The sequence below is a fragment of the Gossypium arboreum genome, chromosome 5 (genome assembly GCF_025698485.1).
Source record: "Gossypium arboreum isolate Shixiya-1 chromosome 5, ASM2569848v2, whole genome shotgun sequence".
Classification (NCBI taxonomy): domain Eukaryota; kingdom Viridiplantae; phylum Streptophyta; class Magnoliopsida; order Malvales; family Malvaceae; genus Gossypium; species Gossypium arboreum.
The window spans coordinates 23,002,302-23,074,390 of record NC_069074.1 but is presented as its reverse complement, the minus strand read 5'-3'; the positions used below and the strand labels follow the sequence as shown (position 1 = coordinate 23,074,390).

Sequence of the window (72,089 nt, the reverse complement as noted above, 5' to 3'; positions counted from 1 at the left end):
AGCCAATGCAACCCTCATTCCCCAAATGGTATGACGCAAACGCCCAATGCGAATACCATGTAGGAGCCACAGGGCACTCAATAGAAAACTGCACCACTTTCAAGAAGCTGGTTGAAAGACTCATCAACATGGGCATCGTGAAATTTGATGATACACCTAGTGCAGAAAACCCGTTACCTAATCATGGGGATAAGGGTATAAATGCCATAATCGAGGGTTCAGGAAAGGAAATTAAGATGAATGTTGCAGAAGTGAATACTCCACTAAAAGAAGTATGGAAGAAAATGGTGAAAAAGGGTTGGTAACACGAATTGGGGATGACACCAAGGAGCAAAAAGTTATTGCGAGTTCCATAATCAAGAGGACCATGAGATTCAGAAATACAGCGAATTCAGGGCTCTAGTATAAGGGTTAATGGATAATAAAGAGCTGGAATTCTTCGAGTATGTTAGGAACCCAGAAGGAACAGACGTGTGTGTTTCAGAGGAAGGGTCGACGAGAAATACTTATAAAATCAACCACCCATTGGTTATCATATCATGCTTAAGAACAAATGAAGACAGACACAAGTCGCACCAAAAGTCGTGATCCAGAAGCTCGTTGCTTTCCCTTATAAAGATAGCAAGAGGGTACCATGGAATTACAGTTGCAATGTGACGATCCCAAGAAAGAAGAGCTCGGCCAGTGCTTCACAACAAAACCAAGATGTAGGTTTTTTTACACGCAGTGGGAGACGTTATGTTCCCGAGGGTACAGGAGCCGAAATTGCCGAAGAAAGAATCCCAACAGTTGAGCAAAGGAAAGAAAAACGATCGGGTTGAATCGCGATCAATGAGTCTCAGAATCGAGAATGAAGCCAGGAATTCTTAAATTTTTTAAAACACAGTGAGTACAGCATCTTGGAACAGTTACATAAGCAATCGGCTCGCATTTCGGTGCTAGCTTTACTTTTGAGCTCAGAAACGCATCAGAGCGCGTTAATGAAAGTGCTGAACGAGACATACGTCGTGCATGACATCTCTGTCAACAAACTGGACCGCCTGGTCAACAATATCAGCGCCGATAATTTTATTTTCTTTAACAACAACGAAATACCACCAGGAGGTATGGGGTCCACAAAGGCCCTGCACATTACCACGCGTTGCAAGGGATACACATTACCGGGTGTATTGATCGATAATGGATCAGCACTAAACGTCTTACCCCTATCCACACTGAATAGGTTGCCCGTGGATAGTTCCCATATGAAAACATGCCAAAATGTAGTAAGGGCGTTTGACGGTACTGAAAGGAAAGTAATGGGGAGGATTGAATTATCCCTTCAAATTGGTCCTAGCATGTACGAGGTAGACTTCTTAGTAATTGACATCAAACCCTCTTACAATTGCCTATTGGGAAGATCATGGATCCACTCAGCGGGGGCAGTGCCGTCATCATTACATCAGAAGCTCAAACTTATAACGGAGGGTCGATTGGTGACTATAAATGCGGAGGAAGACATCATTGCATCTGTTACCAGCAACGCACCATATGTGAGGACAGATGATGAAGCCATAGAATATTCTTTTCGATTGTTGGAGTTTGTAAATGCGACCTTTGTTGTCGAAGGAAATAAAGTCCCGACACCCAGACTTTCCAAAACCACAAGAATGGGACTATAACTAATGGTTGGGAAGGGAGCCTTGCCAGGGAGAGGACTTGGAAGAAGCCTACAAGGAAGGGTCAAAGTACCTATGCTCACAGACAAACGGGACCACTTTGGCTTAGGATTCAAGCCAGATGCAAGACAAAAGAAAGAGGAGCATGAAAAGAAACAAGAAAGGAGAAGAGCGCATTTGAACGGAGAAGAGGTTAAAGGGAAGCCAATGACTTTTCCCCATATATCCAGAACATTTGTGTCGGGAGGAACTATTTATGCCGAAGGAAGATCGGCAGGACAAGAGTTCACTGAAGAAATGTGGGAAAGCTCAAGCATTAATGCCACGTTCGAAAGAGGAACTAGAGAAGAGAATAGGGCGGGCATTCACCCTTATGAGCCAGAAAGTGTTTTGAATAATTGGACTGCGGAAGAGATTCCTGTAGTCTTTAAAACTAACACAGAGTAATGCCCAAAACACGCTTATTACCCTAGGCCTAGGAGTAATAAGCGTCTTTTTGTGAAATAGGTCTATGTTCAAAATCGTTATTTCAATGAAATGCATCCTTTCGTCTTATTCAGTGCAAATATTCTTTTATTCTTTCATTCATAATCATACCGTACATACCATTGTTCTTAGATTCTTTTGTTCTTTGCATCTTCCTTTCTGCCCAAAACAGGTCTCCAGATATCAACGATGTGAGTGACCTTGCTACTAATTCGGAGTCTCCTTTTGAGCGCGATATGTGTCTAGAGGGATCCGAGGATTTTGGAGATGACAGTGATTGTAACTTATCCCCCGATTTGTTAAGAATGGTAGAACAAGATGAGAACCAGATTTTACCTCACAAAGAGTCAGTAGAAATCGTGAACTTGGGAGATGAACTAGAAAGGAGAGAAATAAAGATCGGAGCTTGCATCACCACAGAGACAAAGCGGTACCTTATTGAGTTACTCCAAGAGTTCAAGGATGTCTTTGCATGGTCATATCAGGATATGCAGGGCTAAGCATCGACATTGTGGTACATGTGCTCCCCATCAAAGAAGAATGCAAGCCGATTCAAAGAAAAGCTTGAAGGATGCGGTCCGATGTTATTGAAAATAAAGAGGAGGTCAAGAAGCAATTTGATCTTTGGTTTCTTACAAGTAGTTAAGTACTGGAATGGGTAGCCAACATCGTCCCGTCCTTAAAAAGATGGAAAGGTACGAATGTGTGTAGACTACAGAGACTTAAACAAAGCCAGCCCGAAGGATAATTTCCCGTTGCCTCATATTGACACCTTAGTGGATAACATGGCAGGTTACTCACTCTTCTCCTTCATGGATGGTTTCTCGGGATACAATCAGATCAAGATGCATCCTGAAGACATGAATAAAACCACATTTGTGACCATGTGGGGAACCTTTTGCTATAAAGTAATGCCGTTCGGATTGAAAAATGCGGGAGGAACATATCAGAGAGCCATGGTTACCCTATTTCATGATATGATACATAAAGAAATTAAAGTCTATGTCGACGACATGATCGCCAAATCTCAGACTGAAAAAGAGCATGTGCAAGTCTTAAGAAAATTATTTTTGAGGTTGAGAAAATTCCAGTTGAAACTCAATCCCGCAAAATGTACCTTCGGAGCTAGGTCAGGAAAACTGCTAGGATTCGTGGTCAATGGAAAAGGGATTGAGATCGACCCAGACAAAGTCAAGGCCATACAAGAGCTACCTCCACCACGTACTCAGAAGGAAGTTCGAGGATTCCTAGGAAGACTAAATTACATCACTCGGTTTATTTCACAACTAACCGAGAAATGTGACCCCATATTCCGTCTCCTTAAGAAACACAACCCTGGTAGTTGGGACGAGGAATGCCAGAAGACTTTCGACAAGGTTAAGCAATATTTGTCTAATGCCCCAGTGTTGACACCACCTAATCCAAATAAGCCATTGATACTGTATTTGACGGTGTTTGAAAATTCTATGGGATGCGTGCTTGGCCAACACGATGAATCGGGAAGGAAAGAAAGAGCGATATATTACCTCAGTAAAAAGTTTACTGAGTGTGAGACGAGATACTCGCTCATCGAAAAGTTGTGCTGTGTTTTGATTTGGACAACCCGAAGACTGAGACAATACATGTTGTACCATACAACTTGGCTGATCTCTAAAATGGATCCCCTGAAATACTTGATGGAGTTGACCGCCTTGAACGGGAGAATGGCCCAATGGAAAATTCTACTTTCGGAATTCGATATAGTCTATGTGAACCAGAAGGCCGTGAAAGGGAGTGCGATAGCAGATTTCCTAGCCAGCAAAGCCTTAGAGGACTACGAGCCTCTGAACTTTGATTTCCCAAATGAAGATTTAATGTGCATAGCAACCACCGAAGAAGACCCTCAAGAAGGTCACCCTTGGAAGCTAAACTTTGACGGAGCATCAAATGCTGTGGGTAACGGAATCGGGGCAGTCCTGGTATCCCCGAACGGAGATCATTATCCATTCACTAGTAAATTGGATTTTGACTGCACGAACAATATGACAGAATATGAAGCATGCATCATGGGAATACGTGTGGCCATAGAACGTAAAATCAAAGTGTTAGAGGTATATGGAGATTCTGCCCTAGTGATTTATCAACTCAAAGGTGAATGGGAGACAAGAGACCCCAAATTGATCAATTACTGGAGGTTGATCCTTGAGTTAATTAAAGAGTTTGATGATATTGTCTTCTACTACCTCCCACGAGAAGAAAATCAGATGGCTGACACCTTAGCAACTTTAGCCTCTATGATCAAGGTGAACCAACCAGAAGATGTGAAACCAATCCAAATGAGCATTTACAAGGCCCCGGCTCATTGTTACAACCTCGAAGAAGAAGAATAAATTAATGATCACCCTTGGTACCATGATATCCTGCGATATGTGAAGAATTGTGAGTATCCCGACCAAGCTACTAAGAACGACAAAAGAACGTTGAGAAGACTGACCAGCGACTATGTCTTAGATGGGGAGATCCTATACAAAAGAAGGAAGGATCAGGTATTATTAAGATGTGTAGACGCCATTGAAGCTAAGAAAATCTTGGAAGAAGTCTACGAGGGCGTCTGCGGGACACACGCTAATGGTTTTACAATGGCCAGGCAAATTATGAGGTTCGGTTATTATTGGTCCACCATGGAAGGAGACTGTGTTAACTACACCAAAAGATGTCATAAGTGCCAGATCTATGGAGACAAGATTAATGTACCTCCCTCACCTCTGCATGTCATGACTTTGCCATGGCCTTTCTCAATGTGGGGCATGGATGTGATTGGGCCAATTTCGCCAAAAGCTTCAAATGAGCATCGTTTCATCTTTGTGGTCATCGATTATTTCACCAAATGGGTGGAGGCCGCCTCATATGCCAATGTCACTAAATCAGTAGTTAGCAAGTTCCTGAAAAAAGAAATCATCTGTCGATATGGAATGCCGGAAAGGATCATATCTGACAACGCATTGAATTTAAACAACAGCACGATAGCGGATGTCTGCAGTCAGTTCAAGATCAGATACCACAACTCGTCACGTAGACGCTCAAGATGAACGGTGCAGTTGAAGCAGCCAATAAGAACATCAAGAAGATTGTAGGAAAGATGACAGAAACTTATAAAGATTTGCATGAAAAGCTACCATTCGCCCTCTATGCTTATCGAACGTCTATCAGAACTTCTACTGGGGCAACGCCTTTCTCATTAGTCTATAGAATGGTGGCAGTTTTACCTATCGAGGTCGAGATCCCTTCCCTTAGAGTCTTTTCAGAGGTAAAGTTGGATGAAGCAGAATGGATCCAGTCCCGATACGATCAGTTGAATTTGATTGAAGAAAAGAGGCTACGGGCTATTCGCCACGGTCAGATGTACCAAAAGTGAATGATGCAAGCTTATGACAAAAAGGTTCGTCCCAGAGTGTTCTATGAGGGAGACCTAGTACTGAAAAAGATCCTACCCATACAAAAAGACTTCAGAGGAAAATGGATGCCGAATTGGGAAGGGCCTTATGTGGTGAAAAAAGCCTTTTCTGGCGGAGCATTGATATTGGCTGAAATGGATGGCAAGACCTTATCCAATCCCGTGAATTTGGATTCGGTTAAGAAATACTGCGCCTAAAAAAAAAAAGAGGCCAGGGTGGAAACTCGCAAAGAGCATCTTGAGACCAAAGGGGATTTGAGTTGAAAACCCAGAAAGGACGGCCCAAATTTGGATCAAAGAGAGGCATACAGCAGTCTTGCTATGCCTGAATTAACAATGAAGGAGTATGCTACATATCGGGGCATCTGCAAGAGTACTCTAGATCCCTAAACACATATTAAAAAAGGGGAGTCCTCAAGAAGTCAGTACAGAGAAACTCACACTGCAATATCTGGGGCACCTATTCCTTTTTATTCATCTTTGTATTCCAGCGATGTTTGTTGACTGTGATTAATATATTCCCCCTCAAATGTTGTTTCTGATAAATTTCAGTTTTGTCATTGTTATAATCTTTTTCAAGCATTTTGCATTGAAATGATGATTAATGGACTAAAACCATTTTTGCAAAAAAGAGTTCTGCACATTACTCCGAAAGTTTCTAAATAGTACAGGAATCTGAAACAAGACTAGTATTTAAGAACTAACCAAACTCAAAGATTGGAAGCATCTGAGAAGAAAGAGTTTAAATTGGGACTACCTCTTCGGGTTTTCTGTTCAAAATTTAAGCTGAACAAGAAGACAGGGCACCATTTCAGTGAAGGAACCTTGATGAACGAAGAGCAATGGCAACCTAAACAGGGATTCACGCTCACTACATGCTGCACTCATACATTCATAGATCATTCATAAGTGCATCTAATTAGGAACAGTTGATTCATTTCAATCATAGCATCCTAATTATTTAACACATTCATAACATATCTATTTAGGAGCATTTGATTCATTTCGATCATAGCATCCTAATCTTTGACATAAGCATAAATACATGAAACTGACTCTACAGGTTATGTCCCTAGAATCAGTAAATTTACAGATCTTATCACCCTAAGCAGTAGGGAAACAGATCGAGGATAATGAGCTTTAACCCCTAAGCAAGAGGGTAACAAGCCAAATTCTGTGCCTTAACCCCTAAGTAATAGGGTAATAGGGTGAAAATTACAGATCTGGTCTCCCTGAAGTTGCAGTGGAACAGATCGAATCCAGCAAATCTTGTCTTCCTGAAGTTGCAGTGAAGCAGATTGAAAATTTACAAATCTTAACCCCCTAAGCAGTAGGGAAACAGATTAAAGATGACGAGACTTTAAACCCCTAAGCAGTAGGGTAACAGGCTAAATTTACAGATCTTAACCCCCTGAGCAGTAGGGAAACAGATCGAAGGTGATGAGCCTTAAACCCCTAAGCAGTAGGGTAACAGGCTAAATTTACAGATCTTATCACCCTAAGCAGTAGGGAAACAGATCAAAGATAATGAGCTTTAACCCCCTAAGCAGTAGGGTAACAAGCCAAATTTACAGACTTAACCCCCTAAGTAATAGGGTAATAGCCTGAAAATTAAAGATGTTGTCTCCTTAAAGTTGCAGTGGAACAGATCGAATCCAGCGAATCTTGTCTTCCTGAAGTTGCAGTGAAGCAGATTGAAGATTTACAGATCTTATCACCCTAAGCAGTGGGGAAACGGATCAAAGAAGATGGGCCCTAACCCCCTAAACAGTAGGGTAATAGGCTGAAAATCACAGATCTTATCTCCATGGAGTTGCAGTGGGGCAGATTAAAACAAACCTTGCCTTCTTGAAGTTGCAGTGGAACAGTGAAGCGAAGCGAAGCAACAAGAGTGGAATAAAGCTACTTGGGGAAAAAAGGGGCGCTAAACAAGTCTAGACACGATGAGACTGGGCAAAAATTGGTCTTTCTTAAGTCTTTGCTCTGTTCTCGTTACACGACAACAAGCAAAGAGGGGCAGCTGTACAATCCCAATTTTTGGGCCCAAAACCCTCTAACCCGTTTGACCCAAACCCAACCCAAACCTTTAAAGCAAAATAGCAAAAGTTTCAAACCCTAGGTGCGCCGCACCTAGGGTCTTCAACTCCAACCATCGCCTCGGTGCTAGTGGCACTACCACCCATGCTTTATGCGCCATACAAAGAAGAAAAAATAGTAAATATGTAGATGATAAGCATGTAAATGGCTATTTAAAAGCAAAATCAAAAACCTTTGTAAGGATGGAGACACTTTGATGAAATAATAAGCAATATTAGACAAAAAATTTTGAAGAATCACAGCAAAAACAGAGCAATCGGAGACTGAACCGAAGGTTTATCTCTATTTCTTTTCATTTTTTTTTCTTTTTTTGAATCCATTCGTACATATAATTTTCACCATATTTTAAAGCAGTACATATACTAAACACAAACATATACAAAACACACAAAAAAAAGGAGAAAATTTTACCTTTTTCGAAATTCCAGCCACCGTGCATGGTGGCCGGCGCAGGCGATCGGACCGACGTCCCTCCCCTGGCCGGAAATCGCTCCGGACCCTCCCTCTCCCTCTTTCCTCTCTTTTTTTTTTTTCCTCACCTGGTCTCAAATGAATTTTTTAAAAAAATTTAGCTTTTATAGGGGACCAAAACGCACCGTTTTGGTCCCCCCTGCTTAATGATAAAGCAGCGTCATTTTGGGCGCTGGTCGGATCGACCGACCCGCACGAGGTAGGATCCGCGTTTTTGAGCGGAAGGGCTATTTGCGCAATTGGCCCTTCCGCATTTTTATATTTCACAATCAAGTCATTCGGTGTTTATAAATTGACCCCGAAATCCATTACACTTTTCAATTTAGTCCCCCTTCCAACGGTGTCGTTTCAAGTGTTTGGATAAATTACTTATTTGATCCCCCATAGTTTAACGCGCGTTCTAGTTAGTCCCTTCTCCTTTAATTTCTTTCAAAATTCGCCCCAAAGATTTGGTTGTAATCCAATCTCATCCCTTTTTCATCTATTTTTTTTACCTTAAATTTCATATTATTTTTACTGTTTAATTCAATTTTAAATATTAATTGTTATATATCTAATATTGTTATCATTGTTGTTTTATTATTATTATATTATATTTAACTATATATATACACTTTTCGTTTCGTTTCTACTATTATATACATATATTATATATTCTTTAATATTAATATTAGTTCACATATTTCATTACGTATATGTATATATAGGTATTTTTGTGTATATGGTATTATTTTCATGTATTCATTTATTTATATCATTTTTTTAAAAAATAATTATATTAAGTATATACTTGTAAATATTGTGCTATTCATATATTTCCTGTTATTTCATACAAATCTCTTTACATTATTCATCATATATCTCTTTCATTTCTATATGTTTTAGATATCATAACATTTATATACTTTTCTTGCATTATGTCACGTATACATTTTACCGTTCTTGTTGTGATTATTAGGATATGTTTTAGTATTTATGAATATATCTTCAATACAAATATATCTGCGTATATATTATTATTATTAGTTTTGATCTTATTGTCTTGTTAATACATCATGTCATATATACATACTTTTAATATTTATTTGTATATTATACTTCACATTATGCCCATGTAAATTAATATTATATCATGCATATCATTTTGTTATAGTTTTTTTATATTGTAAATATCATATTATGATCTATCATGTATATTACGTATGTCATGTATATGTATTATGTGTATATTTTGTTTGTATTACACGTATATGTTATGTATATACATTCGATATTATCATATATTTATTTTCCCATATATTTATGTAATGTTTTATTATTATCATTATTTTTGCATTTTTAATATAATTACTATTATACCCTTCATTGTTATCATTATTGCATTATTACCTTTATTGTTATAACCCTTTTATATGTAATTACCTATATGCGATTGTTTTATACTAACTAATTTAAAATATATATATATATCGTATTTTAGCGTACTTGTATCACTTATATATATCGTTATTCTCATTATTATCGTTTAAGTCACCTATTTATTTATACCTTTGTAAATTCTTTCAAACCTTAAATCATTCATTATTTGAATCATCATAATTATTACTAACATATACATACTATGTAATTTTATTACGTATGCATTTTTATATATACTATACATATGTATCTTTTAATATGGTGCTATTATAATATATACATATATATATATATATATTTTTTTTCCTTTATATATTTCTCATTACTACGTGTATACCCTAATACACATATGTATATACTTTTATATCGTTATCATCGCCATAATTGGCATTTCATTTTGCCATTATTTATTTATTTATCTATTTGCTTATGTATTCTAACCATTTCACTTCCTCTCACATTAGTCTATATTTGCGTATTACTAATCTTGCTTTTATGTCATCTTTTTATAATTGCTTGTTATTGTCATTCATTGTTACACGTTATTATTAAAATCATGATCGGTTTTTATATATTACTATGAATCACGTTATGTTTTTACTCAATACTTTAAAATAATTCTTTCATAAAAGTGATATTCCGTATTTGGTGATTCGAGATACTCGTGCCCTAACTTACTGGGTTTCGATTTTTCTCATTAATCTAAATAACGGAATACTCTTTTAAATTGCTATACGAGTCTAAAAATGCTTATTTTCGGGGTTTCGAGGTGTGGTGCCCTAACTTACCGGGTATGACATTTTGATATCTCGAAATAAGATCTTTTGCAAATAAAGGCAATGTTCGGGGTTCGAAAATTCGAGGAAACGTGCCCTAACTTACTGGGTTTCGATTTTCCTCGTCCACCCTAACTAACCGAATATCCTTTTAAAAGAGGTTAAAATACATCGATTTTAAATAAAAGGCGAGCTCATTCTCAAAAGTTTGAGATGTCGTATCCTAACTCACTGGATATGACGTATCGTTGCCTCGAGACGAGAATGTCTTTAACATTTTAATGTTTTACAAAGAAGGATTGTATTTCAAAGTCTTTCAAGTTTTTTATTTTTCGACACTAAGACACTAATTAATCAACTAGGTACCAATTTTTTGGGCGTATCGAGGGTGCTAATCCTTCCTCGTGCGTAATCGACTCCCGAACTCATTTTCTGATTTTCGTAGACCAGATATTATCGTTTTAGTGAATCCTAACTTTTAAAAATGATTAATTTGAGGTGACCCGATCACACCTCATCAAAAAGGATTGGTGGCGACTCCCGTTTTTCGTTTCCATTTTTCAAAATCTAAATCGATTCCCGTTTTTTTCAAAAAAATGGTTACGACAGTGATGATTGATTGGTGATATACATGTTTAAATAACATGCATGCAAGTTATGTGTGAAAGCTTAATAAATTATGTAATTAAATCTGCTTGAGTCTAGTTTCAAATGGAATAAACGAGAATATATTTTGAATTCTGTACAATGAGAAATTTGATTCGTAATGAAGAGTGGTCAGATTAGTCAAACAGTGAAACATGGGAAAATTTAAGAAAAATCTGGTATTGATTGGCCAAACCAAAAATTCTGAAAATTTTATGGATATAAGATATATGAGTCTATTTTCAAGGAAAATTAACGGCACTTGATTTGGAGTTTCGTAGCTCCAGTTATAAATGATTTAGTAACTGTTGCTCAGGAAGACAGCTTGCAGTGAAATTATGATTATGTGGTAAACATTGACAAAAATTTGCTAATGAGTTGCTTATTGATTTCTTATAAGCTTACTATGATCTGTAGGTGTGGTTGGTCGAATATTGTAAGGGGTTAATACATAGTTCATATTTGAATAGTTAGATTAACGTGTTAGTAATCCAATTGTAGGCGGTTCGTGTGTGGATCTTGTCAGCATATCGTCGCAAACTGTGTGTAACTAACACCCTCTTTCTTAGTCTAGATCGGCAAAAGTCGAAAATCCGAAATGCCGAAAACCGGTATTTTGTAGATTTGCGAGTGTGCGAATGCTCGTGAGGTAATTCGATTAATGTTTTTGGTAAGCTACAATGTTTGGACTGCAAAGTGCATGATTTCTGTACCCTCGATATTTTTGGGCTTAATGGGCCAAAATTGAAATGATGGGCCAACGGGCCCAATTTGATAAGAACCCTCGGTATGTGATTCTGTAGTACGTGAAAAGTAGGAATATGCATGAAAATCCCTAAAATAGATAAATTACTGAAATACCTTTAAAAGTGGAAAATTTACGGTTTACCCTAGGAGATAAATTACCAAATACCCCTAGGTTAAATTGACTTAAATGCATGTTTGACTGTTGTTATTTCTTGCATGCCATGTTGTTATTATCGATGCATGGGATTGGGATATTGACGGAGGAAGTACTGAAAGTGGCTTGTCCACGTCTTTGGAGGCTTTGCCTCAATTTATCGTTAATCGAGCAAAGAAATCGCAACTATGGAGTGTTAAATTTGGATGGGTTGAGCTATCCCCACATGGAGTGTATGGCTGGTATGGGTGGAGTGTAGTGGTTGGTGGGTTGAGTAGTCTCCCCAAATGGGCTTGCATATGTTTATTGATGTTGCATGTATTTTGAAATGGGCCTATGGGCCATACTGTTATCTGAATAAGGGGCTAAGGCCCAGTTTATTGTAATCTTTAAAGAGCTTTGGTCCAGTACCACTGTTACCTGAATAGGCTTAGGCCCAATAGGCTTAAGCTGACTGGGGCTTTGAATGGGTTTTCCTTACACACTGAGTTTCCCAAACTCACCCCTTTTATTTTCATCCACGCAGAAATCCCCGACCATAGTGGGCTTGGAGTGTGAGGGAATCTTGAGTGGCCACCCGCTCGAAAGTTTAATTTTCTTCCGTGAACTGGACATCCTTTTAATTACGTTTGAGGTTTTGGGCTTTTAAATGTAATAAGGCCGCTTATTTATTTTTGATGGTTTTTAATATGTATTACTAAGATAGGTAATACTTATTTTAACTGTTGAAATTGGATAGCTTTAGGGAGCGTTTTCAAAAACAACAGTTGATTTCAAAATAACACGACAACAAGCAAAGCTTCCGCAATAAAAGTATTTTCCAAAATTAATCACTTTTCCTAAAAATGACTTAATCGAATCGGTTTCCTAGAAATATCCATGACGTTAAGGTGTGACAATGGCGGTATGCATGTCTAGGATTGGATCCAAGAGAGCTTGGTATTTTAGCGATCCGATGGACTCACCACCTCTTTTCGGTTTCCTACGGTGCATGCTTCCATTCACTTTAACCCTTAATGAATTAATCTTTTAAACATCAAGTACGGTTTTCTGGACTTAGAATGGAATTTTTTTTTTACGTTTTTGAAGTGGCATGCCGTATCCGGCCATAACTTCTAGGCCGGGTTTGGGGTGCTACAAGATTTGGGAAAAATGTTAGGGATTTTGGGTTTGGGGAATTAAGGGAGGAAAGGGAAAAGAGTTAGGGATTTCTTTGTTTTAGGGATTTAGGAAAGGAATAACTGAAATAGGGAAATGACTTAGCAAAAAACTGAACTGATTTCGGCTAAAGGAGATAAACTTTAGTGGAGAAAAAACGACGCCGTTTCAAATAAGGAGAATTTGTGGCGTTTTCATCAAAGCGCCACTAATGAGACCTTTTGCGGTGTTTTATGCGAAGCGCCGCTAATGTCACTTCTATCTACACTACAAAACAACGCCGTTCTAAATTAAATTCGATTACAATTTGTGGCGGTTTTTATAAAAACACCGCTAATATTCATATGAAACAACGCCATTTTCCTTTAATGTACAATTAAAATTTGTGGCGTTGTGTTAAAAACGCCGCCATTTCCTATCATTTGCAGCGTTTTATATATAAAAACAGCTAATACCTTTGATAATAAAAATATTTTTTAAAAATTGATCAAAATTTAAAACTATATATTTAGAATTTCTTTTAAATTATATCCAAATAATGTTAGCGTAGTACAAAATATATATTTCATATATTTATATTAGGTGTATGCAATATATAAATTAATACACATTTTAAAATACATCAATATATTTTTATATTGAATAAATATAAATATTATGTATGCAATATATAAATTAATGAAATAAAAACATGATGCTATTTATATCAATAATTGTGTTAATATTTTACAAGATCTAGATCAAATTATAGTTCGTGTACACAATTGCACACTAAACCATTTTTCATCTTAGCTATTTGGGATTTAACCCATTTTGATATATATTCTTTTAAAATAATAATTTATATATATTTATCTTATTTATATTTATCTTCTAAATTAAAATCCAAAATTATACTCTAAACCATAAACCTTAAACCCTAAACCCTAAACCCTAAACCCTAAACCCTACCCTAAAGCCTAAACCCTAAACTCTAAACCATATCCCCAAACTTTAAACCCCAAAACCGTTCACAGTAACCCCTAAACCAACCATAAATCCTAGACCATAAAGCCCAAACTATAAACTTTAAAAATTGTTAACCCTAAACCATAATCCTAGACATATTTTTGGGAATTTGTGTGGCCAATGTTAGTGTAGTACAAATTAAAACACATATGTTTATATTATTATATTAAATAATATGGGTATAGTACAAAATGGCATGAATCTCAGTAAAATCCAAATGTTCTTCAGTTCTAATAGTATCATTTACTTGAAGCCTAAACCTAAACTTACACCCTAAATATATAGAATCTTAATATATATTACAAGTTCTAATTATAATATATATATATATATATATATATTACAAGGGACAAAAGTAATTAAAATAGAATCTTAATGCTTACCAAAACCCTAAAATAATTTAATTTTTATCATTAATCATAACCTCTAATCCCTAATAGCATAACCCTAAAACCATAAACATTAATATTAATTCGACCCTAGCTAATATACCTAAAAATAGTAAACCCTAAAACTCAAACTCTAAAACATAAACTCATAACCTAAAATAATAAACATTATATCATAAACCTTAAAACTCTAAATTAACCATAGTCATTAAACCTAAAATTCATAATAATAAACCTTAAAATAACATATTTTTTTTATTAAAACGCCGCTAATGCTTGACCTATTGCGGCGTTTCAGAAAAAATGCCGCTAATGCCCCTATAGCTCACCAAAAGACGACGTCGTTTTGCTCAAAACTTTTACGGCATTTTTAAACAGCCGCCGCTATTTGCTTCACCTTTTGCGGTGTTTCAGGAAAAATGCCGGTAATTCTCGATATATTGTGGCGTTTACAGGAAGCGCCGCTAAAGCCTCTATAGCTCACCTTTAGCGACGTGAAAAATTTTACTTTGGTCGCTAGTTGAGGCGATTATTTGAAAATTTAAAAATGGAATTTCGGTTTTAAAAAGAAAATGAGTCGCCACCGATGTTTTTTTCTAGGTGTGATCGGACACCTAATAAATCTTCTTTTTAGAAACGAAAATTTATTTTTGAACAAAAATGAAGGCCGGATTTGGGTCTACGCAAAAATCCAGAGGAAAATAGGGTTCGGGAGTCGGTTACGCGAGAGGAAGGTGTTAGCACCCTCGCGACGCCCAAAATTGGTATCTTGTTAAACACGGTTGTCTTAATTCTCAAGAATACAAGTTCAATTTAAATTTAATCGTGATCCGATCAAAACACGAGAATTTTTTAAAATTTAGATTTCTTTTGAGAAGGGCGTTCCGTTTTTAACACGAGCCGATGATATTCACCCAACATAGCGATGAAATCGACGACTTAATGTTAAATCGGTACGTTACCTTATTTATTGAAATTAAAAACATGAATGAAAAATATTTTAAAATAAGAATAAAAAGAAAAGAAGACTAATATCGATGTTGAAATAAGATGTGATCTAATATGCTAAATTCGCACAGGCAAATAATAATGAAAAGTTAAGAATATCTGAAGCAAATAATATATAAAACATTAACAATGTATATGTGATAATAATAGTCATAAAACAATAGTAGTGCATATGGTGTTAAACATGATAATAATAGTAATAATACAAATATAAAATAGTAGTGAACATATATATATAAAACATATAATACTAGATTTTTAAAAAATATATACATATACAATATATATTGAAAATAGTAATAATATAAAAAATTAATAATAATAATAACGATATATAAATATATACGTATGTGTATTAAAATATATACGTAATAATAAGAATAAAAGTATAAACATAATATTAAAAATATGTACATAATATAGCGTTAAAAATACATACATAATATAGTTATTTAAAAATATATACTTAAGATAATATGTAAGAAAAAATATAAATAATATAGTATTGAAATATTTACATAATATATACATATTAGAAATAAAAAAAACGACTATTAATAATACTACATAAATATATACATATATATATTAAAGATAAATACATAATAATATTAAAAGTATGTACATAATATAGTGTTAAAAATACATACAAAATATAGTTATTAAAAAATATATACATAAGTTAATATAAAATATATACATGAAATAGTATAAAAATATATAACTAATAATATTAAAATATATACATAATATATATAAAACATATACAATATATATATTAAAAATGATAATAATATGAAAAAACTATTAATACACTACATAAATACGTACATGTATATACATATATAAATATTAAGTGAAAATCAATACTAGTACTAATAATATTAATAATAAATATAATAATAATAAAAATATATATATGCATATAATAGTAAAAAACGAGACATTTAAAAATATAACTAAATATAATATAATAATAATAATATAAAATAATAGTGATAACAATAATATATATAACATGAATAATATTTAAAGCTAAATGAAATAGCAAAAATAATATAAAATTCAAGATAAATACAAAAAATAAGCGAAAAAAGGACTAAAATTGGATTAAAATCGAAGCTTTGGGGCAAATTTAAAATAAAATATAAAAAAGAGGACCCATTTGAACGCGCGTGCAACTGCAGAGGACTAAAAAAGCAATTTACCAGAGCCCTTAAAAAGGCGTCACTGAAGGGAAGACCAAATCGCAAAGCGCGATAAATTTCAAGGCTAATTTAAAAGAAATAAAAACCTGGTTGCAAAATATAGAAAAAGCAGAAGGACCGCGCGCGCAATTAGCCCCTAAGAGCAAAAACGAGTGGATCCTGAGTGGGTAGGGTCGGGTTGACCCGATCCAGGGCAAAACAATATCGTTTTATGCCCTGGATCCCAAGGTCAAAACGGCGCCGTATTGCTTGGGTATTTAAACCCCAAAAACTTTCTTTTTTCTTCATTTCAGCCTCTCAAACAAAAAAAAAAACAAGAAAACCTTTTAAAAAAAAACTCTCTCCCCCACCCTCTGAATCTGGCCAAACTCCGATGGGACCTCCACCATACGCCGCCGTTTCCGGCCACCGTCGCCAACCACCGCACACGGTGGCCAGAAGTTCAAAAGGTAACTTTTTTTTTGTTTTTTTTTAATAATATATATGTATATGTATATAAAAAGAGAGAAAAAACAAAAAAAGAAAGAAAGAAAAAAAGATTCGAAAGAAGAAAAAAAAAGAAAATGATGCTAACCACCTTTTGTCGTTTTTGTATTTTATTCTTTTTTTTGGTTATCCTCTGTTTTAGATTTATTCTCTGCTTTGGTGGTTTGGAGTCACTTGTTTTGTGTTTAAAACTATGGTTTTATATTCATGAATTGCCGAAAATCCTTTACATTGTTGTTTTTAGTGGCTTTTATAGCCTTTACAATGTTTTTGTTTATTATTTGTTGTCTTTTCTTTTTGATTCCTTGCAGGTGCAAGTGGGCGACGGTAACGTGTTGCAGGTGGCTGGTGGTGCAGAAGGAAGTTGGCCGTAAGTCAGAGGGTGGTTGCGGCGCCACAAGCTAGGGGGCTAGGGTTAGATTTAGGGTTTTTTTTGTTTGTTTCTGATTTTGGGTTTCAATGTTTGGGCTGTTAGGAATTGGGTTTGGGGTTTGGGTTATTGTTGGGTTAAAATTGTAAGGGGTTAATTTAAGTGTTGGGCTTCTGTTGGGTTTTGATGTAAATGGGTTTAAGTGGGTCTGATGGGTTAAAGGGTTTTGGGTTGGTTTGATTCAATTTGGGTTTGGGTTAGGTGGGTCAAAATTGTCCTGCAACAACTGCCCCTCTTTGCTCATTATTGTGTAACGGGAAATAGAACAAAGACAGAAAGAAAGGTCAATTTTGCCCGGTTTTGTCGAGTCTTGACTTCTTTGATGCTCTTCTTGTTCAGGTAGTCTCTTTCCAGTCCACCGCATCTTGTTGCCTTGGTTCATTTCACCGCAACTTCAGAGATTTGACTTGTAGCTTTCAATCTGATGCAATGTAACTTCAAGGATATGAGATTTATGACTTCGATCTTCTCTGCAACTTTAGGAAGATAAGATCTACAACTTCAATCCACTCTTCTACCGCTTCAATGGGATAAGGTTTGTGGTCTCTTCTTCTGCAACTTCAGGAAGGTAAGATCTGATATCCTCGATCAGCTCCACTGCAACTTCAGGGAGGCAAAATCTGGTGTCTTCAATCAACTCCAATCTTTATCCTCAACATGTGACCCGAGGCTCAACTCACCTCAGTGTATGACCTCGGCGTGTGATCTGAGGCTCATCTCGCCTCTCGCAATACGAGTTGACTTTTAAAAAACATGAATTAAAAATATCTCAGCGTGTGACCTGAGGCTCAACTCACCTCTCGCAATATGAGTTGATTTTTTTGAAACATAAATTGAAAAACAGAAATTGAAAATACCCCGGTGTGTGACCTGAGGCTCAACTCGCCTCTTGCAATACGAGTTGACTTTTAAAAATAGGAATTGAAAATACCTCAGCGTGTGACCTGAGGCTCAACTCACCTCTCGCAATATGAGTTGATTTTTTTGAAACAGAAATTGAAAAACAGAAATTGAAAATACCTCGACATGTAACCCGAGGCTCAACTCGCCTTTCGCAATACGAGTTGACTTTTAAAAAACAGGAATTGAAAATACCTCAGTGTCTGACCTAAGGCTCAACTCACCTCTCGCAATATGAGTTAATTTTTTTGAAACAGAAATTGAAAATACCTCGGCGTGTGACCCGAGGCTCAACTCGCCTCTCGCAATACGAGTTGACTTTTTAGAAAATAGGAATTGAAAATACCTCAGTGTGTGACCTGAGGCTCAACTCACCTCTCGCAATATGAGTTGATTTTTTGAAACAGAAATTGAAAAACAGAAATTGAAAATACATCGACATGTAACCCGAGGCTCAACTCACCTCTCGCAATATGAGTTAATTTTTTTGAAAAACAAAATTTGAAAAACAAAATTTGAAAATACCTCAGCATGTGACCCTAGGCTCAACTCACCTCTTGCAATATGAGTTGATTTTTGAAAAACAGAAATTAAAACATCAGAGTACCAAAACATGTCATCTGGTGGAACTCATGTGTCTTTTTCTTGATTCAGTACAATTATCATCACATCCTCTTGCTCTGCTAGAGCACCTGTATATGTCATGCATGATCTTATCATGATATGCACATGTTTGCCTTAAATGCCTGCATGCCTACATGATTATGCTATGCGCCTTGGGCTTATTCGTCATGATTTTTGTGATGATCTGCATTCTTTGCCTCAATTCTTGACTTTCTTTTCATGCTTTGTACCCGTCCTCAAGCTTTACGAGTAATCTGTGTTTCTCAGATATCACTCTTTTGCCCCCAGTTGAACTTTGTCCTTGCTTTGAGGCTCTTGTAGTTATCCATTTTTCATCTGGGTAATGCTTAACATTTCTTTTGTTCAGAGTATGTCATTTTACTATTTATTATTTAAATAAACCACATAATGAGATGCATGAAAATTGTCAGGTATGGACGAAAAGGATACCTCACATTTATTTATTTCAAAGGTAGCAAAGAAAGAAAGTTAACCAAGGATAGTAAAAAGTATTATAAAGAGAAAGGGGATCGCATTCAAAGGATACAAATGCTCTAGATATTCAACACATGAACTCTTCCACGTTTCTTAATCAAGAATCCTTTCGAGTGTGGCTTCTTGTGTAGAAAATTTCGAGCTTTTAGAAATGCTTCAAATACTGTAGTCTTGCTGTTTGACCCACCGTTCAACCGCCTTGCTCTTTAAGCCCGGGTTTGCTTCATTAGGATGCCCTTTCGGGTTTTCATCCTAATCATTTGTGTTAATCAAGATGCCCTTTTCGGGTTTTCATCTTGATCTTTTTTTTTAGGCATAATATTTTTTTACAGCATCTGAGTTTACTGGGTTAGGTAACTCTTTCCCATCCATCTCAGTGAGAATCAAAGCTCCACTTGAGAAAGCCTTCTTCACCACATATGGTCCTTCCCAATTTGGTGCCCATTTTCCTCGGAAGTCTTTTTATATTGGGAGAATCTTTCTCAGCACGAGTTCTCCTTCATGGAATTCTCTTGGCCGTACTTTCTTGTCATGGTCTGCGATCATTCTCTTCTGGTACATCTGTCCATAACAGATTGCCTTCAAACGTTTTTCTTCGAGAAGGTTTAACTGGTCATATTGAGCTCGAACCCACTCTGCTTCCTCTAGTTTCGACTCCATTAAGACTTGTAGAGAGGGGATCTCAACTTCGATAGGTAGCATAGCTTCTATTGCATAGACCTGAGAGAAAGGAGTTGCTCCCGTAGATGTCTATACAGATGTGCGATATGCATACAAAACCAATGGTAGCTTCTCGTGCCAGTCCTTATATGTCTCTATCATTTTTCCAATAATCTTCTTAATATTTTTGTTGGCCGCTTCAACAGCTCCGTTCATCTTTGGGCGATAGGGCTAGGAGTTATGATGCTTTATTTGAAATTGCTCACACACTTCTTTCATCATCTTGTTATTCAAATTCAAGGCATTATCTGAAATGATTCTTTCAGGTAAACCATATCGACAAATGATTTCCTTTTTTAAGAACCTGCAAACTGCAGTCTTTATCACATTAGCAAATGAAGCGGCTTCTATCCACTTCGTGAAGTAATCTATCACTACAAAAATGAATCGGTGTCCATTAGAAGATTTTGGGGAAATTGGACTTATAACATCCATGCCCCGCATAGAAAAAGGCCACGGAGAAGTCATGAATAGAAAAAGGCCACGGAGAAGTCATGACATAAAGGGGAGAAGGGGCTGCATGAATTTTATCGCCATAAATTTGACATTTGTGGCACTTTCGTGCATAACTAATACAGTCGCTTTCCATCGTCAGCTAGTAGTATCCGAGTCTCATAATCTTCCTGGCCATAGTGAAACCATTGGCATGCGTCTCCAAAATTCCTTCATGGACATCTTCAAGTATTTTTTTAGCTTCAACATCATCCACGCATCTCAAGAGCACTTGATCTTTTCCTCTTTTGTACAGGATGTCCCCATCAAGAACAAATCCCGCTGCCATTCTTCTGATTGTTCTTTTGTCGTTCTCATTTGCTTGTTCGGGATACCTTTGATTCTTGATATATTCTAAGATATCATGGAACCATGGTCGTCCGTCTGCCTCTTTTTCAATGCTAAAATAGTGTGCAGGGACCTCGTATATGCTCATTTAGAGAGGCATTATTTATGTTTCTCTATTTGCTTTAAACATTGAAGCCAATGTGGCTAAGGCATAAGCCAATTGGTTTTCTTCTCATGGGAGATAATTGAAAGTTACTTCTTTAAATTCTTTGATTAGTTTCGCCACTAGATCACTGTATTTAACCAATTTCGAATCCCTCACTTCCCAATCTCCACGGATTTGGTGAATCACCAGCGCTGAGTCACCGTACACTTCTAGAATTTTGACATTTCGTTCAATAGCTGCATGAAGTCTCATGATACAAGCCTCATACTCCGCTATGTTATTGGTACAGAAGAAATTCAGCTTGGCAGTGAACGGATAATGGTTCTCTTCTGGTGATATCAAGACTGCTCCAATCCCATGCCCCAAGGCATTCGATGCTCTATCAAAGCTCATTTTCCATGACTTTTCTTTTAATGACTCGCACTTTTTTTCTGTAATGCACATCAAGTCTTCATCCGGAAAATCAAATATCAATGGCTCGTATTCATCCGTTGTTCGAGTTGCTAAGAAGTCAGCTATTGCGCTTCTTTTTATCGACTTTTGGCTCACATAGACGATGTTGTATTCTGATAGTAGGATCTGCTATCGTGCCATTCTTCCTGAGAGTGCAAGTGATTCCATCATGTACTTTATTGGGTCCAGCTTTGAAATTAACCATTTCATATGATACAACATATATTGCCTGAGCCTCCGAACTACCCAAACCAAAGCGCAACAGAATTTTTCAATTGACGAGTACTTTGCCTCATACTCTGTGAACTTTTTGCTGAGATAGTAAATCACATTTTCTCTTTTCTCTGACTCATCATATTGCCCCAATACGCAACCCATTGAATTTTTGAACACAGTCAGATACAATATTAACTGTCTTCCTGGAGTTGGCGGTACTAGCACCGGGGGACTAGACAAGTACTGTTTTATCTTGTCAAAAGCCACTTGGCACTCTTTGTTCCATTCTCCAGGATTATGCTTCCGAAGGCGTCGAAAAATTGGGTCACACTGGTTGGTAAGTTGAGCAATGAACCGAGCGATGTAATTCAACCTCCCTAAAAATCCTCTGACTTTTTTTTGCGTGCGCAGAGGTGGTAGTTCTTGTATGACTTTTATCTTATCTGGATCAACTTCAATGCCTCTCTCGCTAACGATGAAGCCTAGCAATTTTCCCGAGGTAGCCCCAAACGTAAATCTGCCTGGATTAAGCTTCACCTGGAACTTTCTCAGTTTTTCCAACAACTTCCTGAGGTTCCCAACATGCTCTCTTTCCCCCTTGGATTTGGCGATCATATCATCGACGTAGACTTCTATTTCTTTGTGCATCATGTCATGAAACAACATCACCATGGCCCTCTGATATGTTGCCCCAGTGTTCTTTAATCCGAACAGCATCACCTTATAACAAAATATTCCCCACATTGTTACAAAAGCAGTTTTTTCCATATCCTCAGGAGCCATCTTTATCTGATTATAACCCGAGAATCCAGCTATGAACGAAAGCAATGAATGTATCGCTGTGTTATCCACCAATTTATCAATGTGTGGCAAAGGAAAATTATCTTTAGGACTTGCTCGATTCAAATCACGATAATCCACACACATTCGTACCTTGCTGTCTTTCTTTGGTACTGGGACTATGTTAGCTACCCATTGTGGGTATTTGGAGACTTGTAGGAAGCCAGCATCGAATTTTTTCTTGACTTCTTATTTTAACAGCATTTCAGGTCTCATTCGTCTTAGCTTCTATTGAATAGGTTTGCATTCTGGTTTCAGTGGGAGTCTATGGACCACTACATCCTCATCCAATCCTGGCATGTCCTGATACGACCATGAAAATACATCTTTATACTCATGAAAAACATGATCAAATCATGTTTGGTGTTATCCGAAATGGAGGTCCCAATCTTCACTTCTTGCCTCTTTTCTTCATTTCCCAAGTTTACTATCTCAACAGATTCTTGATGAGGTAGAATCTGTTTATCTTCTTGTTCTACCATTCTTAGTAAGTCAGGAGACGAGACATAGTCTTCAACATTTTCCTCAGCTTCGAACTTTCCTAAACAAATAGCTTTCTCGAAATCGATTTCAAGATTTGTAACGGGTTTGTTCATATCATTGATATCTGAGCACTTGAAAGTTGAATGGAAAAGAAAACTATAGAGGAGCATCAAAGTATTGGAACCAACAAGCATACTATTGTGGCATGATGTGAGATATATGCAATGACAGGCTATGAGAGTAGGGAAAAATAATGAAGTTAATAAAAAGACCATGACAAAATGCATCTCCATTAATGTTTATTTAAATGATAAAGAGCAAATATAAACTCTTACAAAAGAATCCCGCTATTACTTAGGGACACACAAAAAGAAGAGTGTTAACATTAAGCATACTCTAGAAGAGACTTTGAAACTACAAGAAGGTTCACAGCAGTCCAATTTTTCAAAACGAATCTAGGAGGGCAAGGGCGTATCATTGAAACATCTTTAATTATATCATTTCCTTTGTCAATGACATTTATACTGACATTCTGAAGACCCCTTTCAATTAATAATAGCGTGCTTCATGGATTATCTTGCTTGGGGTATATCATTCCTGCAGATGTAAATGTTTTTGACAAATGAAGATACATTATGGGCTCCCATTCTAATTCTCGGCCTAAGGCTCTTACAATCCGCCTTTTTCGATCTTTCTGCAATTGTTTTCTTCTTTATCACATATCCAGTTCGAACCCTAAACCATATCGAGCCTTGTGGGGCATTGGTTTTAGAGCTCTAACTATCCCTTGCTGATATCTTCCCAAACCTTTTCTTGCTCGAGCTCAATTCCCATCTGGGTATTCCTTGACAGCTTGGGCACGGGAATTTTATTTCCTTCAGCAACGAACGTAGCATTGATAAATTTGAAAGAATGAAAGGAACATTCTACTGCATCCTTGCTTACTTCGAGGTATGGTTCATCAGCAGAGATAGATGCGATAATGTCTTCCTCACCCACGACAGTAACCAAAAGACTATCCATGATAAACTTTACTTTTTGATGGAGAGATGAAAGAACTGCCCCAACAGAGTGGATCCAAGACCTTCCTAAAAGGCAATTATATGAAGGCGTGATGTCCATGACCTGAAACTCGATGTCGTATATATAGGGGCCCACTTCTAGAGGAATTTCAATTTTTCCCATGACTTTTCGTCTTGTCCCATCGAATGCTCTTACTATAGAGTGACAAGGCCTTAGATAAGATATATCAATTGGAATTCTAGAAAGCGTGGCCAAAGGCATGACATTGAGTGCTGACCCGTTATCAATGAGCACATTCGGTATTATATAACCCTTATAACGGGTTGTGATATGTAATGCTTTTACGGAGCCCTTACCATTTGGCATTATTTCTTCATCACTGAAAGAAATAAAATTATTTGCGTTCAGGTTATTCACCCACTTATCAAGTTTTTCGACAGATATATTGCTTGCCACGTAATCTTGATTTAACACTTTCAGCAAAGTATTCCGATGTGGTTCTAAATTCAACAGTAGGGATAATACTGAGATTCGTACCGGTTGTTTGCTTAACTGTTCCACTACGTTATATTCACTATGCTTGATGAACTTCAAGAATTCATGTGCTTCCTCTTCATTCACAAGCCTTTTAACTTCTTGTTCAGACAGAGTCTCAAGTTTAACCTCGGCCTCATGCATCGGTGCCTTTCCTTTCTGCTTCAAGTCATTAGTCTTCTTCATCGATTCGACCACTTTAGAATAACACCTCCCACTGCGGGTGAAGTATCCTACTTCGCCAACATTTTCGGCCGTGACTTTAGATTTTTCACTTTCAGGTATGATAATGTTGACATCATATTTCCATGGTACTGCTTTGTTGTCATTGTAAGGGAAAGGAGATGGTACTTCAATTGTCATCTTTAGTTTCACTTGCTTCTTTTTTGCATCATAATAAACCACCAACGGTTGATCGGCACTATAAGGGAAAACTGATGATTGATTTTTAGAAGTGCATACTTCTCCTTTATCAGCCTCTTCCTTTTTGTTAAAGATCTTGACTTCCTTGTTGTCCATCATGTCTTGAAGTAGTTTTCTGAATCCTTCACAAGACTGGATGTCATGCCTCTCGATCTCATGAAAATCACAAAAATATTGACTTTTTGTATTTCCTTCTTTGAAAATTCTGTTGGGCCGACAGAGCAGCCCCTTTTCAATCATTACCTCCCAAATCTTTCGCAGTGGTGTCTTTATTTCAGAAACACAACTTTTGGCACGCCACCTGTCTTCTTTTTTCAACGCGCTCATGTTTTCTTCAGTGTGGTTAGGGAGCAGATTTCCAGTCGTATTGCCAGTACCATCAAATTGTAAAATACCTGTATCGATAAGACCTTGAACCCTCATTTTAAAGGTTAGACAATTTTCTATAGAATGCCCCTGGTTTTCGGCGTGGTACATGCAATTGGCATTAGGATCGTACCATTTTGGGTATGGAGGCTTCAGAGGTGTCATATAATATGGGGATATTAATTATTTTTCCAACAGTTTAGGGTACAGCTCTCCATATGACACGAGAATTGGGGTGAACTGGGGTTTTTTAGGATTGGATCTTGTCAGTCTTTGTTCATTTTTGGGTTGGTTTTGAGCATGCATGGTATTTGGTGGGAACATGGCAAATGGTCTTTGGTTATCTGTGGCGTAGACGGGGTAAGGAGGAGGTGCTTGATAGTAAGGGCTTTGGGGTGGATAATAAAAGTTTGGAGGTGGGCGATATCGAGGTCGTGGCTGGACTGGATAAGGATTAGAAGTGTAGTGGCTCTTAGTTCCCACCATATGGGTTTCTGCTTCTTCTTTCTTTATGGGTGTTGCCCTTTTCAAGCTCTCAGAACCTTCTACCCTTCCACTTTTGATGGTATTTTCTATAAGTTCTCTGGATATTACAATATCTGCGAAGTCTTTCGTGGCAGTTCCTACCAACTTATCATAAAACGGAGTTTTCAACGTGCTGATGAAGAGAACCGTTATTTCAATTTTAGTCAATGGGGGTTCTACTTGAGCCGAGATATCCCTCCACCTTTGCGCGTATTACCTAAAAGTCTGCGTCGGCTTCTTTTCCATCATCTGTAGAGTTAGTCGATCAGGTACCATGTCAGATACATGCTTGTATTGTTCACAAAATACTGACACCAAGTCTTTCGATGATCGGATCCTTTCTCTACTAAGTTGATTATACCATCGAAGGGCCGATCCAACCAAGCTGTCTTTGAAACAGTGTATTAACAATTTATCTTCACTCACGAAACCAATCATCTTCCGGCAAAACATGACAAGATGGGCCTTTGGACATTTCGTTCCGTCATATTTTTCAAAATCTGGCACTTTAAATTTTGGAGTTAGGACCAGATCGGGCACCAAACTAAGCTCTTTGGCACTTAGTACAGAGAAGGTTTCAGCACCTTCTATCGCCTTGAGCCTTTCTCCAAGCTCCTATACTTATCCTGGGAATCATGATCATCCATTTTCAACCTGACTATTTCTACCGGATCATCCAAATCTAGAACATTGGGATCAGCAGGATTAGCTCCGGGGTTCGATACGAATAAACCTATAAGCAGGGGGTACGGGTTGTTGCTCCAAGCTTGCAGGTTCCCCTTGAGGATATCCTCTTTGCGTTGCATGGGCGTGAGGTGGAGTGAATCCTGGGGGATAGAGCGGATCCTGATCATGATTAGTTCTTGGCTGAGGCTTTATAGTGTCAGGGCTCTACATAGGTCCCTTTCCTTTGACCAAAGCTGTCATCATCTCCATCATTTTGGCCATCTGATCTCTTTGCTCGAGTGATTCCTCTCGAGATCTTAACATCAGATCACTTGCTTCCTGTTGTGACTTGGTCAACTGCTCTTGTAATTCTCTTTGGGTCCTTTCTATCCTTTCAATTCTCTCATTGAACTCGGCTTCCATAATTCTAGCTTTTCAACGTGTCTTATAAGAATGGCGTGATTCCAGACTTGGAGTGTCGCAGCTGTGGATTATACGATTTTAGCCTTAGTGAATGATTGTGGTGATATGTACATACAATGAATGAATGTCAAATGAATGTTAGTCATGAATGAATGTGCAAGAATTTGGTGTTGATTTCAAGATGGCCCCTACTTAGGCATTTCATTAATCAAAATAGTCTATTACAAAACGTTTCGCTATTTTCGATTCAACAGTTACCCAAACTTTCTAGCCATATTGCCTTGTTTCTTCACTCATTCTAAGAATTCTAATATGCTTGATCTTTGACTCGGAGAGAATTGGCAACTGAGAGCTTCGGCTTCATCTGATAATTGCACAAGTTGCATGCCGCCTTGTGAATTTCATTGATCAAAAAGCCGAGTTGTATTCATTTTTCTTGGAGAGCTCTTTCGTAGGCGTGAATGTCTCTGTTGTACTGACTATTCTTTTCTTCTAGGGCTTTTAGGAGATTATCCAACTGTTGCTGTTGAGCTTGCAGTGTATTTTCTAAATCTCGTACTTTCCTTCTTAGCTCTTGATGTTTAGATTGACTAGTCACACATTCTGCAGACATAGTTTCATACTCAGCATTCTTCTTTCTTAACTCTATCATAGCACACACAGTTTTTTCCTCTTCTTTCTTTGTTTTCCCTTTCCAGGATTCCATCTCACCTTTGATGTTGCTAATTTCTTCCTTCCATTCTACTGACGACTTGCCCAAACCACTATTTTTTATAGTGTTTCTTAATTTTTTATTTTCAAAATGAAAGTCCCTTAAGTCGTTTCTCACGATCTCAACTTCTTTTTGAACTTTCATGGTTTTGGATTCTTCAATTTGAACCCCGATCTTTAGCTGGTAGTTTTCCTCTTGAAGAGAACTAATATCCTGTAACAGCTTGGCCTTTTCACGTTCGAATTCATGTCTCACTACATCCAGCTCGGATGGCATTTCCTCTGAGAAAGGATTTTGGAAAGTGTAACTCGTCGGTGAGATTTGTTGACTATTCATTCGTCGTTTTCTCCATAAGTCATAATTCTTAGTGATAGTATCAGCATAAAGGGCTAACTCCATTAGGTGAATTTTCTTCCAAGACTTTACAGTATCTCGGACTCTTTTCATGTAGCCTTCACCCGTAAAGGCGAACTCTGATTGTGCCAAACCTCCGGTAGCGGGTACGAACTGTCGTGAAGCAAACTGCCTTTGAACCATTAACGGAGCATATCCAATTCCTCCCCATAATCCTAGTAAAGGCACTCAATATTGGCTTCCACATTTGTATAATAGAACTAAAGAACGGTTCCATGGTGCTCTCCAGGTTATATCTTCGGTACGAAGGTTCTGAAAAACTGAAACCCAATGCTTTCGGTGACATCCTTTGGCCAATCTTTCTCAAGGTAAGCTTTTAATGGGGTGAATGTTTTTGAAAACATGTGGAAAGGTGTACGCTCCACTTTCCAAAAATGGCTTAGAATCCAGACATTAAGTAACTGGGCGCATCCGATAAAACTTCCTTCCCCTTTCCTCCTACAACAACTTAGAGATCTAAAAGTTTCGGCCAAGATAGCCCAGACGGGGTTGATCCCTTGCTTCAATCTTTCGAAGAAATCCACTACCGCGACTTCTATATGCCCAAGAACTTTTGGGAAAACAATTATTCCGTAAATGGCCAAAGCAAACAGATCAATCCTCTTTACAATATCTGGATGGTTTTGAACTAAATCTTGTAGAGAAAACCACGAAACACAACTAACTTCGTTCTTTTTCTTTATTTATTTTTCAGCCCACATATCAGCCATTCCCGTCAACCTTACTAACTTTTTCTTGAAGGTCATTGGTTTGGGTTCTTTCACATATATCTTGCCGAATTGTACATTATCAATGCGAAGCAAGGCAGCATACTCTTCTATGGTCAGAGTCATATCTTCCTGATTGAAAGTGAAACATTGGTATGCTGGGTCCCAGAATCGAACCATGGCTTGAATTAGTTGTTCGTCTATGTTGACAGCGACCAAGTGAGCTATATCCCCATACTTTTCAGTGAAGATACCCCTAGTGTCTGAATCCCACTGTTTCCAAATTCGAGTCAAATCCTCGAGGTTATTCTGACGAACATTTGTAGTTACTTACTCGGGAAGATTAGAGATACATCTTTTTGTTAAACTTTCCCCTTTCGCTTTTTGAATTTTCGAAGATCAATCTCGAATCACGGCATTTTTCTTGGTCACTTGTGTAATTGACTCCTCCATTAGAAACCTGTTTTTGGGAACCAATCTTTAATCAACACCACCCTAATCAAGATGCCTATGATGCATGATGAAAAATAAAAACAAAGACAAACAAACTTGGTTAGTAATCAGAACAAATAAGAACTGAGAAAAACTATAGAAACTCCAACAAATTAAGCTACCCGGTTTAATTCCTTTGCATAAACAGTGTAAATGTAAAGGAAATGAAAGGCCAAAGGCGTTTCTCCCGTGTACTTATTTTGGTGACTATTAAAGGACAGAGGTTCGGCATGGCTCTAATTAGATGGCTCATATGGTTTACTTTATGCGGTTTCGGTTCTAGACAGGTACTCGAATTGTTCGTACTATCGTCTACTAAGACTTGTACGAAGCCTCGGCCGTAGCCCATCACAAGCTCACGAGTTTGATTCGAGGGATTACATTTACTTATTCCTAAGCGAAGGGACAAGTTAACTCACGAAAGCATAAGTTATATGTAACCCGAAAGTATTCACTAGCCTATGCGGAGGGACGAGTTAACTCACGAAGGCATAGCGTTTACTTCCACTTAAGCGGATGGAGCCCGGGTAGAGAGCTCATGTTATGCAAAAATGCAAGTGCACGGTGTGTGGGGAGAAACTCACAAACCTTTACGTTTTATTTAAAAAACTAAACTAAAAATAAAAAATAAAACCATAAGAACTTAGAGCTGAAAATCAACAAGATGAAACAAATTAGAAGAATATTTACAACATGATGCAAATGCATGACTTTTCAAAAACAAAATTTAAGGATCGTGACTAAATATTAATTTGAACAAGGAATTTTGAAAATTTTGACAACACGCGTTTAATTCTAAACTTGACTCTAAAAAAAAAGTCCCCAGTGGAGTCGCCAGCTGTAGCGACGTGAAAAATTTTACTTTGGTCGCTAGTTGAGGCGATTATTTGAAAATTTGAAAATGGAATTTCGATTTTAAAAAGAAAATGAGTCGCCACCGATGTTTTTTTCTAGGTGTGATCGGACACCTAATAAATCTTCATTTTAGAAAAGAAAATTTATTTTTGAACAAAAATGAAAGCCGAATTTGGGTCTACGCAAAAATCCAGAGGAAAATAAGGTTTGGGAGTTGGTTACGCGCGAGGAAGGTATTCGCACCCTCGCGATGCCCAAAATTGGTATCTTGTTAAACACGCGTTGTCTTAATTCTCAAGAATACAAGTTCAATTTAAATTTTAATTTTGATCCGATCAAAACACGAGAATTTTTTAAAATTTCGGTTTCTTTTGAGAAGGGCGTTTCGTTTTTAACACGAGCCGATGATATTCACCCAACATAGCGATGAAATCGATGACTTAATGTTAAATCGGTACGTTACCTTATTTATTGAAATTAAAAACGTGAATGAAAAATATTTTAAAATAAGAATAAAAAGAAAAAGAAAACTAATATCGATGTTGAAATAAGATGTGATCTAATATGCTAAATTCGCACAGGCAAATAATAATGAAAAGTTAAGAATATCTGAAGCAAATAATATATAAAACATTAACAATGTATATGTGATAATAATAGTCATAAAACAATAGTAGTGCATATGGTGTTAAACATGATAATAATAGTAATAATACAAATATAAAATAGTAGTGAACATATATATATAAAACATATAATACTAGATTTTAAAAAATATATACATATACAATATATATTGAAAATAGTAATAATACAAAAAAATAACTAATAATAATAATAACGATATATAAATATATACGTAATAATAAGAATAAAAAGTATAAACATAGTATTAAAAATATGTACATAATATAGCGTTAAAAATACATACATAATATAGTTATTTAAAAACATATACATAAGATAATATGCAAGAAAAAAATATAAATAATACAAGATTAAAATATTTACATAATATATACATATTAGAAATAAAAAAATGACTATTAATAATACTACATAAATATATACATATATATATTAAAGATAAATACATAATAATATTAAAAGTATGTACATAATATAGTGTTAAAATACATACATAATATAGTTACTAAGATAATATATACATAAGATAATATAAAATATATACATGAAATAGTATAAAAATATATAACTAATAATATTAAAATATATACATAATATATATAAAAACATATACAATATATATATATATTAGAAATGATAATAATATGAAAAAACTATTAATACACTACATAAATATGTACATGTATATACATATATAAATATTAAGTGAAAATCAATACTAGTACTAATAATAATAATAATAAATATATATATGCATATAATAGTAAAAACGACACATTTAAAAAATATAACTAAATATAATATAATAATAATATAAAATAATAGTGATAACAATAATATATATAACATGAATAATATTTAAAGCTAAATGAAATAGAAAAATAATATAAGATTCAAGATAAATACAAAAAATAAGCGAAAAAAAAGACTAAAATTGGATTAAAATCGAAGCTTTGGGGCAAATTTAAAATAAAATATAAAAAAGAGGACCCATTTGAACGCAGATGCAACCGCAGAGGACTAAAAAAGTAATTTACCAGAGCCCTTAAAACGATGTCACTGAAGGGAAGACCAAATCGCAAAGCGCGATAAATTTCAGGGCCAATTTAAAAGAAATAAAAACTTGATTGCAAAATATAGAAAAAGCGGAAGGGCCGCGCGCGCAATTAGCCCCTAAGAGCAAAAACGCGTGGATCCTGAGTGGGTAAGATCGGGTTGACCCGATCCAGGGAAAAACAATGTCGTTTTATGCCTTGGATCCCAAGGTCAAAACGTCGTCGTATTGCTTGGGTATTTAAACCCCAAAAACTTTCTTTTTTCTTCATTTCAGCCTCTCAAACAATAAAAAAAAACAAGAAAACCTTTAAAAAAAAAACTCTCTCCCCCACCCTCTGAATCTGGCCAAACTCTGATGGGACCTCCACCACACGCCGTCGTCGCCGGCCACCGTCGCCAACCACCACACACGATGGCCAGAAGTTCAAAAGGTAACCTTTTTTTTGTTTTTTGTTTTTTATTTTAATAATACATATGTATATGTATATAAAAAGAGAGAAAAAAGAAAAAAAGAAAAAGAGATTCGAAAGAAGAAAAAAAAAGAAGAAAAGGATGCCAACCACCTTTTGTCGTTTTTGTATTTTATTCTTTTTTTTGGTTATCCTCTGTTTTAGTGTTACTCTCTGCTTTGGTGGTTTGGAGTCACTTGTTTTGTGTTTAAAACTATGGTTTTATATTCATGAATTGCCGAAAATCCTTTACATTGTTGTTTTTAGTGGCTTTTATAGCCTTTACAATGTTTTTGTTTATTATTTGTTGTCTTTTCTTTTTGATTCCTTGCAGGTGCAAGTGGGCGACGGTGACGTGTTGCAGGTGGCTGGTGGTGCAGAAGGAAGTTGGCCGTAAGTCAGGGGGTGGTTGCGGCGCCACAAGTTAGGGGGCTAGGGTTAGATTTAGGGTTTTTTTTGTTTGTTTCTGATTTTGGGTTTCAGTGTTTGGGCTGTTAGGAATTGGGTTTGGGGTTTGGGTTATTGTTGGGTCAAAATTGTAAGGGGTTAATTTAAGTGTTGGGCTTCTATTGGGTTTTGATATAAATGGGTTTAAGTGGGTCTAATGGGCTAAGGGTTTTGGGTTGGTTTGATTCAATTTGGGTTTGGGTTAGGTGGGTCAAAATTGGCCTGCAACAGCTCACCAATGCACGACGTCGTATTTCTCAAAACTTTTGTGGCGTTTTTAAACAATCGCCGCTAATGCTTCACCTATTGTGGCGTTTTAGAAAAAACGCCGCTAATTCTCGATATATTGCGGCGTTTGCAGGAAGCGCCGCTAATGCCTCTATAGCTTACCGATACACAGCGTCGTTTTCCTCAACACTTTTGCGGCGTTTTTACAAAACCGCTGCTAATAGTCCCCTTTTGCGGCGTTTTTTTGACAAGCGCCACTCTATCTCTAACCTTTAGCGGCGTTTTTATTCAACCGCCACTAATGTACATCTTTTGCAGCGTTTTTTGTCCAAATGCCGCTGAAAGCGCCGCTAAATGTCTATTTTGTTGTAGTGTTGGAAGCATTGAATCATTAATTCAGCTAAACCATACTATAAACAACAGACTTTTGTGATAGTTACTCGTACCGACAATGTATCATAATAATCATTGAAAACCTAAGAAATAAGCTTACAAACGTTAACAAAAATTGCCTCAATTTCTGTCATTAAGGCTCAAATCATGGAAACTTGGGATAAAATAGCATCAAGGTTAGTCATTTAGGCTCTTGGCTAATCAAATAATGCCTTAAGTAATCCCTAAACATTTCACAAAACACAATTTTAATCATGCCTACATTTACCCAAATGAATAATAATTAATTCAAGCATTATTTATCCACAAGTATCCATATAGTCTATTTATCCTTTGGCACAAATCATACATATTTTCATGAAAAACAATTATCTCTATCCTATTATGCAATTTAACTTATTGAACTAACTCATTTACTTTTAAAACAAATACCAAATTATGTAACGCCCTAATTTTCGGGAATTCTGTGAATGTTGGCAAAATTTCATACTTTAATTTTGTCATTTGTGAGTGAAATTATGAAATAGGACCTATGTGAAAATGTTTGAAAATGCTATAGGCTAAATTGAAGTGACTAAATAAATAGGAGTGCAAAATAGGAGGATTTGCATGACAAACCTCCCATTTTATATGAAGTGGCCAGCCATCATGTTGTTGTAGACAAAATGTACACTTGATATCCATAATTTATGGTACAAATTGATACAAATTGATAATAGGTTAGGTAAATGTTCCATGATAATAGGTTAGGTAAATGTTCCATGATAATGGGTTAGGTAAATGTTTCATGATAATGGGTTAGGTAAATGTTTCATGATAAGAATTTCATGTCTTTTGTATTAAAGAATTAAATGGATGAAATATGAAGTTTTATTAAAAGAAAAAGGGGTGTGATGCGGTCGTTGAGAGCACCAAAAATAACCTATTCCCTGTAAAATAATAAAAATAGAAAAAGAATAGTAAAGGGAAAGTAGGGTCGAATCTTCAGGGACCGGATTATACGAATGCTTGTTTCTCGAAATCCTGGACAGAATTGTGCCCAAGAAAACCTGCGTTCCTGGAAAAATAAAAAAAAATAGATTTTAAGAATTGATTTTGGAAGCGAAAATAAAATTAAAACAGATTTTAAAGTTTACTGAAATTATGATTACGAAAATAATAAAAATAATAAAAAGAGTTTTAAGTGAAAAGAAATTCTTATGGGAAAGTTCCAGCCTCCGGTTGTCTCATTCCGCCTTGGGCTCAATCCTTGGCTTTGGATGATCCTTCTCGACTCGAGTAAGCCATTATAGTGGAAGAGGACGCCTCGACCACCAGCTCCAAAGATTAGACTTACGATTTTTAGGAACCCGACTCTAGCCAAGAATCTATGCTAGATCAATGCTTCTCAATGGCGAATCCCACGCCATTTTGTCTCTTTGGCTCGCCAACCCTCGACGCATAAGTTAACGAGCCGACTATGCAATCCTTCCAAAACATACAAAGCGGCCGCCTTTGCATATGCTGAAAAGCTTACTTAAGGGCCATGGACGAAGCGTCGGCCACCAGAAAAGTGAGAAACGATAAATACTTGGCGAGAAGGCTAAGTACGGATTCTAGGCCTCAAGAACCTTTTTTGGGGAAATATTGACAACTTTTGGCTAGAAGGGTTTTAGTGGCTCATGATAATTGTGGAAAAGAAAATAAATAAAAATATGGAAAAAGAAATTTTATTGAAAAGAAATATGAAAGAACAAAAGACTTTTGGGGGAGAGTGTTTACAGAAAAAGATCCTCCCAAATAGAGTCACTGCACCCCCTATTTATAGTGCTAGGGAGATAGTCTAATTAAACTTAAATTCTAAAAAGATAAATACATTTAATTAAAGATAAACAAAGATAATTAAAATAAAATCCTAAATTTGAATAATCCTAATAATTATCTTAATATTAATTATCCTAATAGAATAAAATAAAATAGAGTCTTCCAAAATAAAATATCTTCTATTTGCTTTTAAGTCCTTGTGCCTTCCATGTTCGCACTTTTGGCACCATATTTGTCCCACGTTGCATATTGGCCCATTTAATCTCCGAATTGACGCTTTTTCCCTTGAATTGACTTTTTGCCTCCAATTTAGTCCCTAAAAGATAAAAAGACATAAATAGCTCAAATTAGTAGGCTCAAGCTCAAAATAAACACATGATTAATATATAAAAACACGTCATTTTAGAGTATTATCAAATTCCCCCCTACTTAGCCCATGCTTGCCCTCAAGTATGGTTCCTATCGACTGTGAAAGCTAGATTCTGCCATAAAAGAAATACCACTCCAAAGTTTCATAAAAATTAGTTAAAAACGCATATGAAAAATAAAGAGACCCCTAAGCTTGCTTTAAGTAAAACAGAAAAAGTATTCCAATTATTTCACACAAAAATTAAGATCGACTTGAGTTATGCCATTTAGGTAAATTACCAAACCTACTAAGACACCTTAATTATTTCCTCCTTTAGTCCCCGAAGTGCAACTTTATTAGTACTTATTTTTTTCTTTTTTTTTTCTTTTTTTTTTTTTTTCTTTTTTAAATTTATTATTATTTATTTACTTAGGAATATATTAAACCTTTTGACGCGAAGAGAGATGACAACCCAAGCACCCCACCCCGGTTACTCAGCCCAACATACTCCTAAAATTATTTATTTCCGGTTAGCGGAGTTTTACCCAACACGTCACACAATCTTTTGACGCGAAGTAGAATGACAACCCAAGCACCCTACCCCGGTTACTCGATCCACCACGATTTGAGCCATACTCATAACCTCGGCTAGCGGAGTTTTACTTGTCACGTCACACAACCTTTTGACTCAAGTAGAATGACAACCCAAGCACCCTACCCGGTTACTACTCATCACCACGATCTAAGTTGTACTCATAACCATGGAAAACATTTATTAAAAATTAAACAATATTTAAAATTCTTGAGAACTCGGAAAGAAAAAATTTAATTGTCAAAAATAAGTTTCAATAATCACCTAATAGCCATGAACATTAATTAAGCATGCAATCATTTTAAGTGTTCACTTTATATTAAACTTGATCAATTTTACAAAAAGCAAGATAGAATTAACCCTATTAATCACAATTATTTTTAGCCTAATAAAAATAAAACAATGGAGATGGCATCAATTATGGGAAAAATCATAACTTCCTTAGAAGGTAAGAATCATGCTTGTAGGTCAAACAGTAGGCAATTCCTGGTAAAATCTTGGGCATGAAAAGCGGCAGGATATTCTTAAAATAAATGGGCAGAAACGAGCACAAAACAGCAGCAACAACAATATGACAGCAAAAATAGCAGATAATAACAACGAAGAATGCCTCCCCCCACTTAAAACACATAGTCCTCGATGTGAAAGTAAAAGGAAAACAAATAGGTGGAGAAAGAGAAAAAAAAAGTTTAGAAAAACTCCCCATATAGTTACCGTTAGTAGGCGCACACGGTGGAGAAAAAGATGGCGAAACGGCAAGAGGTGGAGACGGGATGGGTGACGTGGCAACGGCAGTTCAGCTTCGGGTTCTCACCATGGTGGCTAAGAAATCGGCGGTGGGTGGTGGAGGAGAAAGGAGTCGGCGGTTATGGAGAAATTTGGGGGAAAAAATGTAAGGTTTGGGGGTTTTATTTGCTGAAAAGGGATGTTTGGCTGCAGGTTTTGAGGATTCTAAGGCTGAAATAGGACTGTTTGGCTGCAGAGATATGACATTCTGGGCTGGAATAGAACTGTTTGGCAGCTGGGATATGGCATTTTGGGCAAGAATAGAACTGTTTGGTACCATGGATAGGGTTGTTTTGGTGCACACTTTCTGTCTTTTTTTTTTTCGTATTTTCGCTCCATTTCACCTAGATGGAAGAAGAGAAATTTATTAATATTTAACTAAAATAAAATAATAAATAATAAATAATAAAAGAAAATAAAGGAAAATAATAAATAAAAATAAAAATAAAAATAAAGATTGGGTTGCCTCCTAACAAGCGCTTGTTTAACGTCGCTAGCTTGACGCCTCAACTAGTATTGGGGCTGTTCCAGCTGAATTCTTTTGTTCTTATGAGCTTGGAAATTCTCATTTTTTAACACGTCCACCATATTTGGGTTTAATAGTCCTTGTGCCTCTTTCTTTGGTTCCGTATTTTCCTCCAAGGGGTTGATCCCTTTTAAGTAAGCAATGGTCTCATCATTCTCCAAAAATGTGAATTTGAAACGCTCGAGAAGTGGTTTTAATTTCGGATCTGGTGCCTGCACAACAAAAGGTAGAAGTTTAGTATCCATAGGAGCCAATAATTTATTAACAGATTCAAAATCATCAAACATCATTTTTGGTTTATCTCCATAAGATGACTCAAAAGTTTTTTCTACTGATGAGTCAATTATGTCGACACGGTTTACGTCCAAGACTTCACTTGGGTACTAATAGTGCCATAAACGTTAAACTTCACAATCTCCCCATCAAACTCCATCGTGAGGGTTCCGCTTCGTACATCAATCTTAGTATTCGCAGTACTAAGGAAAAGTCGCCCCAACAAGATGTCTGAAGACCCAGAAGTGTTATCCTCCTTCATTTTTATCACATAAAAATCTGCAGGGAAGATAAGCCCATTGACTTTGACTAATACGTTCTCGAGGACACCTTCGGGATGCACAATAGACCTGTCTGCCAACTGAATGGTAACACCTGTCTTTGTCAAAAAACCCGCATTAAGTGATTCATAAATAGAATAAGGCATTACATTTATGGAGGCCCCTAGATCACACATAGCCTTCTTAATTCCCAAATGGCCAATTTTGCATGGAATAGCGAACATACCCCTATCTTTGCATTTAACCGACATTTTTCGCTGTAGAACTGCGGAAACATTCTCACCAATACTTACCTTTTCATTACCTGTTAGTTTTCGTTTGTTGGTGCAAAGTTCTTTGAGGAACTTGGCATACCGTGGAATCTATCTAATGGCATCTAACAGTGGTAAGTTGATCTCAACATTCCTGAATGTTTCGAGGATCTCCTTGTCTTCCTTACTTTTTCGACACTGATTTAATCGTCCTGGGAATGGAGGTTGGATTTTTGGCAGTGGGGGTTTCGTTCGGATCTGTTCGTCGTTTCTTGGAGTTTCCTGGGCGATTTCTTGACCAAGATTCTTGCCAGGAACTGGTTCCAGGATCTTTCCGCTTCGTAACGCTATCGCATTCAGTATTACGCCTCGGGTTTGGTTCATTTGTGATGGCGCTTCCTTGAGAGTTTAATTTCTCAATTGATGTGGTCAACTCCTTTTTGGATGCTTCGGTTTTCTGCTGAAAACCCTTCATTTCTCTTTGGAAATTGAGAGTTTGCTGTTGAAAATCAAGGACATTAGTTGCTAATTTATTAACCAAAGTTTCTAAAGAATTACCTGAATCTTGCGACTGTTGTGGGGCTCGATTTTGGTATGGCTGGTTATATCGTGGATTAGCCCCATAACTAAAATTAGGGTCGTCCCTCCATCCTGGGTTGTAGGTATTGGCGTAAGGGTGTATCGTCTTTGTGGTGGCCCAGGAAAATTTTCCACAGCATCTAAATGGGCCATAGAATCGTCACACAGACTAGGGCACGATCGATCGTATGTTCGGTGTAGCACATATTCCACATACTCTGGCTGGTTTTGATTTTTCGTAACAAGGAATTCACAATATTAGTAAGTCTATCAAGTCTATCTTCAATGGTAGAATTACTTAGTGGTGAACCCTTCTAGGGGTTCAGATTGACTCGAAATTGCTGGGAATTTGCAGCCATTGTGGAGATTAAGTCCCTTGCTTGTTGTGGAGTCATGTTGACTAACGCCTCCACTCGCATGCATCTACCATATTCATCTTCATGGGTTTCAAGCCTTCATAAAAGTATGGAGCAAAGATCGTTCATATAATTGTGTTGTGGGCAACTTGCACAACTTCTTAAATCGCTCCCAATAGTCGATAGAGTCTCTGCGTCTTTTTTCCTTATGCCCACGATTTCTCTTCTTAACTCACTTTCGTGATGCAGGAAAACACTGTTAAGGAATAAACGAGATAGATCAGCCTAAGTTGTAATGGATCCAGGAGGTAAATAAAATAACCATTCCCTGGCTGAATCTGTTAGGGAAAAAGGGAAAGCGCGCAATTTAATTTGATCCTCAGTTACCCCCTGAGGTTTCATATTCAAACAAACCATATGAAATTCTTTTAAATGCTTGTGGGGGTTTTCATTTTGTAACCCACGAAAAGTTGGCAGTAGCTGAATCAAGCTTGACTTTAATTCAAAATCAGTATCCATAGTAGGATATGCGATGCATAGTGGCGGTTGTTCTGTCGGCGCTTCGGCCAGTTGCCGAATTGTCTGAGCCATAAGTTGAGGTGTTAAATTAGGGTTTTCGTCAACCCTAGTGTTCAGCACTTCTTCAGGGGAATCAACTTCTTCTTCTTTACTTTCTAACGTTTGAGTAGGGTTTTCGTTAACCCTAGACTCTACTTCGTCGTAGATTCTAATTTCTGGCGGTGGATTGCTTTGAGTTCCAACCACCACTGACTACTTTTTCCTTAGTTTTGTTTCCTTTTGATTAGCTTTCGCAGTCTTTTCGATTTCTGAGTCGAACGCAAGAGTACCTGGAGCAGATCTGGTCATAGAAAACAAAGAAAAACAAGATTAGTATGTTGCCGATCCCCGGCAACGGCACCAAAATTTGATGCGGTCGTTGAGAGCACCAAAATAACCTATTCCTGTAAAATAATAAAATAGAAAAGAATAGTAAAGGGAAAGTAGGGTCGAATCCTCGGGGACCGGATTATCTGAATGCTTGTTTCTCAAATCTCGGATGAATTGTGCCCAAGAAAACCTGCGTTCTCGAAAAAATAAAAAAATAGATTTTAAGAATTGATTTTGGAAGCGAAAATAAAATTAAAACAGATTTTAAAGTTTACTGAAATTATGATTACGAAAATAATAAAAATAATAAAAAGAGTTTTAAGTGAAAAGAAATTCTTATGGGAAAGTTCCAGCCTCCGGTTGTCTTATTCCGCCTTGGGCTCAATCCTTGGCTTTCGGATGATCCTTCTCGAATCGAGTAAGCCGCTTATAGTGGAAGAGGACGCCACGACCACCAGCTCCAAAGATTAGACTTACGATTTTTAGGGAACCGACTCTAGCCAAGAATCTATGCTAGATCAACGCTTCTCAATGGCAAATCCCACGCCATTTTGTCTCTTTGGCTCGCCAACCTCGACGAGAAGTTAACGAGTGACTATGCAATCCTTCCAAAACATACAAAGCGGCCGCCTTTGCATATGCTGAAAAGCTTACTTAAGGGCCATGGACTAAGCGCCACCAGAAAAGTGAGAAACGATGAATACTTGGCGAGAAGGCTAAGTACGGATTCTAGGCCTCAAGAACCTTTTTGGGGAAATATTGACAACTTTTGGCTAGAAGGGTTTTAGTGGCTCATGATAATTGTGGGAAAGAAAATAAATAAAAATATGGAAAAGAAATTTTATTGAAAAGAAATATGAAAGAACAAAAGACTTTTGGGGAGAGTGTTTACTGAAAAAGATCCTCCCAAATAAAGTCACTTCACCCCTATTTATAGTGCTAGGAGATAGTCTAATTGAACTTAAATTCTAAAAAGATAAATACATTTAAGTAAAGATAAACAAAGATAATTAAAATAAAATCCTAAATTTGAATAATCCTAATAATTATCTTAATATTAATTATCCTAATAGAATAAAATAAAATAGAGTCTTCCAAAATAAAATATCTTCTATTTGCTTTTAAGTCCTTGTGCCTTCCATGTTCGCACTTTTGGCACCAAATTTGTCCCAAGTTGCATATTGGCCCATTTAATCTCCGAATTGACGCTTTTTCCCTGGAATTGACTTTTCGCCTCCAATTTAGTCCCTAAAAGATAAAAAGACATAAAGAGCTCAAATTAGTAGGCTCAAGCTCAAAATAAACACATGATTAATATATAAAAACACGTCATTTTAGAGTATTATCAGGGTGAAAAGAACAAAGTTTTGTCCATCTTTGTTCATCATAGCTGAAAGTTAGAGAAGAGAAAGGAGAGGAGAAAGCTCTTGAGTATTCGGTCATTAGGAGGAGGAAAATTGAATGTAAGTTCTTGGTACCTTGCTTCTATTTTGAGGTTCATGAGTTCTTCTTGATTCTACCTTAACTCTTGAAGCATATTTTGGTTTTTAGTTGTGTTGTGAGCATTTAGTCATGAATTAAAATGAAGGAAATGGTTGTTGTTTCATGTTCTTTTGATGAAAAAATGGAAGATAGGTGAAGTTGAGGCAAACAAATGAGCATGCATGTGCCTTTGATGTTAAAGGGAAAAATCAGCTAACATGTTGTGCTTTAAAATGATGAAATGGAGATTATACTTAAGTAAAATCATAGATATGTGATGATTGATTGGTGATATACATGATTAAATAACAAGCATGCAAGTTATGTGTGAAAGAGTGAATTTGGTAATAAATCGCTTGGGACAAAGAAGAAGAACGTGACTTTGGAAAATCACCATAAATTGTGGGAGATGAATTAGAAGCTAAATAAATTACGTAATTAAAGTTGTTGAGTCTAGTTTCAAATGAAATAAACGAGAACATATTTTGAATTCTGTACAATGAGAAATTTCAATGAAGAGTGGTCGATTAGTCAAACAAAGGAAACATGCGAAACTTTGAGAAAAATCGGTATTGATTGGCCATACCAAAAATTCTGAAAATTTTATGGATAGAAGATATATGAGTCTATTTTCATGGAAAATTAATGGCACTTGATTTGGAGTTTCGTAGCTCCAGTTATAAATAATTTAGTGATTGTTGCTTAGGAAGACAAACTTGCGGTGAAATTATGATTATGTGGTAAACATTGACAAAAATTTGTTAATGAGTTGCTTATTGATTTCTTATAAGCTTACTATGATCTGTAGGTATGGTTGGTCGAATATTGTAAGGGGTTAATCGTAGTTCGATTTGAATAGTTAGATTAACGTGTTAGTAATCAAATTGTAGGCGCTTCGTGTGTGGATCTCGTCAAGATATCGTCGCAAGCAGTGTGTAACTAACACCCTCTTTCTTAGTCCGGATCGGCAAAAGTCGAAAAAGTGAAATGTCAAAACCGTATTTTGTAGATTTGCGAAAAGCGAACGCCGTGAGGTAAATCGATTAATGTTTTTGGTAAACCGCAAAATTTGACCGCAAAGTGCATGATTTACGTGCCCTCGATATTTTTGGGCTTAACGGGCCAAAATTGGAATATGGGCCAATGGGCCCAATTCGTAAGAACACTCGATGACGTGATTCGTTAGTACGTGAAAAGTAGGAATATGCATGAAAAACCCTAAAATAGATAAATTATGAAATACCTTTAAAAGTGGAAAATTTACGCTTTACCCCTAGTAGATAAATTACCAAATACCCTAGAGTTAAATTGACCTAAATGCATGTTTGATCGTTGTTATTTACTACATGCCATGTTGTTATTATCGATGCATGGGATGGGATATTGACAGAGGAAGTCTGAAAGTGGCTTGTCCACGTATTGGAGGCTTTGCCTCAATTTATTGATAATCGAGCAAAGCAAGGTCAAGAATGTGGAGTGTTAAATTTGGGTGGGTTGAGCTATTCCCACATGGAGTGTATGGCTGGTACGGGTGGAGTGTAATGGTTAGTGGGTTGAGTAGTCTCCCAAATGGGATTGCATATGTTATTAATGTTGCATGTATTTTGAAATGGGCCTATGGGCCATATCATTATCTGAATAAGGGCTAAAGCCCGCTTTATTGTAATCTGAAAAGGGCTCGCCCAAGACCACTATTACCCAAATGGGCTTGCATATGTTTACTTGATGTTGCATGTATTTTGAAATGGGCCTATGGGCCATACTATTATCTGAATAAGGGCTAAGGCCCGCTTTATTGTAATCTGAAAGGGCTCTGGCCCAGTACCACTATTACCTGAATGGGCTTAGGCCCAATGGGCTTGAGTGACTTGGGCTTTGAATGGTTTTCCTTACACATCGAGTTTCCTCAAACTCACCCCTTTTATTTTCATCCACGCAGAAATCCCCAACCATAGTGGGCTTGGAGTCGTGAGGGAATTGAGTGGCCACCCGCTCGAAAGTTTGATTTTCTTCCGTGAACTGGACATCCTTTTATTTACGTTTGAAGTTTTAGGTTTTAAATGTAATAAGGCCGCTTAATTATTTTTATGGTTTTAATATGTATTACTAAGATAGGTAATACTTATTTTAACTGTTGAAATTGGATAGCTTTAGGGCGCGTTTTCAAAAACAACAATTGATTTCAAAATAACACGACAACAAGCAAAGCTTCCGCAATGAAAGTATTTTCCAAAATTAATCACTTTTCCTAAAAATGACTTAATCAAATCGGTTTCCTAGAAATATCCATGACGTTAAGGTGTGGCAATGGCGATATGCATGTCTAGGATTGGATCCGAAGGGAGCTTGGTACTTAAGCAGTCCGATGGACTCACCACCTCTTTTCCGGTTTCCTACCTGGTGCACAGCTTCCATTCACTTTAACTTTTAATGAATTAATCTTTTGAACATCAAGTACGATTTTCTAGACTTAGAATGGAATTTTTTTTTTATGTTTTTGATGTGGCATGCCGGATCCGGCCATAACTTCTGGGCCGGGTTTGGGGTGCTACAAATTATCTAACATAAATTGAAATTGACATGCTCAAAACTCAACAATACATCATTCAATATCGACAAACAATAATTCCAATGCTAACATATTTCAAGCACCATACAAGAAAAATATATAAAAAACAAAAACAAAAACAAAATTTTAAAATTTTTATAAAGTTTAAAGAAAGCATGAAATAAGCAAACATAACTGTTCTTGACAACAGTTGTTCTTTTGAAATATATATAAAGTAAAGTAACACTGATATTTGATCTAGTTTTACTTTATTATTATCATTAAAAGCACAAATTTTCTAAAACATAGTTTTATTTAATTTTAGAAGAGATAATGTATTAATAGTTAAAACTAAGTATCGTCATCGCCAATAATTGAGTATAAACTTGTAGAATAAGAAATAACTCTTTTAGTCAAACTGTATGGAACATAAGTGGATAAACATTTGGTTTTGGTGTTGATGTAATGCCACAATTCATGTAACATCCAGTTAAGGATGAAGCAAAATCGCCTTTCTCAGTTGATTTTGTCGCAACGAACTTAACTTTTTTTGGTTGAGTGGCGATGCAATCACCTTGTGAAGTTCTAATTCTCTCAAGTTCCATGGTCACTTCTTTCATTGTTGGTCTGAGCCTCCCATCTAAGTTCAAACATCTTTTTGCAAGGTGAGCAACTACAACTAGTTTATCTCTTTCACCATCCTTCAAAATTTCACCATCAACAATTTCCAGCAAACGGTTTTCTTCCATCGACGACATAAAATAGGAGACTAATCCCCTAGTTTCTTGTGATCCGAATGTTGAGACTGCCTTTTGTGCTGTTAAGAGCTCGACACACTACAGGAAAATAGGGCTTTAGCGGCGTTTTTAGTGCCGTTTGAACAAAAAACGCCGCAAATATTTTACATTAGCGGCGTTTGCAATAAAACGCCGCAAAAAACAGAGCAATAGCGGCGTTTTGATCTCAAAACGCAGCTAAAAACTGGGCAATAGCGGCATTTTTGGCCCAAACTCCGCTAAAAACTGAACAATAGCGGCGCTTTTGGAAAAACGCCGCTATAGGTCGAGGTTTTTAGCGGCGCTTCTTTAAAAACGCTGCTATAGGTGAGGTTTTAGCGGCGTTTTTGCAAAAACGTCGCTATAGGTAGATGTTTTAGAGGCGCTTTTGCAAAAACGCCGCTATAGGTATAGGTTTTAGCGGCGCTTTTGCAAAAACGCCGCAAAAAAGTAATTTATTTTATGGGTTATGGTTTAGTGTTTAGGGCCTAGAGTTTAGGATTTGAGATTTAGAGTTTGGAATTTAGAGGTAAATATGGTAAACTACTTAACTTGTGTATTTTGAATTTTTTATAATATAAATCTAAATAAGATAAATATAAATTATTATTTTAAATAATAGGTACATATATATGTTTTAGGGTTATGCTATTAGGGATTAGAGGTTATGATTAATGATAAAAAAATTAATTTATTTTAGAGTTTTGGTAAGCATTAAGATTCTATTTGAATTACTTTTGTCCCTTGTTATATATATATATATTAAACTTGTAATATATATTAAGTTTATAATATATATTTAGGTGTAAGTTTAGGTTAAGGGTTTAAGGAAATGATACTATTAGCTAGCTAGAAATTAACTCAAGAACATTTGGATTTTACTAAGATTCAAGCTATTTTGTATATAATCATATTATTTAATATAAGAATATAAATATATATACATGTGTGTTTTAATTTGTACTACACTAACATTGGCCACACAATTCCAAAAAATATGTCTATATATGAATATTATGGTTTAGGTTAACAGTTTTAAAGTACACTTTATAGTTTGGGCTTTATGGTCTAGGAGTTATGGTTGGTTTAGGGTTACCGAATGGTTTTGGGGTTTAACGTTTGGGGTTAGGGGTTTTGTGTTTGTGGTCCAAGGTTTAGGGTTTAGAGTCTGAAGTTTAGGGTTTTAAATTTATAGTATAATTTTGGATTTAAATGTATATAAGATAAATATATATAAATTATTATTTTAAAAATATATAAATATATATATGAAAAGTGGTTTAGTGTGCAATTGTGTACATGAACTGTTATTTAATCTAGATCTTGTAAAATATTTAATTAATTTTGATATAATAAATAGCATCATGTTTTTATTTAATTAATTTATATGCATACATAATATGTATTTTAAAATGTGTATTAAATCAAAATAAAATTTTAACTATAGTTAGGGTTTAATTAGAGTGTAAGTTTATATTTTGAGGTGTAAAGTTTAAGGTATATTATTATTGAAGATCGAACCAATATTTAGAATTTTATGAAATTCTTGCAAATTTGTACTAAACCTAATATATTGAAGATTGAAATATATATTTTGTACATCACAAGAATATTATTTAGATATAATTTAAAAGAAATTCTAAATATATATAGTTTAAAATTTTGATCAATTTTTATAAAATATTCACGTATTAGCGGCGTTTATACATAAAACGCCACAAAATATAGGAAATAGCGGCGTTTTTTTAGAAAATGCCACAAAACTTCAATATACATTAGAGTAAAACGGCATCGTTTCCTATGAATAGTAGCGGCTTTAGCGGCGTTTTTAATATAAACGCCACAACTCGTATTAGAACAGCGTCGTTTTGTAGTGTAGATAAAAGGGCGTTAGTGGCGCTTTACTGAAAACGCCGCAAAAGGGCTCATTAGCGGCGCGTTTCTGAAAACGCCACAAAATTTCCTTATTTGAAACGGCGTCGTTTTTTCTCTCCTATGGTTTAAGCCCTTTACCCGAAATCAGTTTCGATTTTTGCTAAGTAATTTTCCCCCATTTCATCTCTTCCTTCCTTAAATCCCTAAAACAGAAAACCCCTCTTTCTTTTTCCCCAAATCATCCCCTAATTCCCCAAACCCGAAATCCCTAACATTTTTCCCAAGTCCCCTTTTTTTCCCTTAATCTGTTCCCCTATCCCCAAAATCCCTAATTATTTTCCCTTTCCTCTAAATCAAAGTGATATGCTTCATATTTAGGGTTTTAGCCCAATGATCATCAACTGAAAAACATACAAGAAGAAAGCCCTATCGATTCATTTTATCGATAAATCAAGGTTAGTTGATTCGTACAAAGTTCAATTTCTGAGTTGATTTGTACAAAGTTCAATTTCTGAATGTTATGAAAAAGTAGCAAAGCACTTCTCTCTCACTCGATTTAAATCGAACGAGCGGAAGAGCCAACTCTTCATACATCAACTATTCACCGATCGATCCCAAACTTTCTGGTAACTGCTAAGCCATATCGCTTTTTTCTTTCACTTTATTCGTTGGGTCCTTGAAGCTTCAACAGTAATTATTTTCTTTCCTTAAAATATCGTCAATGAAGATGTAACGCCCCAATTTTCGGGAATCCTGTGAATGTTGGCATAGGTTTAATTATGTTAGTGGGCCTCTAGAAGGCCCAAGCTTAAGATAGAACCCGGTAATTTTAGTTAATTTTTGTTCCATAAGAAAAAGGGAGTGAAATTATGAAATAGGACCTATGTGAAAATGTTTGAAAATGCTATAGGCTAAATTGAAGTGGCCAAATAAATAGGAGTGCAAAATAGGAGGATTTGCATGACAAACCTCCCATTTTACATGAAGTGGCCAACCATCATGTTGTTGTAGACAAAATGTACACTTGATATCCATAATTTATGGTACAAATTGATACAAATTGATAATAGGTTAGGTAAATGTTCCATGATAATGGGTTAGGTAAATGTTTCATGATAATAGGTTAGGTAAATGTTCCATGATAATGGGTTAGGTAAATGTTTCATGATAATGGGTTAGGTAAATGTTTCATGATAAGAATATCATGTCTTTTGTATTAAAGAATTAAATGGATGAAATATGAAGTTTTATTAAAAGAAAAGGGGTGAAAAGAACAAAGTTTTGTCCATCTTTGTTCATCATAGCTAAAAGTTAGAGAAGAGAAAGGAGAGGAGAAAGCTCTTGAGTATTCGGTCATTAGGAGGAGGAAAATTGAAGGTAAGTTCTTGGTACCTTGCTTCTATTTTGAGGTTCATGAGTTCTTCTTGATTCTACCTTAACTCTTGAAGTATATTTTGATTTTTAGTTGTGTTGTGAGCATTTAGTCATGAATTAAAATGAAGGAAATGGTTGTTGTTTCATGTTCTTTTGATGAAAAATGGAAGATAGGTGAAGTTGAGCCAAACAAATGAGCATGCATGTGCCTTAGATGTTAAAGGGAAAAATCAGCTAACATGTGGTGCTTTAAAATGATGAAATGGAGATTATGCTTAAGTAAAAATCATAGATATGTGATGATTGATTGGTGATATACATGTTTAAATAACATGCATGCAAGATAGGTGTATGAAAGAGTGATTTGGTAATAAATCTGCTTGGGACAGCAGCAGTAACGTGACTTTGGAAAATCACCATAAATTGTGGGAGATGAATTAGAAGCTGAATAAATTATGTAATTAAAGCTTATTGAGTCTAGTTTCTAATGAAATAAACAAGAACATATTTTGAATTCTGTACAATGAGAAATTTGATTCGTAATGAAGAGTGGTCAGATTAGTCAAACAGTGAAACATGGGAAACTTTGAGAAAACTCTGGTATTGATTGGATAAACCAAAAATTCTGAAAATTTTATGGATAGAAGATATATGAGTCTATTTTCAGGGAAAATTAACGAAACTTGATTTGGAGTTTCGTAGCTCCAGTTATAAATGATTTAGTGACTGTTGCTCAGGAAGACAGCTTGCAGTGAAATTATGATTATGTGGTAAACATTGACAAAAATTTGTTAATGGGTTGCTTATTGATTTCTTATAAGCTTACTATGATCTGTAGGTGTGGTTGGCCGAATATTGTAAGGTATTAATACGTAGTTCGTATTTGAATAGTTAGATTAACGTGTTAGTAATCCAATTGTAGGCGGTTCGTGTGTGGATCTCGTCAGCATATCGTCGCAAACAGGTGTGTAACTAACACCCTCTTTCTTAGTCTAGATCGGCAAAAGCCGAAAAGTCGAAATGCCGAAAACTGGTATTTTGTAGATTTGCGAGTGTGCGAATGCTCGTGAGGTAAATCGATTAATGTTTTTGGTAAGCTGCAATGTTTGGACTGCAAAGTGCACGATTTCTATGCCCTCGATATTTTTGGGCTTAATGGGCCAAAATTGGAATGATGGGCCAACAGGCCCAATTCGGTAAGAACTCTCGGTACGTGATTCTGTTAGTACGTGAAAAGTAGGAATATGCATGAAAAACCCTAAAATAGATAAATTACTGAAATACCTTTAAAAGTGGAAAATTTACGTTTTACCCTAGTAGATAAATTATCAAATACCCCTAGGGTTAAATTGACCTAAATGCATGTTTGATCGTTGTTATTTATGCATGCCATGTTGTTATTATCTGATGCATGGGATGGGATATTGACGGAGGAAGTCTGAAAGTGGCTTGTCCACGTCATCAAGGCTTTGCCTCAATTTATCGATAATCGAGCAAAGCAAGGTACAGAATCGTGGAGTGTTAAATGGGTGGGTTGAGCTATTCCCCACATGGAGTGTATGGCTGGTGCGGTGGAGTGTAGTGGTTGGTGGGTTGAGTAGTCTCCCAAATGGGCTTGCATATGTTTCTTGATGTTGCATGTATTTTGAAATGGGCCTATGGGCCATATCATTATCTGAATAAGGGCTAAGGCCCAGTTTATTGTAATCAAAAGGGCTTTGGCCCAAGATCACTTTATTACCCAAATGGGCTTGCATATGTTATTGATGTTGCATGTATTTTGAAATGGGCCTATGGGCCATCTTCATTATCTGAATAAGGGCTAAGGCCCGTTTATTGTAATCTGAAAAGGGCTCGCCCAAGACCACTGTTACTTGAATGGGCTTAGGCCCAATGGGCTTGAGTGACTTGGACTTTGAATGGGTTTTCCTTACACAATCGAGTTTCCCCAAACTCACCCTTTTATTTTCATCCACGCAGAAATCCCCAACCATAGTGGGCTTGGAGTCGTGAGGGAATTCGGAGTGGCCACCCGCTCTGAAAGTTTGATTTTCTTCTGGTGAACTGGACATCCTTTTAATTACGTTTGAGGTTTTGGGCTTTTAAATGTAATAAGGCCGCTTATTTATTTTTGATGGTTTTTAATATGTATTACTAAGATAGGTAATACTTATTTTAACTGTTGAAATTGGATAGCTTTAGGGCGAGTTTTCAAAAACAACAGTTGATTTCAAAATAACACGATAACAAGCAAAGCTTCCGCAATGAAAGTATTTTCCAAAATTAATCACTTTTCCTAAAAATGACTTAATCAAATCGGTTTCCTAGAAATATCCATGACGTTAAGGTGTGGCAATGGCGGTATGCATGTCAGGATTGGATCCGAAGGAGCTTGGTATAGCGATCCGATGGACTCACCACCTCTTTCCGGTTTCTTACCCGGTGCATGACTTCCATTCACCTTAACCCTTAATGAATTAATCTTTTGAACATCAAGTACGATTTTCTGGACTTAGAATGAATTTTTTTTTTACGTTTTTGATGTGGCATGTCGGATCCGGCCATAACTTCTGGGCTGGGTTTGGGGTGCTACAGAAGAACTGGCGGTAAGGTCAGCCTATTGAATTCGAAAATATTACTTAAACCAAAAGTCACCTTATAGAACACTGAATTTAGTTCAACTATGGTTTAAACCAATTAATCTAATCCTTCAGTTTTTGCGTGTTAAAGCAACTCAACTTTCGTACTTGGTGAGCAATGTTTTGTTTTGTTTTATTTTCCTTGTGTGCTTTTGTTTGTTTGTTTTTTCATGTATTACTTGCCTTTTTTTTTTTGGTTTGAAATGGTTTGAAATGGGTTTGATCTGGATTGTTATACCCTTGTTTTAAGTAAACCCAATACCGGGTCTGGTGTATCTAGTGCTGTTTTTAACTTAACCACCACAATTATTGGTGCTGGAATCATGCCTTTAGCTGCTACTATGAAGGTTCTAGGGCTTGTTTTAGGGAATTTTTTGGATAAACCTGGTTGGGATTTTGTCTGAAATTAGTGTCGAGATGTTGATTAGGTTTGCAGTTTCTTGTAAAGCTAGATCTTATGGGGAAGTTGTGCAAATTGCAATAGGGAGAACTGCTAGGGTTTTGTCTCGAGATTTGCATAATTGTCAACAATGCAGTGTCCCGATAGTTTATTTGATTATTATGGGTGATGTTATGTCTAGTTCGGTTCGTCATATTGGGGTTTTCGATAAGTGGTTAGGACATGTTTTTGGGATCATAGGAAGTTATTGGTTTTGGTTGTTATGGTTGTTTTCTTGCTCCACTTTGCGTGTTAGATAGGATTGATTCATTGAGCATGACTTGGTTGCTTCAGTAGCTCTCGCTGTTGTTTTCGTTGTGGTTTGCTTTGCTGTTGCATTCATTAAGCTTATTGAGGGGAAGATAGAGGCTCCAAGGATGAGCCCAGATTTTACGTTCCCTGATTAAGCTTATTGGATCTACTATGATCCCAAATATATGGACACTTTTAAATTCTTTGGAGCAACAATAGTCTGTTTCCTTAGGTTTTACGTTCCTCGCTCTAATTGCATTGAGGATAAGTCGACAAGAAGAGAGCATGAGCTTGAGCGGAGTAGAAAAATTTTGTTGTGGTTAATGTTAATATCGGGTGTGATAGTTAGCATTCTTTGGGATAATAGGAAATATTTATACCAAATTGCAATGATAATATGTATACAATGTAACTTCTTGTCTTTTAATGGTATTGAGCTTGGTCCTATTTCTCCTCACAATGGTCTTCATTAGGGTGACTGTTACTTACTTGTCTTTCCTAGAATTTTAACTATGATTTTAGTGGAAAATTCGCAACTTTGTTATTCCAACAAAACCAGCCCTTTGTCCCTTATTTGTCTCTCTTTTATTTTTCTCTGTTTTTTACTTAATTCGGATTTTTAATTTTCGTTCTCATGATACCATTGTTGACGTAGCTTTATTTTTAGTAATTCTTGTAGCTTCTATTTTTTTATCATTTTATTTGTTTATTCCCACCGTTATTAGCAAATATAATTAATATTATACCAATCATTAAATATTGTTTATTTTAGAACTCATTTGATTGTTTTGTCCACGTAAAGCAGACTTCATTCTTCAAATGCAATGAGTAGGGAAGTCTCGACATTATTAGAGATCAATCCCAAGCATCTCCAAATAAACCTCAAGAAAACATTTCCAATTCAATCAAGGTAAACATTGTCTTCCCTAACATTTATGTTTCTTTCAACATGTTTTTCCTTTTATGTTTTTTATGTTTATGATGAAAGATTCAACATCTCTAGAAACTGAATCATACATTTTTCTACTAGGATTAGCAATCTAGTATGAATCATGTAGAAGCTTACTTATCTTTTATTTTGCAATGTGATTTAGGTAATGGAAGATGTATGCTGTGTGTTTGTGTCTCTATATATGTATGTATTTGGTACTAGATGAAAGCTTTACTCCAGTTTTGAAATATAGACCGGGTTTTGCATACATTGATCATTTTCGGCTCTTTTCCTTGAATACATGGTTCTCTTTAAATTAAATGCTCAGTACTTTCTCGCATATTCAGGATTCTTATTAGATAAGTTATAAATCAATGATTATGTTAGTTTTGATCAAGGCCTCTGTAAACATAAAGTTGGTATTCGTTAGGAGAAGTTAATGTTTATGAGTTTTGTGGAGTATGATTCTGCAGATGCAAAGTTGGTTTGTTTAAAGTGTGCATTTTCATGTTTACATACTATTGGTGATTCCATTTTGTTTTTAGATGTTCTTTTGGTCTGCTTTTCATGTTTCTATCCAACTTTTGTGTTTATCGTGCGTTTTGCCATATTTTGCTTGAGGTGTATAGCTTCATTGGCAGTGTCTTTGATCCTGGTACAAGTGGGCACTTGCAAAACTGATATAGGTAGAGTTTATATTTTTCTTAAACTGAAATATATTTGGTGCTACTCTTATAATCTTACATCTGTTCTAGGTACTATCGAGCACTGAATTAATATTTGGTGCAACTAAATACACCATGACCATTGGCATTTGTTCTAGGTAACGCATACAAGTTTCGTTGCTAAAATTTTTCCTTATTTCTATGCATTTTCACTTTAAATTACTTAACAAATATTACTTTTTGACTCCACCTACATTTCTTTGGTGAGAGTGGAGTAGACCAAAGTGCGTTTTATTAAGGTAGGCTTTATTTCAAAATTCTAATCAATAATAGTTTTATCATGATGATTTTGGAAAAATTAATATTTTGGGGTTGCGATTTTGTAAAGATTTAATTGCTAGTTCATTTGGAGTAGAACTATTTTGTTTCCAAATTAATTTTAAATATTTGGTTCAACTTAATTATTTGGTTCAACTTAATTATTATTTGATTCAACTTAAGTATGAAGAGGTATGAATTAATTTTATTACCGTGTAGCTTGCTTGTCCATTAAAATTACAACAATAGTGACCTTCTCTCCAACCTTATTTTAAATATTTTAAAGATTCAAAGTATATAGGTGGAAACCCGACAAAGTTGCCTTATATCGAGTGCAAGATATAATGGATCCTCCTAGGTGTAACAACGCCACGTATGATGAATCTTCAAAATTCAAAAAGACTTGAAAAAGTTCTATCGAGCTCATTTACTATTGAATATTTATATAACCTTAATTTATTTCCAATTTACTTATAAAAATTAAACTACGATTCTTTTTGATATTATTTTATTCAAATTACTATTTTTATATTAATAATGTTTTATTTTAATATTTAATATTTTTAAATTTCTTTAAAAGTTATAACTACTTTTTATCAAAATTACAACAATAGCTGACCTTCTCTCCAACCTTATTTTAAATATTTTAAAGATTCAAAGTATATAAATTTGGAAACCTGATAAAGTTGCCTTATATCGAGTGCAAGATATAATGGATCCTCCTAGGTGTAACAACGCCACGTATGATGAATCTTCAAAAATTCAAATGTTTCAATTTAATATGTCCCATCTAATATACAAATATTTAATAAAATATTTTATATAGTTTTTAACTTAAATTTAAATTATTATTGAAATATTCTCGTCTGTTTTATCACAAATATTATTCTCCATTTTATTACAAATATTATCGTCTGTTTTACCATTTAAGTTAAACTTTTTATTCAAGCTAAATCATAGCTTTTAAGCTAAATACAGATGTCCACACAAAGATTTAATATGTACTTAAGAAAAGACGACTTGTAAAACATAAATTAAATTAAGTGTGGACTATTTTAATCGCACATGTGATTTGTCAAATAAAAACGAACGACATGTATATTATTTAATTAAAATAGTTTTTATAAATATTATTTAATTAAATATTATTTAATCCCGCTACTTACCTGTAGATACTTGATATTTGATATGTATTATCCATGTGATTTTCCACATCGTGAAATAAAAAACTTACATAATACATAAATATATTTGATATCATAATTTACATAACTTATATAACATATATAACTTACATAACTTATATAACATACATAACTTACATAACTTATATAACATACATAACTTATATAACTTAGATAACTTAGATAAATATATAACTTACATAACTTACATAATACTTAAATATATTTTATATCATAATTTACATAACTTACATAACTTATATAACTTAGATAAATATATAATTTACATAAATATATATCATATCATAAATTACATAACTTACATAATACTTAAATATATATCATATCATACATAACTAGTTTACGAAATTTACTTAACTTACATAATACATAAATCTATAGTGAAAATCCGCAACTTGCCTAAACTAGTTTATACCCATTAGAGACTTGATATTTAGTATAATGATATGATTTAAATCAATTGAGAACATTTAAGTAACTGTAATATGTTGTCAACTTTAGATTTCAAGAACTACAAAATGGATAGGAGTTGGATGAAATTGTCAAGGGTAAGCAATGCCTATCAAAATGGAGTGCAAACTTTTCTAAATTTTGCATTTCAAAATGCAAGCCAAGAGAATATGATTCTTTGCCCATGTAAGAAGTGTGGCAACATCTCTCGGCATTTTCGTGAAGTTGTCTCACGAACATCTAATTGTTGATGGCTTTATTCGGGGTATAAAAATGGATTTTCCATGGAGAGTGTACATCTAGTAGAACTTCTTCAACGATTAATCCGACTTATCCCGACATCGATTACCATCGATATGTTAGACAAGATGACATGGAAGATATGTTTGGGATGCATTTAATATGCGTAGTCATGGTGAGCAATCGTTTCCACGACTTTATTATATCGAGGATTGTTTGGTGGAAATGTTTTTTTGAAACGGAACAAGTGCACCTAATGAGGAGCCAAATGAAGAAGCGGCTAAGTTCTACAATTTACTTAATGAAATGAATGAAGAACTTTACAAGGATCAAAATATTCAAATTGTCCTTCGCATTCGTCTATTTCATTTAAAATGTTTGGGAGGTGGACCGAAACTCTTTTACAATCTGCTAGAGTTTCTAAGAGAGATGTTTCCGTTTGCAAAAATTCCCCAGTCTTGTCAAGACATGAAGAGACTAATAAAAGATTTGGGCCTTGGGTACGATAAAATTCATAGTTGCCAAATGACTGCATGTTGTACTGGAGTGATAAAAAAAACCAACAATCTTATCATGTTTGCGGTAAGTCTCGTTGGATGAATAGTAATAAAGAAGATGTGAATACGGATGAAGGTGGGGCACAGTTAAGAAAGAAGCCAGTCAAGGTCTTGCGATATTTTCCCCTGATACCAAGACTTCAAAGGCTTTTCATGTCCTCAAAGACAGCGGAATCTATGACGTGGCATAATGGTCAACGGACCGATGATGGATTATTAAGACATCCTGCGGATTCTTTAGCTTGGAAATCATTTGACAGTAAATTTCCAAGCTTTGCAAGCGATCCTCAGAATGTGAGGCTTGGGCTAGCGGTGATGGCTTTAATCCATTTAAAATCATGAGTACTTCAGACAAGATTTGGCCCCGTAGTGCTTGTTCCTTACAATTTGCCTCCATGGATTTGCATGAAGCAATCTTCATTTATTTTATCAATGATTATCCCTGGAGAGAAAGGTCCCGGAAATGATATTGACATCTATTTGCAGCCACTTATTGAAGAGTTAAAACAATTATGGTCGGGTGTTGAGACATATGATGTATTAAGAAAGGAGAACTTTAATTTACGTGCAGCTTTATTGTGGACAATTAATGATTTCCCGGCTTATGCTAATTTATCGGGTTGAAGTACTAAAGGACGTTATGCCTGTCCTTGTTGTGCTGTGCAAACTTGTTCGAAGTGGTTGTATAATAGGAAGAAGTTCTCTTACATGGGCCATCATCGGTGGTTAGATGAAAATCATAAATTTAGATTTCAGAGGACTCTATTTGACCAGTCATCAAGAGTTCGGAGGAGCTCTGAAGCGGCACCGTTGGATCTGAAATCTTGTTTATGTTAAAAGATATCAACTTTAGTTACGGGAAGATGAATCAACCACCTATCACGCAAACAAGGAGAAGATCGAGGGATGAATCTGATGATGAATCTGACGAAGATGATGATCCTAATGAGGCGGAGTTGTGGAAGAAAAGGAGTATTTTTTTTTAGTTGCCTTATTGGGAGCACAACATTTTACGCCACAATCTTGATGTCATGCATATTGAGAAGAATGTCTGCGAGAACATAATTGGGACAATTTTAAATGTCGATGGAAAATCAAAAGACAATCTTCAGAGCCGACTTGATTTAGTTGACATAAGAATCCGACGTGATCTTCATCCTCAAGTACTTAGAATGGGAAATATCGGTTCCGCTTTCTATTTTTTCAATGTCAAAGAAAGAGAAAGAAGTTTTCGCATGGTGTTGAAGGATATAAAGGTCCCGAGATGCGTATCGTCAAATATATCTCGATGTGTGAGTTTCAAAGATAGAAGATTATATTCATTAAAATCACATGATTACCACATCTTGATGCAAGATTTACTCCCAATTGCTTTACGGTGCTGTATGTCAAAAAATGTAACGTCCTGTATAATTGAACTATCCAATATAATGAAAGCTATCTGTGGCAAAGTTTTGAATGTCGAAGAACTTGAGAAAGTACAAGATCGAGCGGCTTTGACTTTATGCAATTTAGAGAAGATCTTTCCACCTTCCTTCTTCACTATTATGGTGCACTTGGTAATCCATCTCCCTCACGAAGCAATCCTTGGTGGACCGGTTTTTTATCGATAGATGTATCCTATAGAAAGGTGCTAATTTATTTCTCAAGTATTCAACCCTAAACCTCTATACATTTAGTTACAGCTTTTGATAAATATTGTATATTGTGTTTAGGTTCCTAAGCAAATTGAAGTCATATTGTCGTAATAAGCGTTATCCGAAGGATCAATTCTTTGAAGGCTACTTGGCGTAAGAGTGCATGACCTTCGTTCTAGATATTTAGAAGATGTGAAACACGATTGAATAGACCAAGTAGAAATGCTGGGCTCAATGATAATGACTTGGCCGAAACTTATTTATTTCAAAGTTATGGAGAACCAATCGGCAAAGTTGAAATTGTAGAATTAGATGATATATCGTGGATACAGGCACATCGATATGTACTTTTTAACCACGATTCAATTGAACCGTTGCGCAAGTAAGTTAAAAAATTGTCTTACATATTCGTCGTTTTGATTTGTTTATCTTCTAACCAATTAAACGAACTTGTTTTTAATATAGTGAGTACAAACAAATTTTGAGATCTCGTGCACGCTCTCGAAGATTACAACATCGAGAGATTAATAAGTTATTCACAGAATCTTTTCATGAATGGTTAAGTCAAATGGTATATAACTAAAGTTAATAAGTTACATATAATCGCGAAATTTAGTTAATCAAATAAGAATGTTTTTACATAATACATTTTTAATTATTTAATTTACTTTCGATTCAATAGGTTTGGAGTGGGAAGGACGTCAATGACGAAGTTAATTGGCTTTCCCAAGGTCCGAACAGAGTAATAAAAAGATATAGTGCCTTCCTCATCAATGGATACAGATTTCATACAAAGTATCGCGAGAGAATGAGGAGAACTCAAAATTATGGAGTTGTTGTTAATTCTTCAATTACAAGTTATGCTAGTGCTAGGGATAGTAATCCGGTTGAGGGTAATGTGGAGTATTACGGACTTCTTACCGACATTATTGAGTTGGATTACTATGGCGATGGAAAGTTATCTTATTTGGTGTGATGGGCGATGTTAATCTTGCCGAGGAATTAAAAAGATCAATTTGGTTTTACAATGGTGAATTTCTCTCGCTTGATTCACACTGGACAACAATTGATGGACGAACCATATGTATTTTCCTCTCAAGTGAAACAAGTTTTTATTCGAAAGATCCAACGATGAGGGTTGGTATGTTGTACTCCGGAACACCCTAGAGACTTGTTTGACATGGGTAATGGAAGTAGAGATGACATCGTCGAAAGATCGTAAACATTACCTTTTCCGAACAAAACTTAGATGAAAATATCCTAGTACTAATACACAACATCAATGGGTTCGACATGATGTGGATGAAGATATTTACTGAATAATGATGTAGTAAGATTTTACAATTTTTAATTATATGTAATATTATAATTTTAATCTTTGTCATGTTATATAATTTAACTATTTTATATGTACTACTATTGTTGTAATTTGTTACTAAAACTTTAATTATTTTATGTGTATTGCGGGAAAAATGCGTAGAAGAAGAGTACGAGATTTAATTATTGTCCGAATACTCCAAATTCGTAAGAAAGAAATAGTGAACAGCAGACAATTGTTGGATCTTGAATGTGCCGAGACACGATGAGCTGAAGAATTTCAAAGTAATATTATGTTCATTTTACATGTGTTGACTTTTATTATTGAATTATTTGTCAATTTTACTATAATAATAGTATATCATTTTTCATTTGAAAGTGGTGGGACGCAGAGTTCGAGGACGACGCTACTTAGAGATTTATACGACTTAGATCCCGTCGAACGTGTTAAAGTAAGTAGAAATACTCATGGTCACTGTTGGATCTGAAGCTCGACTTTTAGCGAGCTATTTGGGCATTTTAGCACGAAATGCAAATATGTTGCCCATCAACTACTTAATCATGGCATCACATGCCCGATAGCAACAAAAACCGAGCTCTCGCTAATATTAAGGTAACAAAATGTGAATGCAATTTATAATACTTTGGTTTAAGTTTCATTTATATTTACATTCTAAACTTATGTTTTTTAGGAGAGATTTGCTTTAGAAGTCTCCGATGATTATATCAAGAAGGCATTAGGTAAAAGATGGAGAGACAATAAAAGCACTTTAAAGAAACAATATTTTAAGAAAGACATAAGCCTCGAGGAAAAATCGAGAAATGTTCCGCCAGGAATGCTGAGGTATCAATGGGAAGATGCGGTTAGATTTTGGAATTCAAAGAAATGAGAGGTATTGCGTATTTTCAAACTCTTATATATAGTGTTTACTATATACGTAATAATAATTTTATTATGTAGGACCGTGAGTGAGTTGGAACAAGCAGTGAGCAAAAACAAAATTCACGCATTACCAGCGAGGTTAGAAGTTTTGCTTCAGAATGAGGCCGAGGTATTATGAATTTATTAATTCTTTCAAATATTAATAACTTTCGTTATTAAATAATATTCTTACTACTATATTGTAGGAAGTCAAATCCGGACAAAAGTTGGACGCCTTGACTTTTTGAGATTACGATAGGAAGAAAGATGGATCTCCTATGACATCCAAGTCGGAGAAATTATGGTATATTCACTTAATAATATTTGATTTATTTTAAATATTTATAATCTTTAATTATAATTGTTTAATTCAATTCATCATTAGTAGTTTTAAAAAATGTTAAGTTATGTTGCATTTCTTTTTATTATATATTTCGTTTCTAACTCTTTAATTGATTTTTTAGGAGAAACTAAAGGAGAAGAAGGCGGAATATGAAGCGATTGCTTCGAGTGATAGTTCTGTTAATCTTGAGAACATTGATAACAGAATTATCACTGAAGTTTTGGGTCCTGAAAGGTACGGTCGGGTTCAATTTCAAGGATCTGGTGTTACCCCGACCCAATATTTTGGATCCGGCTCCCAGCAATACATGCCTTCCGGAAGTCGAGCTCAAGCTGAAGTTCAGAGGTTAAGAGACCAGATAGCTCGGATGCAAACGAACACGCTTGAGCAAATTGCCGAGGTTTAACAAAAATATGAAGAACTCCAAAGAACAACTTAGAGCAGAGACAGAGAGAGGGAGGCAAAGCTGCAATGAGAGAGAGGCAGAGGCACGAGCGATGGTAGCGTAACGAGCAAAAGTACGATGACCTCCATACTGCTTCAAAGAGATGATGCATATGTTTCAACAATCGCAAAAGTCACTGCCTTAGACATTAGTTTTCTTATTGTAAGAATGTTTTAAGTTTTGTCACGTTTAACATTATTGTAAAAATATTTTAAATTATACTTTATTATTAATTATATCATATATCATTTAGAATTAATATTTTTGGTTGTATTTTTATGTTAAATTTGTTGTTTTTGGCTGCATTTTATATTATATTTGTTGTATTTGGTTGGATTTTAATGCGGGAAGGGTTGGATATTGGTGAAAAAAATACTACAAATCGCCAAATTTAGCGGCGTTGTAAAAAAAGCACCGCTAAAAGTCTTGACGCTTACGGCGCTTTACCACAAACGCCGCTAAAAGCCTTGACCTTTAGCGGCGCTTTTTCCACAAACGCCGCTAAAAAACCTTGACGTTTAGCGGCGCTTTTCACAAACGCCGCTAAAAAGCCTTGACCTTTAGCGCTTTTCCCAAAAAGCGCTAAAAGCCTTGACCTTTAGCGGCGTTTTTTTCAATAAACGCCACAAATTTTGTATGTTACATATAGCAGCGTTTTTGCGGTGTTTTAAGCGCCGCTAAAAGTTTTAGTGGCGCCTAGAAGCGCCGCTAAAGGCTAAAAAAAGCGCCGCTAAAAGTCTGTTTTCCTGTAGTGACAAGAACCACTCCAAAACTGTAAACATCACTTTTTTCAGTGAATTGACTTGACTGGAAGTATTCAGGATCTAAGTACCCAAAAGTGCCTTGCACTTGAGTAGTTAAGTGAGTTTGATCAATACCTACTAATCTAGATGTTCCAAAATCTGATACTTTTGCCCGAAATTTTTCATCTAGTAGTATGTTGCTAGACTTGATGACTCGGTGATAAATGGGGACTGATGCAGATGAATGTAAGTATGAAACCGCACTTGCAACTTCCGTTGCAATGCGTAATCGCATATCCCAAGATCTTGGGTACTCTGCATTTTGGTCATGGATGAAATGGGAAAGGGTTCCATTAGGGATGAATTCATAGACAAGGAGGGGGACTTCAGTCTCCAAGCAACAACCTAATAGTTTGACAACATTTTTATGATCAATTTGAGAAAGAATAACGATCTCATTGATAAATTGTTCAAGACACCCTTGGTTTACTATCTTGGACTTCTTTATTGCAACTATTCTCCCGTCATGCAACATTCCTTTGTAAACTATGCCTTGGGCTCCTCTGCCTAGGATTCTATTCTTATTATATTGATCAGTAGCAGTTTCCAATTCTTCGGAACTGAAGAGTTTAGCTTTATTCAAACCACCTTCATTTGAAGATAACTTTTTCTGAAACAATAACCCACCATTTTTTTTAAAGAATTTTCCCTTCTGTTTAATGTTCTTTCTTCGCTCTAATTTCTTATAAAGCCACCAAATCGCAACAACTAGAAACAAGAGCCCTATACTTAAGCAAATACCTGCATGTGATGAATATGAATAATGTCATAATTCATTGTCGAGATTATTTGCATGTAGGGTAAGATGGTGGGCATGAAATTGGATATATGGTTTAACTTGGAAATTAAAATCAATGATATAAAATGTGAGTTTTGAAGCAAAATAGAGGTGAAGGTGAAATAAAATGAATCTACGTACCATTAAAGGCATTAATATAAGATTAAATAATTAACTACTTATAAATCTAGGAAAGTGTTATATGAGCTTTGATTTTGTGAAATTATATATGTGAAATATTTATTTTATTGTTGTTTCTATGATTTCTAACACATTATTTTATGTTTGCTTATTTTATGAACGAACAATTATATTCTTTATAAAAAAAATGATTAGATTAATTTACTTTAATTTTACAGATGCTCAAGATTAAATCAAAATTATAATTTTATGTAATTTTATAATTTAATTTATTATATTTATGAATTTTAAAGAAATAGGATTTAAGGTTGAAGATTTAAATTTAGAATTTTAATTTAAGATATAAACTTTTGGATATCATCTACAAAACTTTAAAATAATCCATTGTTAGCAAATCTATAGACTATAGTTCCAATATGTTCTTCAATCCAAAATGGGAATGACAAAACAAACTAATTAGAATTGTTAATATCAGACATCACGTGAACATTAAAATAAATAAAGATCTTAAAATAAATAAGATGAAAATAAAATCAAAATAAAATCAAAATCAAAATATAAGAATGTTTGCATCACGGATGATGTTAAAAACAAAAGATGTGAAAGTAAGTAGCAGTTTATTGAATTTACTAACCTAGTGCAACAACCAGAGTGGGGAAACTTCGATGGTGTGGGATAAATTTAGGAAAGCAAGCAAAGGTTGATGACAAGTTAAGAACCCTAAACCCCTCCGAGCATGAAAAATTATAAACTCCACCAGTAGCTGCAAATTTTCCAACATTTAAAAATTTTAATATACCTAATTCAAAATTAATGTATAATTAATTAAAAGGAGCCACTATTAATTAATAATAACATAACATATCATCATTTTGTGTAAAACCAAAAATTGAAGAATTTGAAAAGTAAATATAAATAACTTCATTTTTAAAAATAAATATTAATTAATAATAGTTAAACATAAATAAATATAAAAAATTTAAAACTCTAAATTTAAAATTCAAAACCTAAAATATAAAACTCAAAACTTAAAATCTGAAAGAAAAACAAAATAATTATAATCAATATTTAATTATGTTTAATAAAATTAATATTATTTATCTAATATATCATTTTATTATTAATTGATAGTTCAACAAATATTATTTTTCATTAAATTAACCGAATTGAATTTGCAATGAGGAAATTAAAATCTATTTACCTTGACAACCGTGGGAGAGGTATGGGTTGCCTTGAAAACCATCAGGACATTTGCACCAGTATCCATTGCCATTTTCTCCATTTATACAAATACTATTTCGCTTGCAGGCATAATTTTGTGGATTCATTCCAGCTTCCGCGCAACTTCGGTTCCCAATTGCCCAATCAAGAATAATTGGGAATTTCCTTTTACTGAAGTTAGTGTCGGAAAGATGTAAAACAGAAAAGTTATAGGCTCCATCTTCCACAACAAATCCATAACTGCAAGGATTGAAGTTTAATACTTTTGAATGTTTCCAAAAGCTGTCAAAACTTAGCTTATAACTCCTCATTCCTTTAGGGATAGCTGCCTGGCAGCAACCGAGGCCGGAGCAAGATCCATTTATCGCATGGGTCAGGTTGTTACAATACGTTACACATGCGGTGGGAGACGCCGGTCCCTTAGAACCCGCAACGAAAGCGTAGGTGTCACAACCAATGGCTGTGAACTTGTTTCTGGTATTAGATATTGGGAATGGTGAGTGCGCAATCCATGTCTCAAAATATGAACCCCGTCCTGATGAACTATAACAGTCATAACCTACCCAATTTTGGACGCGCAAATAGCCATCTAGAGAGATGTAGAGAACTTCAATATCAGTGGTGGATAAAAATGCTTTTGGAGGGTTGAAAGTCTTGTTACAACGAATGAAAAAGTTGTTGTTGATGTTGCAACCATTGCCTGCTCCAAAAGGATAAGGAATGCTGACATTCCCGCACTTGCTTTCACATCCAGGTTTTGCTTCAGCTGCCACTAAAGTTGCTATAATTGTTAACTTGAAACCAAGCTCCTCAAACTTATAACCCAAACCCATTTCCTTTTTTTTCCCGGTTTTTAATTTCTAAGATGAAATATTAATGGACAACACCTAGATATTAGTTTCTAATTTATTGGGAAGGTTTTTCATTTTTTAAGATCAAAAGACACGTTAAATGGGAAGTGTGTTAGCGTAACTCATAGGAAGGTGTAGAATACTCGTTTGAAAATTCAAAGCCATTCTACACCTTAGTCTTCATTGATGTGCTGACTCATCTCTAAAACTTTTGTCGGTGTTAATACACTTTTTGAGCATCTACTCAACAATTATTTTAGCCCAACTTAATTCACAATCGCTCGAAAATTATTTATCATAATATTATTATTAATCTTAAGTTAGTGTGGCTTGATTGCCTCCATTTCTTTGCATGCTTTTGGAGGCAATGTCTGGCATTTATTCCTTTTATACAGTAGCACTTTTGGAGATATAATTTTTAAGAGTAAAAAATGCTTTTGAACCCAAATGCAAAATTATATATATATTTTTAGCTTTTGTGTTTGAGATAAAATGTTTCGGGAGTAGAGCTGATCATGGGCTGGGCGGCCCGGCCCGGCCCGAAGGCCCGCCCGAAAAATGGGAGGGTTTGGGTAAAAATATAGGCCCGAAAAATGGGCTTGGGCAAAAAAACGAGGCCCGTTTAAAAAACGGGCCGGGCCTCGGGTAAGAGTTTTTTGGCCCGGCCCGGCCCGGCCCGGCCCGAATTATATATTAATATATAATTTTTTATTTTATTTTTAATTATTTTAAATTTTTAATATAACTATTTTTTATTATATTGTTAATTTGTGTATTGTTTTAAGAATTGTTTTAGTATTATTTTTATTTATTTTAATATTTATTTTAATATTTTTAAATATATTTGATTTATTATATTTTTAAATTTTTTTATTTAATAAAATAAGAAAAAAAATTAATATGGGCGGGCGGGCCGGGCCGGGCTCGGGCTTAGTAATTTTATTTCGGGCCGGGCTTGGGCAAAATTTTAGGCCCATATTTCGGGCCGGGCCGGGCCCGGGCCTAGTAAACGGGCCTAAAATTTTATTTGGGCTGCCCGCCCGCCCATGATCACCTCTATTCGGGAGTCCAATGATATTTTTAATCTTTATTTATAATTTAATGTATTTTGTGTAATATTTATATTATATATAAAATTATTTTTATTGAAATTTATTTTATATATTTAAATTTGCAATGGTTATATTTTAATATTTAAAAAATAATTTATTTTTCAAATTAAATTTTATAAATAATTAATATTTTTAAAAATATTTAATATTTAATATTTATATTTTATATATCAAAATGTAATAATAAGTTATAATAATTTTATATTTTTATATTTAAATGTTTTTTTTAGTTTTGAAATAAACATTTTATTTCTCAAAAACTAAACAACTAAAATTTTAAATTACCTTAATTTTTCAGTCAAGATGTCTATTTGACTAAGAGTTGCAAAATTTCTATGGAACCATTTGCTGAGAAGTTTCAGCTTAGACTTGAACAAAAATAATATTTTATATATAGTAAATTTCAACACAACTTTGTTTCACGTGTATCTCGCATTGTATTTTAAATTTTTCATTTTTTAAATAATAAATTTAATCATCTATATACATATATATTTGTTTTAAGCTTTACTATTTTTATTTTGAAGCAAATTAATCCTTAATTTTTTCATTGTTCAAAGATTCAGAAAATTGTAAATAAAAATTATAATTCTAAAATGATGAAGAAGACTCTTCAAAATTTTAGAAAACTAAAACTTAGAATTTTTTAATTTCAATAAAATTATAGAAAATTTTAAATTTCTTTTCAAGTCATTAAAGAAGCTGCCTGCTGCAGCATGCAATTCGTACTTCCTTTGAACTCTGAAAATTCTGAAAAAAAAAATTAAAATTAATTTTAATGTATTACAGAAATCACTGTCAAATTGCAGAGAAGGTCCATGTACTCTTGATTTTTATGGACTTAGTTTATCTGTTATAATAGGATCAATTCTAATAATTTTAATGTATTAATTTTGTCAAATAATTTCACCTTATTTATTTTCTTTTTAAACATTGGTGATATAACATAAACAACTTAATAAGTTTAGACAATTCCATATTATTACAGCCATATGAGTTAAATCCAACTGATAATCCTCTTACCTAACCTCTCATTATTCAACAACCTTGGAAACATCCTCTTAGATTGTATCATCACATAACATCTCATATATATATATATATATATATATATATATATATATATAAAATAAAAAATAATTAATACAAATTTAAACATGTAATTAAAATAATAAGTAAATTTTTTTGTAAAAATAAGATATCTTAAAAATAAACAAAAATTTTTCTTCTCTTTACTACTAACAATTACCAAATGTGATTAATTTATAACTAATTTATAATTAATAACTAATATTAGTCTTTTAAATTTTAATTCAATATTAAATGTAGCGACGTAAAAATTTAGGTTTCGCTTGGTCGCTAATTGTGGCGATTTATTGAAAATTTGAAAACTGAAGTTTGATTTTACAAAAAAGGGAGTCACCGCCGATCCTTTTTATAGGTGTGATTGGACACCTAATAAATTTATTTTTAAAACAAAAAGAAGGTCAAGTTTGGGTCTACGTCAAAATCCAGAGAAAAAGTAGGGTTCGGGAGTCGGTTACGCGCGAGGAAGGTATTAGCACCCTCGCGACGACCAAAATTGGTATCTTATAAACACGTGTTGTCTTGCTTTTCAAAAATCCAAGTTCAATGTAACATTTAGTCGTAATTCAATTGAAAAGATGAGAAATTTTAGTTTCTTTGGTTTTTGAGAAGGATATACCGTTTTAACACGAACCGTTAAATTCCATCTAACATAGCGATGAAATTTGATGACTTATTGTTAAATCGGTGCGTTGCCTTGATTATTGAAATTAATTAGAAAAAGATTTTCGTTTGAACGTAAAGCGAATTGATATGAAATAAAAATAAATAAACAACAAATCTAGAAGTACATTGAAACAAATATAAGTGTGACAATAATATTATAAACAATAAAGATATAATGTAATACTAGAATTGAATATGAGATGAAAACAATGAATGTATATACGTAATAATGACATTAAGAATGTGTACGTAAAATAGGAATGAAAAGGGTTTACATAATAATACTAATATGGGTACATAATATATATATATATATATACATAAATTTAAAATGAACATATACAATATACATATATAACAGACTGTACTAATAATAATAGTAAAAATAGTAACAATAAAAGATATATATACACCAAATAACATATAATAATATTAATATCATGAGTGACAATATGGAAAATAATAAGTAAATTAATGAGTATAATAACATATGAAAATAATACTATATAAAAAATATATATACGTATAATAAAATATATGTACTAACATTGGTAACAATAATAAGGATTATATAAAATACCTACATGAAATAGTATGCTAAATACATACAATTAATTAAAATACATACATATCGTATTACAATACATATATAATAAAAATAGAAACACACCATTAAAGATACATATATACATACATTCGATATATAAAGCACATGCTAATATTAATAATGATGATAGGAGTGATGAGGATATATACACGATATGGTATAAAAATATATACATGGAATAGTAAAGAAATAATATATATAATATAAACATATACAATATATACATATATTAGAGATAATAATATGAAAAAGAAAACTATTAGTACAATACATAAATACATACACGTAGACACATACATAAACATTAAGTGAAAATATATATTAATACTAATAATATTATTAATAAATATAATAATAATATATTAATAACAGCAATAATATAATAATGTGGTAAAATAATAATAATATAGATAGTAATATTGAGATACAAAAGTTGCTATAATAATGAAATTATAAAATAAAATAATAGAACATTACTACATATATATACATATATACATAAACTATACACTAATAAATAATAATAATAATAATAATAATAATAATAATAATAAAATTATAGCAATAATAAAATTAAAGTAGAATAACGGAAAAAGTAAAAAAAAAGACGAAATTGAATTGAAAAAATAGTTATTGGGGCCGATTTGAAATAAAAATAAAAAGAAGAGGACGAAATTATAAAACGCGCCTAACCTGGAGGGGCTAAAAGCACAATAAACCCCTTGGTCAAAACACAGCGCAGCACGGGGGACCAAATTGAAAAGCGCTGAAAATTATGGGGCCAAATTGAAAATGAAAAAACTTGATTGTAAAATCCCAGAAAAGCGGAAGGGCTAAAAGCGCAATTAGCCCTTCCGCTTTAAAAACACGGATCTGTTGGAGTGGGGGCAGTTGACCTGACCGGGGCAAAACGACGTCGTTTTGTTTTAGCAAGGGGACCAAAGCAGTGCGTTTGGTCCCCTATAAAAGATAAAAATTTTTGAAAAAATTCATTTGAGAGGGGAAAGGGAAAAAAAAGAGAGAAAGAAGAGAGAAGGGAGGGAAGGGTTCTCGGCACAGGGGCGATCAACCAATCGTTAACCGCCGTCATGTCATGCATGCGAGCCACCATGATACTTTAGCCGGAGAAGGTAAATTTCTAATTTTTTTCTTTTTTTTTGCTTTTTATTTATGTTTTTAAAATTGTTATGTTTATTTATATTTTTGTATTTATAAATGTACAAGGAATAAATTCGAAAGTAAAAACAGAGATAAAAATAAAAAATATTCACCTTAAGGTTTTGATATTGGTATTTGGTTGCTGGATCGATCTTATTTTTTGTATTTCCCCTTATATATTTCCGATCTGTTTGAGCTTGTATTGTTTTTGTTCTTTCTTTTGAATATTAGGAAAGAAAGAAAAAAATGCCCTCGTTACATTCGTTTTTTGTATTAAACCATATTCTCCCCCCCTTTTTTTTTACAATTCTGATTCGGGTTTTATAACCCTCTTTCAATCATTTTTTATTGTTTTTGTCTCTTCTTGCAGGTATTGGGGCGGTGGAGCAGAGAGTGGGTGAACGGTGGGTGGCGGAATGTCAGAGGATTAGGCGCCACAAGCTAGGGTTAGGGTTTAGGTATTTTTTGTTTCTAATTTGTGGTATTGGGCTTAGTGTTTAGTTGGGCTAAGGGTTTTGTATTGGGTTTGGGTAATTGGTTGTAAGTGGGTTAGGTTTAGTCGTTAGGTTGTTGTGGGTCTGATGGGTTAAGGTTTGGGTAGTGGTTGGTTTAGGTTTTAGTGGGCCAACCGGGTTTGGGTTAGATGTTTGGGTCTTGGGGTTTGATGTAATGGGTAGGTTTAGTTTGGGTTCAAAATTGTTGGGATTTAATGTATTGGGCTGAGTAATTTAGGGATGGCCCAAAATTGGCCTTTAACAGCTGCCCCTCTTTACTCATTGTCGTGTAACGGGAACAGAGTAAAGACATAATGAAAGGCCAATTTTGCCCTGTCTTGCCGAGTCTTGACTTCATTGATGCTCCTCTTGTTCAGATAGTCTTCTTCCAGTCCATTGCATCTTGTAGCTTTGGTTCAATCCACTGCATCTTCTGACATATGCCTTGTAGCTTCAATCTACTCCGATTGAACTTCAAGGATATGAGATTTGTGGCTTTGATCTGCTTTCATGCAGCTTCATAAAGATCAGGTCTACAACTTCAATCTGCTTCTCTATCGCTTCAGTGAGATGAGGTTTATGATCTTCTCTTTTGTAACTTTAGAAAGGCGAGATTTGATATCCTTGATCAGCTCCACTGCAACTTCAGGGAGACAAGACTTGCAACTTTAACCTGCTCTATTGTAACTTTAGGGATACAAGACTTGTAACTTTGACCTGCTCCACTGCAACTTCAGGGGTACAAAGTCTGGTGTTTTCAATCAGCTCTCATCTTTATTCTTTATTCGGCATGTGATCTTGAGCTCAACTCATTTCTCGCAATATGAATTAATTTTTGAAAAATAGAATTTGAAAATACCTCAGCGTGCCCCGAGGCCCAACTCACCTCTCGCAATATGAGTTGATTTTTGAAACATAGAAATTGAAATTACCTCAGCGTGTTCTGAGGCTCAACTCACCTCTCGCAATATGAGTTGATTTTTGAAAAGTAGAAATTGAAAAACAGAAATTGAAATTACCTCAGCGTGTCCTGAGGCTCAACTCACCTCTCGCAATATGAGTTGATTTTGGAAAAATAGAATTTGAAAATACCTCAGCGTGCCCCGAGGCCCAACTCACCTCTCGCAATATGAGTTGATTTTTGAAAAATATAAATTGAAAAAAAAAACAGAAATTGAAAATACCTCAGCGTGCCCTGAGGCTCAACTCACGTCTCGCAATATGAGTTGATTTTTGAAAAGCATAACTTGAAAAACGGAAATTGAAAATACCTCAGCGTGTCACGAGGCTCAACTCACCCCTTGCAATATGAGTTGATTTTTGAAAACATGAATTAAAAGGCTCAACTCACCTCTTGCAATATGAGTTGATTTTGAAAAACATGAATTAAAACAGAAATTGGAAATACCTCAGCATGTGAGCCGAAGCTCAACTCACCTCTCGCAATATGAGTTGATTTTTAAAAAAATTAAAAGGCTCAACTCACCTCTCACAATATGAATCGATTTTTGAAAACAGAAATAAAACATCAAAATACCAAAACCTGCCATTTGGTAGAACTCAGGTGTTGTTTCCTTTGATTCAGTACAGCTATCATCACATCTTCTTGCTCTGCTGGAGTACCTACATATATCATGCATGATATTGTCATGATATGCACATGTTGGTCTTAAATGCCTTTATGCCTACATGATTATGCTATGCGCCTTAAGCATGTTAGTCGTATGTCCTTTTCGTCACGATTTTTGAGGATCTGCGTTCATTGCTTTGATTCTCGACTTTTTCTTCAAGCCTCGTACTCGTTTCCAAGCTTCACGAGTAATCAACATTTTTCAAATATCACCCTTTTGTCCCTGGTTGAACTTTGTCCTTACTTTGAGGCTCTTGTATTTGACAAATTTTCATTCAGGTAATGCTTAACATTTCTTTTGTTTAGAGTATGTCATTTCACTATTTATCATGTAAATAAACACATAATGAGATGCATGAAAATGGTTAGGTAGGGGCAAAAAGGCTACCTCACATTTTTTTATTTCAAATGTAGCAAACAAAGAAAGTTAATCAATGATAGTAAAAAGTGTCATAAAGAGAAAAGGGATCACATTCAACAGATACAAATGCTCTAGATATTCAATACATGAACTCTTCCACGTTCCTTCATCAAGAATCTTTTCGAGCATGGCTTCTTGCGTAGAAGATTTCGAGCTTTCTTAAATGCTTCAAATACTGTAATCTCGCTGTTTGACCCACCGTTCGAAACGCCTTGTTCTTTAAGTCCGGGTTTGCTTCATTAGAATGCCCTTTTTGGTTTTCATCCTAATCTTTTGTGTTAATTAAGACGCCCTTTTCGGGTTTTCACCTTGATCCCCCTTTTTTTTTAAGATGCCCTTTTCGGGTTTTCATCTTGATTTTTCCTTTTTCAAGCATAATATTTCTTTACAACATCTGAGTTCACTGGATTA

At 35.0% G+C, this 72,089-nt stretch overlaps 2 protein-coding genes and 1 long non-coding RNA gene across 3 annotated transcripts; 1 reads left to right on the top strand and 2 right to left on the bottom strand.

Moving 5' to 3' along the window:
• Nucleotides 1-24,030: 24,030 nt before the first annotated feature.
• Nucleotides 24,031-25,653, bottom strand: LOC108481346 (uncharacterized). Its single transcript, XM_017784490.1, has one exon. The coding sequence runs from the start codon at nt 25,651-25,653 to the stop codon at nt 24,031-24,033; it is 1,623 nt and encodes a 540-aa protein (XP_017639979.1).
• A 13,712-nt stretch (nt 25,654-39,365) lies between these two features.
• On the bottom strand, nt 39,366-64,655 carry LOC108481345 (putative wall-associated receptor kinase-like 16). The gene is made up of 7 exons (XM_053027505.1): nt 63,634-64,655; nt 63,067-63,195; nt 61,467-62,254; nt 44,892-45,161; nt 40,032-40,124; nt 39,644-39,663; nt 39,366-39,504 (listed from the first exon to the last, which is right to left on the bottom strand). Exons 1-7 carry the CDS (start codon nt 64,484-64,486, stop codon nt 39,366-39,368), a joined length of 2,292 nt encoding a protein of 763 aa, XP_052883465.1. The 5' UTR covers nt 64,487-64,655.
• On the top strand, nt 48,229-49,516 carry LOC128293307 (uncharacterized). The gene is made up of 2 exons (XR_008283479.1): nt 48,229-48,353; nt 49,273-49,516. It is a non-coding gene; the product is annotated as an uncharacterized LOC128293307 (long non-coding RNA).
• Nucleotides 64,656-72,089: the final 7,434 nt, after the last annotated feature.

Excerpts from the sequence above, each read along its gene's own strand:
- LOC108481346 (XM_017784490.1), bottom strand. The coding sequence starts at position 25,653 with ATGAGGGTTCAAGGTCTTATCGATACAGGTATTTTACAATTTGATGGT.
- LOC108481345 (XM_053027505.1), bottom strand. The coding sequence starts at position 64,486 with ATGGGTTTGGGTTATAAGTTTGAGGAGCTTGGTTTCAAGTTAACAATT. Across the intron at positions 62,255-63,066 it reads CACTCTGGTTGTTGCACTAG|GTATTTGCTTAAGTATAGGG; the intron begins GTTAGTAAATTC and ends CATCACATGCAG. Across the intron at positions 40,125-44,891 it reads GAACTTCACAAGGTGATTGC|GAAGTAGAGTCTAGGGTTAA; the intron begins ATCGCCACTCAA and ends AGAATCTACGAC.